The sequence below is a fragment of the Gorilla gorilla genome, chromosome 15 (genome assembly GCF_029281585.2).
Source record: "Gorilla gorilla gorilla isolate KB3781 chromosome 15, NHGRI_mGorGor1-v2.1_pri, whole genome shotgun sequence".
Classification (NCBI taxonomy): Eukaryota; Metazoa; Chordata; class Mammalia; order Primates; family Hominidae; genus Gorilla; species Gorilla gorilla.
Genome location: NC_073239.2, coordinates 16,145,999 through 16,218,087, shown reverse-complemented (window position 1 = coordinate 16,218,087; position 72,089 = coordinate 16,145,999).

Here is a 72,089-nt window from a genome sequence, read left to right as displayed (position 1 = left end):
ATTCTATCTCAACATTACTGTTCCCACCATTCCTTCCTCCTTCCACGGAGTCTTATACTGTTTGTTCTTCTCTCACAGGGCTTATGCCACCTCAGTATCGATGATATGTTAGACTTTTTGTAGTTTTTTATTGGCTATTTATCTTTTTAAGCATTAGCTACCTGGGATGTGAGTCTTTGTGATAAGAAACTACGTATTTGTTTAATATATAAATTGATATATGTATTGAGTGTTTATGTGCCAGACACTATCAGATTCTGAGGATACTGATATGAGTAATGTATATCCCTACTTTCAAGGCATATAAGCAAATAAGTAACAGAAAGGAAAAGAGCCTTAAAATGCTTTAGTGCTGATCTCATGTGTAATAAATTGAAGTGTTGCAGCTCCATCATATACTATCTGTGTGAACTGGAGGCACATGATATTCCTGTTAATGTCTTAGTGACACATTTATAAGATAAGGGTAATAATAATGTCTACCACATAACTTATTTTGATGAGTTATAGTATCTAAAACATATTCTATAAATGTATGTTACTAGTAGTAGTATTACTTTTATATTTCTCTTTACTTCTCCAAATTAAATCTCAACTTAAGGCACCAGTCAAGGTAATGAAAACATAATATTCTCTGTCACACATCCAACTCCAGTTCCTCTTTCTATGCAATGACCACCCCCAATTATTCCTAAAAGACTTACGGAGAGAACACTTGAAACAAAGTTTAATTGTAGTAGAACAGAGACTGAAAAGCAAGAAAAATCTTATATTATCTCCATAAGCAAATTAATTAGTGTCACAGGCCTTATAGTGCATTGGCACTCTACCTCAACCATTAGATTTCATTGTATTCACATACAATAAAATGTAAACAATGCTTGATTTACACAACACGAAGTCATGTGAAATGAACAAACTATTCTAATAACACTGTTGAGAATACCTAAAGTGAACATTATCTAATATTATGAATAGAGACTAAAGAAATAATATGAGAAATATCACTAATACAGATATACCTGAGACTGGATAATTTATAAAGTAAAGAGGTCTAATTGTCTCAGAGTTCTGCAGGCTGTACAGGAAACATTGGGCCAGCATCTGCTTGGCTTCGTCAGGGAGCTTTGAATCATGATGACATGTGAAGTGAGAGCAGCACATCACATGATGAGAGAAGGAGCAAGAGAGAGAGAGCAAGGGGGAAAATTCCAAACTTTTAAACAACTACATCTCAAATGAACTCAGAGTAAGAATTCACTCACTAAGGTGAGGACAGCCACAGTGCATTCATGAGGAATCTGCCCACATGACGAAATCACCGCCCACTAGGCTCACTTCCAACATTGGAGGTTACTTTTCAACATAAAATTTGGATGGGAGAATTCATCTAAAGCATATGACATGGTAATTTATATTTATATATTTTCCAATATTTAGCAATTCTTCTATCAAACTACTTTGGTTATAGTGTAGTACATTATTTAGCAACTGCTGTGTTTGAGTCAACAACAATTTGTTTAAAATGTTTGCATTTAAATGTATGAGCAAAATGAAATGTACTTCTAATTGTTTTTTTCATTATGTTTTTGTCTGTTTTGGTATCAGTGCCTTTTTTGGTAGCTGGAATGATAGAATAATTTGGCAAATATTTGCTGTTTCTATTCCATGGAAGAGTTTGAAAAATATTACAATAAAACATTATTTGAAAAGCATTTTATTTCATAGACAAAAGGAATATTTCTTATTCAAAACTTCCATTTCTTTTTTTTAAAAGGTAGTGCAATATAAGCCATTTAAAAGTGTGGTTTAAAATATTTGTTTGCATGTCAAATAATATAGCATCCCAATGTCATGTAAGATTAAATTTGCTCAGTTTCTGCTGGATAAAACCTATCAAAATAATTGTTTGAATATTTATTCATTATTATAAATTAATTTACAACTACTTTATTTAGATTGTCCTTCAGAGAGAACACTAAATTTGGTTTAAAATGGTAAATACAGAGAAAATACATCACTGAGTCATGATGCTTACAGCTTCCTCTGATGATAACTTGCAATTTCAATACTCCGCAGTACATTCTTGATAATTTTCAAGTGTTCTTCAATCTCAGCTAGTAAAATAAAAAATTGTTCACTAATTATCTCAAATTTACTCAAATATAGGGTAGACAATAAAAAGGGAGAGGGTTCAATTAAAAATATAACATAAATGTGTTTTTCAAAATATAAATATACCACTTTTAAATTAGACTCTCATTAGTGATCTGCTGTTTGTTATAATTTCCATATGTATTAGTAAGTAATCAATAGAGATGGTTGTTTTGTTGACTGATTTCTGGGTCTTAAGAATACATTTTATGTGAATATTTCATTTATAAGGAATAGAGACAGGATTGCAACAAAGTTATTGAAAATATGCTGAGATCACAAACTACAATTAATATAGTTTGTTTTTATTTTTGCATATAAGAAAGTGTTAAAAATTATTTGTTTAAAAATCTTCCTGTGGACAACATCTAAGTTGAAATAAGAAGAGGTAATGTATTTGAAATAACTTATAGGAAATCTTACCATGTAGAGCATTCATTTCTCTCAGCACCTCTCTCAAGCTAAGACACAGCCATTTGAAATTGTTCATTAGGAATAATTTATGGGTACTAGCAATACTTATTGATTGATATTTACAGAAAGGCACATATAATCATTAGTTATCACTCTTTTAATAGTAAGTTTTATCAAACTGTTAGTAGGAAAACCAGTCTGCCTTATTTTCCTCATCTCCTCTCAAAAGCATACTATATATATTGCCTGGAATTATTACATGCCAAACTTAGAGCTTGTTTTTGTTTCTTAAAATGGTAGTTAATAAATAACCTTAATGAGCAAACTAAATAGGAAAAAAGTAAATACTTTCAATACCTTCTCAAAACCAAAGCAAATATTACTTCAATATTGCAAATTACCCCAATAAAGCAAACGTTAAAGATAAATTAAAAAAGAAAATAAAAACAAGAAAACAAATCTTCATTCTATTGGCTATTTTATGTATCAGAAGGAAACAAACACCAACATACCCTAAATTAAGTAAAAGAGATATAAATTAGTATTAATTCAATTATTTATTCATTAATATATCCAACAATTTAACTGTATATATTGAATGACTTTTTGATAATTAGCAGTGAAATTACCCTTGTTGGTACAACAGTAACCAGTGAATATGGTACATGGACTCCGCATTCAAAGGTTAATGGTGCCAATACCTACGGTCTTTTGTCTTCACATAAGGAAAAGATGTGCAATTATGAAAATAGTTAAAAACATAAGTTCTGCCTTCAGCTTTCCTGAATCCGAAGTTACTGCTTATTTTTGTCTAACTAAAACACAAAAGCCTCGATCTAAAACTCAATATATTTGTCAGTAAAATTCACTAATAATAACTGCTGCTTAAAGATATTTTAATAAATGAGCTAACTTAAATAAAGATTGATTTTCATTATTATGAATTAAATATAACTCAACCTATCATCTTTGAACACAATGCTTTAAGGGCTTGATAAAGTCATGTTCTAGCAATCTTATTTTGAAACATTTTTAACTGTTTCACATATAAACTTGCCATATGCAGCCAGAAGTAAGACACTTTCAGCCCTTAAGTAGGTCATAAAATGATCAAAATAAGTGGTGTGAATGTTTAGGTCAGTTATGAATTATAATATAAAGACTAAGATATGGAAAAACATAGGTTTTCATGTGGTCAGGAAGACCAGAAGGATGTTGAAACAAATTGATTTTCATCCAATTATTTTCCTAGTTCTTACGGCAATTTTAGCTGTTGTCATCTAGCCTTTATTTTTACAGCAGCTTTCAAAATAATAGCCAAAAGTTTGTGTGGCAGTTTCTCCTGTTCTCTTATTACAGTGAATATCTTCCCTCTATGGGTTTAATTATGGCTCTATCATTAACTACTTGGGTTATTTTTGATAAACTAACTTTACATTTCAGATTGATCATGATCAACAGGGATAATAAATGTCTAAGAGTTTAGTGAAGCTGGAAAAATGATGCATGTGATGTGCTTTACACATGCTGGACTTTCATTGTAAGATAATAGCTATTATCAGTATCATCAAAACCTAAATATCATTTCATAATCTTTCATTTCTAACTTATAGCTGTTGAAATGACATTGACTAAATGTGAACATTTCCACTCTCTTCTCTCATTTAATGCCTTCTCAAGTCTCAATTACTCCCAAAGATATTTAAAATTTACCTTTGTTATTAAAATTTTGCCAACAGGTAGACAACAACATAGTAAGACAATGCTGATACAGTTTCTGCATGTGTGTGCGCTTTCATGAAGGTATGGTAGATTTCTGGCCGGGCGCAGGGGCTCATGCCTCTAATCCCAGCACTTTGGGAGGCCAAGGTGGGTGGATCACTTGAGGTCAGGAGTTCGAGACCAGCCTGGCCAACATGGTGAAACCCCATTTCTACTAAAAATACAAAAATTAGCCTGACGTGGTGGTGCATACCTGTAATCCCAGCAACTCGGGAGGCTGAGGCAGGAGAATTGCTGGAACCCAGGAGGTGGAGGGTGCAGTGAGCCAAGATCATGCCACTGCATTCCACCCTGAGTGACACAGCAAGGCTCCCTCTCAAGAAAAAAAAAAAAAAAAAAAAAAAAGTATGATTGATTTCAAAATTTGGGTATAGGTACAGACAATAGTAAAATGTCAGATAACCTGAACTCAGATGATGTCTGTGTGGCCACGACCTAATTAGATGGCTTCATCTTCAAAAATGGAAAACAGAAGAGTTATCTCAGATGGTTAAATGAAGAATAAATGAAATTATAAATTAAATTATATTTGTAAATCACTGTGTACTTTCCTTAAGTAAAGGCTTAACAAATGTTTGTCAGTACTATTATCGCTAGTGAGTTTCTATAGCTACATTGGGTCCTAATTAGAATAATTAATTTTTAATGGCTCTCATAAGTTCTGCTAATAGCAATAATAATGATAACAGTTAACCCTTATGTAGCCAGCAACAAGAACTATAAATCTAAAATATAAATTTTAAATAAATACATGATGTAGGTACTCTGAAAACCAGGCTGTTTGAGGTATACAATGTGTAGTGAGTGATAATATATATTTTTTCTGTTGAGATACTAAAAAGTTTAAGTTGTAGACTATTAAAAAATAGTTGCAAGAAGTTAATATAATCATTCTGGGCCTTGAGAGTGTGTTGAAACCAATTATATTTCAAGGCAATTTTCTCAGTGCCTTTGATTCTCCTTTGGTAATTCTAATGGAATCCAAATTGAGGAAATTGCAACTTATACTGCAATTTGTAAATGTCTTTGTAATTTCAAAGGTAGAATATGTTATAGGATGACATTTTATGTAGAAGTTATGCTAAATTACTCAGCTTTCAATATAAATACTAGCTTTGAAATGATGGTTGAGAGCTTCTGCCAGAATTATCAGTGGAACCTGGGAAATAGACATTTCATAAAGCATGAAGTGCTTGCTACATATCTTATGTAAATCAATGACAATATAACTAGATTTCATAAAAGTTAAGGGAATTTTTGTACATATGTTATTTAAAATTAATTAAATCCTGGATCAGATCCTAATATAGCATGTAATATGAAATTGAATAGTCTTAATATGTACTATTTTATATTCAAAGAAACTTGCATAATCTAAGGATAAAGTCACAATTTTTTATTATAATTTATTGACCATAGAAGATGTAAGTCAGCAGTTGTTATTCAAAAAGAATTTTCCACAGTTTTACTTCAAAATTCCCACTGATCATGTAGTTGATGCCATCCAAACTTCAAAGTTGACACATTTAATGTAGCTGAAATCTTTTTATAAAAATATGACATTATCAAATATTGGCTGACATTAATCACATGTACCTAAATACCTCATGAAAAGAAAATGGTTTACAGAGCTAGAATCAAATAACAAATCTTATGAAATTAAAACTAATTATGTAACATTGTAAGTAGGACCCCGAAGTTAGCATTTAAGGAACTTGTGAATTTTAAATGAAGCCAATTTTATTCCATTGGACGCAGTTATTGAATAACTTCATTTAAGAACACTGAATATTCTTTTGCTAAAAGGGATAAACTTTGGGAACATTTAAAAATGTGGCTTCATATCTCAGTATTGTATAACAAAAAGAGTATAAAACTAAAATGAAGAAATTTGGTTCTCTGAAATGTGTGTTCTAATGTTGCATCTATCATATTCCTGCACCAAAATTTTTGTGACATATAATGAACATATTGTGTTTAGTGATACCCTAAGTTCCCTTCCTATTCTAACATTTTGTACTTCTAAACAAGGACATGTAGAAAATATGATCTATCTATTATTACAAAACAAAACTCCAAGGCTAATATTGTAGCTAACAGAGGTAAGCACTATAAAATAACAGAGAAAGTACGCTATAAAATACAACAAACGATTCTTGACCAAACATTGCTCAGGCTCCACCAAGCCATGACCTAGACAAGGCCTTGGCCTTTGGACTTTCTTGTCTGTCTTTGCATTACCCAAGAACTTGGCTAAGTCATTTTAATCAGAACCCTTTCCTTTGGTATCTAATTATCTTTGATATTTGATCAAATACCTAATTCCTTACCATCCCACAGGTGACATCTGATTTCACCCTGGCCTGATTTCAGCAAGAATACTAAATACCCCTTGCCCCTCATGTTTCCTCTTAGAAATTTTCCCCACTTCCTTGACTATAAATCCCTATTTTTCCTTTTTCTCAAAGTTGAGCCTAATCTCTCCTTCCTACTACAAATCCCCACTGCAGTAGTAATTCCTTCTTGAACAAAGTATTTCTTGTCATCATTAACAATTTTCACAATAATTTTTTCCTTAATAAGTATTGGACTCCTGATCAAAACTTATATTTAACTTATATTTAAATGTCAAGCAAATGTTGTTTTATAAATGTTAGTCACTTAAATGACCACAGTTTGTTACCACTTAACATTTTAAATGCAGAGGCTGTGCTTAGATACAATTTATAGAATTGCACCTAATTAATCATGAGGTCACTTTTCATTAGGATTAGAGTGACCTCACATTTCTTAGAGTTTCCAGAAAATCTGATTTTATTCCTCTTGAAGTTCTTACTTAAAAGGTTTTGTTTAAAAAAAAAAAACAAGAAACTGAAAGCTAAAAAACTTCATTTTTAGTTCTTGTTTTTTAAATATCAATTTGTTAATAATCTGGCAGATCATTTTGTTTCTTAAGGTTCATTTCTGTTTCTCTTTTCAATTTTTTAACAAAATTATTTTACACATGTTCTCATAATTGTATCTTCATTATACTGTGCTCCTAAGAGACTGAGCTGGTGAGAAGTAGAGAATCAGCCCACTACAAGGAACATCTCATGTTTAGAAGAAGTGGGTAGTGTATGCACTAAACAGCTTTAAGGAGCAGAATCCTGAAGATTTTCCGTAGCAAGAGACATGGTATTTAATTTGTTAACACTGACCAGCACACAGCTATGGAGAATCTTGGAGAAGAGTGTATGTTCACAAACAGAGTTATTGCTTATAGAAGAAAGAATAGCACCTAAATTAAATAAATGAAGGGAAATTCTTGGGGCTTGCAGAAGTTTTTAATTCTGGAAAAGACTTAGACTATTAGAAATGGAAGCAAAAGATGAAATACAGAAATAGATGTTTATTTAGTAAGGCCATGCATAGCTGAAAGATTATGGATTCTGAGACAGAATAGTGACAAATGAATTGATGTGCCACTTTCTAAGAAAACTACTTAATGCTTTTGAAGCTATTTCATCTATAAAATGATAATAACATCTACATGGAAGTGTTGTAGTGAAGGTTAGGAGAAAAACAGTGTCTGTACAATATTCTGTGCAGTAGCTTATTGATGTCAAATTAAACACAGGCTTTTTACTTTTTGCATTATCAGGGTTAGTTAGACACTTTACTAATAATCTTGGCATTCTAATTTTAATAATTTATAAATCATATTGTGTTGTCCATATACATGCAGCCACTATATTACTTTTGGTACATGTATTTAATTACATTCAGGTTTGTTATTTAGTCAGAACAATTTTCCCTACAGAAAGTGAGATAACTTCATATGTAGTTTAATTTCAAAGAATGTTGTTACATAAAAGCTCAGTGTCAGGTATTTTCCACTTGTGTCCACAGAGGCTCTATGTTGAATTAGAACTTCCTACGTCTGAGCATCTGCTGTATAATTTGATGTATTTCTTCAAGAAAGAAATGATCTCCAGGTTCTAGTATAATCTTCAATTTCTACTCATATATTTGTAGTTTATTTAACGATGCAGGAGAGGAGAAAAAGACAACTTGTGTGTGCATTACTAAGATTACTGCTCTGGGCAAAGGTAGTCGATTCTGCTGGGAACTCCTGAGAAACACCCAAATGCCTGCCATTATTCTCTACCTAAAGGATGGTGTACAGAGCCAGGAACATTTAATACATTTGTTTAGTCCCCTAACCTCCAAAAGCTTGAGCGGTTTCCTCATGGTATTACATCGGCACACTTTTGAATTTCACTTGTGTGCAGCCTGTGTAGCTCTGATATATGTGCTGACAGAGAAGTCCCAGGGGAAAAACAAAGAGCAGTTGAAGTGAGATGTTGTCAACTGAAACTCAGTCTAATTCCACATGGGATTTCCCACCATAGCCAAGGCTAAAATCAGAAGTGAGCTCAAGAGGATGAGTGGTAGCAACAGATGCATCAGATGCAAGTATGAAGTGCACAAACAGAAAGCCTTTCGACTGGACTGACATCACAGCACACCTGGGCAAGGAGGTGAACAGAAAAATTGGAATCTGGATTAAAAACAATGTCAAAGTTCATCAGCCAAAGTTACAAAAATATTTTTACATTTCTTCTAATTTTGTTCATTTTGTGTAAAACTTCAAATTACTTGTGGTAAAGTTGTTCAAAATGTCTTCATACTATATTTTTAATATCTGAAAACTCTATAGTGATGTCACTATTTTAATACCTAATATCATATGTATTAAAATTACTCATTGTATTTGTACTTTTTGTTTTATATTAGTTGCATGAACATTTTGTTTATTAATGTTTTTTCCAAAGAACAAGTGTTGACTTTGCTAATTTACTCATGTACATATTGTTTTTGAATTGCTACTTCTTTACATTTATTGTTCTTTTTCTGTCTTCTGAAGATAATGGTCACTACTTGATCTTTTATGATATATGCATTCATTCTTATACCTTGTCCCTTATAGACAGATACTGGTAGCTACATTATGTTTTGCTGTATAGTCACTGTCTTTATGTACACTGTGATTTCTTCAACTACAATTTATAGAAGTACATTTATTAATTTCAAGGTATGACTTTTTCAGCTATCTTTTTGTTATTCATGTACACATTAATTTCAATCTATTCAGATAACATAATTTCTATGATTTCAATCTTTTGAAATGTGTTGAGGTTTCCTTTTGGTCAAGCATGCATCCTGCAGTTAGGGATACAATATCCATTTGGTCAAACTTTCTGATTTTCTTTCAGTTTGTTATTTATTTACTTAAGCTTTCCAGAATTTTTCATCATTTTCTACAAGTTGTCACAAAATTGTAGTAAATTTTATACTTACCTACTTCTTCCTGTAAATATGTATTTTTGTGGATTATATTTCATTATTTCGCCATGCATATTCACATTAAGAATTTTCATCATCTTTGGTAGTTGAAGTGCCCTTTATCCCTATAAGGTGATTAAGCATACTGCTGGTCATGGTTTCAGTCTTAGAGACAACCTGCCTGATATTAATATAGTAGCATCAGCTTTTATTTAGTTAAGGTTGGCATGACATCTTTGTCCATCTTTTTCTTTCAAACATTTTGCATACTTTTTGCTTCAATGAACAACATAGAGGTTGTTTGTTTTCTCCCCATAAATCTAACCTAACTATATTTTTCTATTAAATTTCAACTTTAGCAAAATTGTATTTGAGGAAATTTTTCTGTTAAATGTCAACTTTAGTAAGTCTATATTTGAGGAAATTTTTCTATTCAGCAAGTTTATATTTGAGGAAATCTGATATATTTATGTTTCAATTCCTCGTCTTATAATTTTCCTACTCTTTGTTCCATTTTCTATTTGTGACTTCTTTAATTAATTGTTTTAATAGTTGATCTTTTTTCTCATGATTTCCGTGGTTGTTAAACATTATTTTACTACATTTTTATTGATTAGCATGCAGACTACAACACGAAACTTTGATTACTACCATACAAAATTGTTTCTTATTGCTGTTTACTTTTTGGACAGTAAAAGGCCCTTAATACATGTTAACTCACTCTAGTGTTTTCAAATCTATATACGTATATATATGTGTATCTATATATATGTCATATATATACCATATGTATATATATGTCATATATATAGTATATATATATACAAGGTATATTATGGTGTGTGTGTATATATATATATATATACATGGGGTGTGTGTGTGTGTATATATATATGATGTGTATATATATATATATGGTATAACAAACCTGTAGTAACAAAATACCAGAAACTGGCTTCATTAAAGAATAAGAGTTTATTGCCCTAAAGTTCTAGAGAGGCAGATATTTGTAGTAAGGAATGAAGAAGATAGAAGCCAGACTCAGAGTGCCATTTGCTAACAATCCTGAGTATTCACTCAGCCAGCAGTCTCATCATCTTTTTTATAAGAAACCAAAGGAAATTGTTAGATACATGAATGTATTAAGTGCTACATATAAACTATTGTTGAAATAAGAGAATATTTATTTTTTCCAGTGGCCACATATCTAAATGTAATGTCAAAGTAATCTTACATGATAAATGCTTTTACTAATCCAGATATAATTATCTATTAAAATGTCAGTATAGTCAAATGACTGTATTTTTAACAATTCATGGTATTTACCTGTGTGTTTGGAAGACAGAATTTTTACTTTCTAAGGTTAAGCTAACATTTTTTATTACAAAGCAGTAGCTTAATTAAGGATACATCTTATTTTTGTTAATTCCCTAATATAAGAGAGAGATTATATGTGTTTGATAATATCCTGTTCTTTACTCAAGTGACTATCCTACTATGCACTTAATTTTAACATATAATCTAAGGAAATGACATTTTTAGATCTATGCTAAATTGTGCAATGATTAAATTATACAGATGCTATTACTCAGAATAAGACAGAATTCTTGTTACGGTAAAAATGCTGACTTACTCAAAAATGTTAATGTCCAATTGTTAAAAACTTCCTCTGAGAATAACTTTCATGTAAAATTAACTGTTCTAACAAGATTTGACATAAATGAAATCTGCAAGCGAATGAATAATTTATAGGTACAGTACTGAATGCCAGAACATTCCTGGATAGATTTGCTTAATCTGAAATACCAAAATATGTTTCCTACAGAAAATTAATCTTTAATCTCTAACAAATAACTTTTACCTCTATTATATGAGTGCATTTGTCATATTCATTTGTTCACCCCTTCTTCACTTTATAGTCACAGCCAAATTTTAAGAAGGATACATTTCGTATTTGAAAGCATTGGATTACTTTGTTGTGTTAATTGGAAATTTGGGTAAAAATAGATGAAGAAGCATGAATGATCAGGTTTACTGAAAGGAAAATGGCTTTAACAATATTTAAAGTGATTAAATTTTATAATGAAATCCTCGGTGATCCACTGTGGGAGAAAATATGTAGCTAGCTTTTATGATCTGAACAGAGAGAATAAACAAAAAATAGAACACTTTATTTAAAAATTTTTCCTGAAGTTAATTTGTTAATTTAAAAAAAATCCTTTTGGAAAATATAGAAAGTAAAAGACAAATTAAAAAATTATAATATTTTAGCCTAATTTAATAAAAATCAAGATAAGAGAAGACATATATGAGGCCTTATTTTATGTAGTCTTTTACTTCAAAGATGAAAAATGTGTATTCTGTGATGCTAAATTATAACAAATCAACTCTCTTTGTGAAGAGAAGTTTTATAAATTAATGAAAAGACATGGCTCTGATAGAGAATTGGGTACAACTTGCCTTATTATATGGGTATTTCTAACTGGAAAGGATTGTAGTCATTTCATAGAAGCAGCAGCTGTGGCAGACACTTCTCACCAAATATGGTGGTAAACAAGACAATGCTATTTTGAGTAACTCATCAAACAAATGGCAATTTCTATGTCTTTTTGATGGACAGATTTTCTTATTTTAGCAATATTTTCAAATTTATCATAAGCCTAAATTATACTCCCCCAAAAATCAAGTGAATACTTAAATATATTTAGTTGAAATTAAAAAAAATTCTTTTACTTTTACTTTTTTCTTTTAACTTTTATTTTAGGTTTAGGGGTACATGTTAAGGTTTCTTATAAAGGTAAACTTTTGTTACAGGAGTTTGTTGTACAGATTATTTCATCTCTCGGGTACTAAGCCTAGTACCCATCAGTTATTTTTCCTGATCCTCTCCCTCCTTGAACCCTTCACCCTCTGATAGGCCCCAGTGTCAGTTGTTCCCCTCTTTGTGTCCATGTGTTCTCATCCTTTAGCTCCCACTTATAAGTGAGAGCATACAGTATTTGGTTTTCTGTTCCTGCACTAGTTTGCTAAGAATAATGGCCCCTGGCTCCATCCATGTTCCTACATGATCTCATTCTTGTTTATGGTTCCATAGCATTCGATAGTGTATATGTACCACGTTTTCGTTATCCAATCTGCCATTGATGGGCATTTAGGTTGATTCCACATCTTTGCTATTGTAAATAGTGCTGTAATGAACATATGCATGCATGCGTCTTTATAATAGAATGACTTATATTCTGTTGGCTATATACTGAGTAATGGGATTACTGGGTTAAATACAGGTTATGTTTTTTGCTCTTTGAGGAATCACCACATTGCTTTCCACAATAGTTTAACTAATTTACACTCCCACCAGCAGTGTATAGGTGCTCCCTTTTCTATCCAATCTCACAAGCATCTGTTTTGTTTTTTTTTTTTGACTTTGTAGTAATAGCCAATCTGACTGGTGTGAGGTGGTATCTCACTGTGGTTTTGATTTGCATTTCTCTAATCATCAGTGATATTGAGCTTTTTTTTTCATATGCCTTTTGGCCACATGTATGTCTTCTTTTCAAATGTGTCTGCTCATTTCCCCCCCTTTTTTAATGGAGCTGCTTTCTTATAAATTAGTTGAAGTTCTTTATAGATTCTGGATATTAGACCTTTGTCAGATGCATAGTTTGCAAATATTTTCTCCCATTCTCTAGGTTGTCTGGTTACTCTGTTGATTGTTTCTTTTGCTGTCAGAAGCTCTTTAATTAGATATCATGTGTCAATTTTTGCTTTTGTTGCAACTGGAATCTTTGTCATGATAACTTCGCCAGTTCCTGTGTCCAGAATGGCATTGCCTAGTTTGTCTTCCAGGTTTTTTTTAATAGTTTGGGGTTTTACATTTAAGTCTTTAATCCATCTTGAGTTGATGTTTATATATTGTGTAAAGAAGGAATCCAGTTGCAGTCTTCTACATATGGCTAGCCAGTTAACATAGCACCGCTTATTGAATAGGGAGTCCTTTCCGCATTGCTTATTTTTGTCAGCTTTGTCAAAGATCAGATAGTTGTAGGTTTGCAGCCTTATTTCTGAGCTCTCTATCCTGTTTCCTTGGACTACGTGTCAGTTTTTGTACCAGTACCATGCTGTTTTGGTTACTATAGCTTTGTACTATAGTTTGAAGTAGGGTAATGTGACGCCTTCAGCTTCATTCTTTTCTCTTAGGATAACTTTGGCTTTTTTTTGCTCTCTTTTGGTTCTGTATGAATTTTAAAATAGTTCTGTACTAGTTCTGTGGAGAATTCATTGGTAGTTTCACAGGAATAGCATTGAATCTGTAAATTGCTTTGGGCAGTATGGCCATTTTAATGATATTGATTCTTTCTATTCATGATCATGGAATGCTTTTCCATTTGTTTGGATAATCTCTGATTTTTTTGAGCAGTGTTTTGTAATTCTCATTGTAGAGATGCTTCTGTCTGGTAGGCTGTACTGATAGATATTTTATTGTTTTAGTGGCAAATGTGAATGAGATTGTGTTCCTGATTTGGCTCTCGGCTTGGATATTGCTCGTATATAGGAATGCAAGTGATTGTTTGTGCATTAGTTTTTTATCCTGAAACTTTACCAAAGTTATTTATCAGCTAACAGAGATTTTGGGCTGAGACTATGGGGTTTTCTAGATATAGAATCATGTCATCTGCAAAGAGGGTTAGTTTCACTTCATCTCTTACTGTTTGGATGCACTTTATTTCTTTCTCTTACCTGATTGCTCTGGCCAGGACTTCCAACACTGTGTTGAACAAGAGTGGTAAGAGAGGGTGTCCTTTTCTTGTGCTGGTTTTCAAGAGAGAATGCTACCAGCTTTTACTCATTCAGTATGGTGATTTTGTCCGTGGGTTTATCATAGATGACCTTTATTATTTTGAGGTATATTTCTTCAATATCTAGTTTATTGAGTTTTTAACATAAAGGGATTTTGAATTTTATAAAAGCCTTTTCTGCGTTTATTGAGATAATCATGTGGTTTTTGTCTTCATTTCTGTTTGTATGATGAATCACATTTATTGATTTGCATATATTGAACCAACCTTGCATTCTAAGGATAAAATCTGCTTGACTGTGGTGGACTAGCTGTTTGATGTGCTGCTAGTGTTTTGTTGGGGGTTTTTGCACAAATGTTTATCAATGATATTGGCCTGATGTTTTCTTCATTTTGTGGTGTCTCTGCCAGGTTTTGGTATCAGGATGATGCTGGCTTTTTAGAATGAGTTAGGGAGGAGTCTTTCTGCTCAGTTTTTTGGAATAGTTTCGGTAGAAATGCTTCCTGTTTTTCTTTGTACATCTGGTAGAATGTGGCTGTGAATCCATTGGGTCCTGGGCTTTTATTCAGTTGGTAAGCTATTTATTACTGATTGAATTTTAGAGTCCATTATTGGTCTGTTCAGGAATTCAATTTCTTCATGATTTAGTCTTGGGAGGGTGTATCTGCCCAGTACTTTATCCATTTCTTCTAAGTCTTCTAGTTGGTGTGCATAGAGGTGTTCTGGTTTGATGGTTATTTGTTCCTGTGGGGTTAGTGATAAACTCCTCTTTGTTGTTTCAAATCGTGTTCATTTGGATAGTCTCTCTTTTCTTCTCTGTCAGTCTAGCTAGTTGTCTATCTACCTTATTATTTTTTTTCACAAAACAAAACTTTGGATTCATTAATTTTTTGAATAATTTTTGTGTCCCAATCTATTTCATTTCAGCTTTGATTTTGGTTATTTCTTTTCTTCTGCTAGCTTTGAGTTTGGTTTCTTGCTTCTCTAGTTTGTTGTTGTTACTGTTGTGATGTTAGGTTGGTCATTTGAGATCTAACTTTTTGATGTGGACATCTAGTGCCATAAATTTCCCTCTTAACACTGTCTTAGATGGTCCAAGAGATGTTGGTATGTTATATCTTTGGTCCTATAAGTTTCAAAAAGTTCTTGATTTCTGCCTTAGTTTCATTACTTACTCAAAAGCCATTCAGAAGCAGGTTGTTTAATTCCATGTAGTTGTATGACTTTGAGTGATTCTTTTAGTCTTCAATTCTATTTTTATTGTGCTGTGGTCCAAAAGAGTGGTTGGTATATTTCTCTTTTTTTATCGTTATAAAGGGATCAGTTTAACATGAAGATATAATAATTGTAAATATACGTGTACACTGGAGCACCCAGATCTATAAAGCAAATGTTAGATCTAAAGGCAAATATAGATCCCAATACAATAACAGCTGAGGACTTCAACACCCACTCTTAGCATTGGACAAATCATTTAGACAGAAAATCATCAAAGAAACTTTGAATTTAGACTGCATCACAGACCAAATGACATAACAGACATTTATAGAACATTTCATCCAACAGCTGCACAGTACACATTCTTTGCATCATCATATGGAATGTTCTCCAGGATGGACTATACATTGGGACACAAAATAAATCTCAAAAAGTTTATTAAAAAAAGTTTTTAAATTATACTTTAAGTACTAGGGTACATGTGCACAACATGTAGGTTTGATACATAGGTATACATGTGCCAAGTTGTTTTGCTGCACCCATCAACTCGTCATTTACATTAGGTATTTCTCCTAATGCTATCCCTCTCCCAGGCCTCCACCCCCCGAGAGGCCCCACTGTGTGATGTTCTCTGCCCTGTGCCCAAGTGTTCTCATTGTTCAATTCCCTCCTATGAGTGAGAACATGTGGTTTTCTGTCCTTGTGATAATTTGCTGAGAATGATGGTTTCCAACTTCATCCATGTCTCTACAAAGGACATGAACTCATCCCTTTTCATGGCTGCATAGTATTCCATGGTATATATGTGCCACATTTTCTTAATCCAGTCTATCATTGATGGACATTTGGGTTGTTCCAAGTCTTTGCTATTGTGAATAGTGCCGCAATAAACATACATGTGCATGTGTGTTTAAAAGTAGCATGATTTATAATCCTTTGGGTATATATCCAGTAATAGGATCACTGGGTCAAATGGTATTTCTAGTTCTAGATACTTGAGGAATTGCCACACTATCTTCCACAATGGTTGAACTAATTTACACTCCCACCAATAGCATAAAAGTGTTCCTATTTCTCCACATCCTCTCCAGCATCTGTTGTTTCCTGACTTTTTAATGATCACCATTCTAACTGGCATGAGATGGTATCTCATTGTGCTTTTGATTTGCATTTCTCTGATGACCAGTGAAGATGAGCATTTTTTCATGTGTCTGTTGGCTGCATAAATGTCTTCTTTGAAAAGTGTTCATATCCTTTTCTCAGTTTTTGATGGAGTAGTTTGATTTTTTCTTGTAAATTTTTTTAAGTTCTTTGTAGATTCTGGATATTAGTCCTTTGTCAGATGGGTAGATTGCAAAAATTTTCTCCCATTCTGTAGGTTGCCTGTTCACTCTGATGTCAGTTTCTTTTGCCATGCAGAAGCTCTTTAGTTGAATTAGATCCCACTTGTCAATTTTGGCTTTTGTTGCCATTGCTTTTGGTGTTTTAGTCATGAAGTCCTTGCCCATGCCTATGTCCTGAATGGTATTGCCTAGGTTTTCTTCTAGAGCTTTTATGGTTTTAGGTCTAACATTTAAGTCTTTAATCCATCTCAAATTAATTTTTGTATAAGTTGTAAGGAAGGGATCCAGTTTCAGCTTTCTACATATGGCTAGCCAGTTTTCCCAGCACCATTTATTAAATAGGGAATCCTTTCCCCATTTCTTGTTTTTGTCAGGTTTGTCAAAGATCAGATGGTTGTAGATGTGTGGTGTTATTTCTGAGGCCTCTGTTCTGTTCCATTGGTCTATACATCTGTTTTGGTACCAGTACAAAGACATGTAGCCTTGACTGGTGTACTTCATTTCTTTTTCATTTGCTGATCTTATGGTGTGGTCAAATATTATATGATGGTGTGGTTAATTTTAGAGTATGTGCTCTGTAGTGATAAGAATGTATATTCTGTTGTTTTTGGGTAAGGAGTTCTGTAAAAGTCTATTAGGTCCATTTGGTCCAGTGTTGACTTCAGGTCCTGAATATCTGTTAATTTTCTGCTTCAGTAATCTGTCTAATACCGTCAGTGGGGTGTTGAATTCTCCCATTATTATTGTGTGAGAGTCTTAAAGTTTATTTAAGGGTCTCTAAGAATTTGCTTTATGAATATGAGTGCTCCTGTGTTGGGTGCATGTATATTTAAGATAGTTAGGTTTTCTTGTTGAATTGAATCATTTGCCATTATATAATCCCCTCCTTTGTCTTTTTTATCTTCATTAGTTTAATGCCTGTTTTGTCGGAAATTAAGATTGCACCACCTACATTTTATCTATTTTCCATTTGCTGGGTAGATTTTTCTCCATCCCTTTATTTTGAGCTTAGCAGTGCCATAGCATGTGATATGAGTCTCTTGAAGACAGTATATAATTGAGTCTTGCTGAAATGAATACTTTGACTCTTTTATACCATCACTTTCAGAGATAAACATTATAAATCCCTTGGAGGTTGCATTTCTATACTTTTATAATTAAAGCCTTTCTTATTTTAGAGATATTTCATCTTCTTACATATAGGTGATAATATTAATTATGTATTTCTAATCCCATGTATCCCAAGTTGTAACTGTAGTATTTATTTAATAAAGTTCATCCATTTTGATCTGTTATTTTTTCTTGTGTACCTAAAATGATTGTTTCTATTTATCCTGTGTGGTTAATTTTTAACAAATTATTATATTTATTAATTTTGCTCATTGATTATTTATGGTTACTATTAATCTATATTTTAAGCTACCAGTAGCATCAATAATGTTGATTGGTTGTTTATGTTTTCTGCAGTGTCTATGTAAGAGGAATAGGTTGCTGAATGGAGCTATGGGTTGCATTTTTTCCTTAGTTAAGTAAGTAGGCATATGTGGATGAGCAAATAAATGTTCTGAGAAGAGCAGGTTGGCAATAAGGAAAGAGGCAAGAACTTTTTTCTTCTTGGTGAGCATCTGTGCAGATCCTTACTAGAACTGATTGGTGGCTGGATTGAATTAGAAAGTGAGCTTCTCGGTGATTGGGGTATTTTAAAGAAAACCCAAGTAGAAGTGCAAGTGATGAATACATGTTGTATTGGAGATACACAAGAGCTGTAGACAATTCAGAGGAGTTGCCACATTAGCTGATTCTAAAAAAATAATTTTAAGATTTCAATCAGTGATGAAAGGATGTGGTATGATTATACTATATGGCAACTGAGCATATAAAAGCAGTTTTGGAAGAAAACTATGTAAGGGGCTTTTTAATGAACTGAGCAGTTTTGAGAGTGTAGATTATAAAGCCAAACAGATTATAAATTGTGTCTCAGAACACAATAAGATGAAAAAGATCTAGAATCAGATAGAGTCAGGTTTAGCAGCATCAGCACTTAATAATATTCAAATATTTTTCAAAAGACAAAAAGTTCTTCAAACTTAACAGGTAAAATGGCTTTTGCCCACTGATATTATTTACTAACTTTTAAAAAATAAATTTGAAATAATAAGCATATTCTATAATCTTCCAGTATGTAATGATGTCATATTTGAAATATCATTTCAATAAAAAAACCTCATAATCCAGAGTGATTTAATATGAATGTATTCTGTAAATGAAATGTATCCATATATTTTTTGCTAAATAAATGATAATTATTAGAGATGTATGGGGATATATCAGGCAATATACAAAATAAATATTGTATATATAAATTATTATATGTAAGTTATATTTGAATAGATAACAATTATTATTTTATAGCTAAGTTGTCTCAAAAATAAACATGAAAAATGTTTAACTGGGGTTTATTTATTTACAGTTTTTATTATTATAAATTTCTGTGATGATTCAAGTTAATGCCCTTAGTTATCCAAAAGTAAATATAGGGTCTTTTCATGCAATAGCCAACACATTCAAGGATGACACAACTTATGTCATCTTAAAGTACTAAAACTGAGAAAAAGCTTTAAAACATAATGGACATAGTAACTCCAATATCACATTATTCCCTGTAATACAGATAAACCTGTAAGTTTATTCTTAAAAGTTTCTAAGTAGTGTGCTATAATTTTCTACTAAATGACATTACAAAATATTAGACAATTTTTCTCAGTATAACCTTTGGCTTAAAGCAGAAAAAAAAGCCTGCATTATTTAATGCAAGTGACTATATACTAGTTTGAAAATACTTTCAAACTGTCAAAAAAAACCTTTATAGTCATACAACCAGATCTTTATTAATAATATCAACACAGTGGACTGAAGAGCAAACTATAACAGCTCAGTAACTTTACCCATCTTATGATGGGTATAAGACATTATCATAAATCTGCAGTTGCCAAATATATCCCATAGACTTTAAATTTATTGTCATATGAATATTCCTCACAATTCACTGCTCAAGTAACCTTTTATTGTGGTGACAATCCTCTCATCAATTATGACACTATCAGGTTTATGGAACAATCATCCTTATCCATGCTTACCATATTTTGTTTAAATATGAGTGATTTTTTTGTTGTATCTTAATTTTACAGTTAGTTTGTAACTCTCTATAGATTTAGTTTTTCCCTGAAGATACAAACCAAACAAACGGCCAACTCTGAAGCATATCTATTATTTGCTTGGCTCTTAAAAAAAAAAAAAAGGTTTAAATTATCCTAATTTGCTGTTTTTCAAGTTGGTGTATGTATCTCTTTTTTACATACCCATGTATTCTTCTTCATACAAAATTAGGATATCTTAAATAATAGAACATGTATCATAACTAAACACAGCAGTTATAGTGCATTTACACAATTAAAATGCAACTCTGTAATAAGATTGATCACTTACAAATAATTTAATATTACAATCTTAAAACAATGATTAGTTTGATAACTATTACCGTTATGAAACAGCAAAACACTAAAACATATGATGGTTTTGCTTATACCTTTTTACAAGAAAATGAAAGCTTCTCAGATAAACCCTGTGGAGTTGGAAGTTATAAGTTACTCAATAAACAATCTACCTCTACAGTACGATTCTTTTCACGGTCTTTCATTTTTAAAAATTAATGATATGTACTGATTTCTCATCTATATTTTTATAGTGAACCTACTTAATAATACTATTCTTCAGAGCTCGTTCCCTAAGTAGAGATAGTAAACAACAATGTGAAAAACAAAAGTTACTATTCAGAACAGTCCTTATTCACTTTAATTGAACCAGCAGCTTTCTTTATTTCTTTTTCCACTTACAGAAAGTATAGGCCTCTCAAACTAACAAATAAACTAGCTTTCTGCCTTTATTTATTTAGATTGAAGTTCTGGTGTGGCAAAAAGATCTGTTGGTTCTCATCCAGCTATGAGCTTAGTCCTGCTCCATACCCAACATTTATATGTAGAAGTCTTAACTCCCAATACTTTATAATGTGACTGTATTTAAGGATAAGTCTTCCAAGAAGTCGTTAAGATTAAATTAGGTAATTAGTGTAAGTCCTAATCCAATATGACTGTAGTGCCCCTAAATTAAGAGATTAGGGGCACAAGCAGACACAAGCAGAGGAAAGACCAGGTAAGACACCAGGAGAAGATAACCATCTACAACCCAAGAAGAGGACCTTAAAAATAACTGACCCTGCTCACATCTTGATCTCAGACTTTTATCTTCCAGAAATGTAAGAAAACAAATTTCTGTTGTTTTTAAACTACTCAGTCTGTTGTCTTTGTTATGTCAGTTCTAGCAAACGAATATCAGCAGAAATATTCTTCCATCACTTTTTAAATTGGTAAAATACTCGAAGTAGATTTTAAATGGAATCTAAATGAATGGATAAATGGAACTTCATTAGTTACAAAAGTACTAACTAATGGAAGTCCATTAGTCCAAAAGTAGTAGGTTTATTTATCCTCATAGTAATCTTCAGACAAATGTTAGCAAATGATGTTTAGATCTTTGCCTGCTTGGAGGATTCTTGTTATTCTCTCTAGTCAAACAAATACAAGTGAAATATTTTTCTTTCATTAATCATCTCTAAAATGGCCTTAACTATTGATGATTATTTTATTTATATCATGACTATTTCATCATCCATTTCTTTTTAAGTCAGATAAATATTACCATCTTCATTACATAGGTGCAAACACCATAAGCATGCAGATGTAGAAGACCTGCAGATGTAGTTACAGTGAAAATGTCTCTTACTTTCATCTCCACACAGTTTTAATACCAGTTTCCTCCACTGGATTTCTGAGGGCAGAGATCAGAGTTGTTTAATCTTTAGATATCCAGTGTATAACATAGCACTCATGAACATGCTAGATGAATTTTCTTGTGTCTGCTCACTTGCTTCTGCCTCCTAATAATCTCTTGAGTATCTTTACTTGTTGAAATAATACACTTTTATTTTTATCTCCAGTTAAAGTCATTTCATCATCACAGTGTTTCCCAACTGTCTCGATTATCACTAATAATTACATTGTTTGAATTTGTATATCATTGATGGACACTTACTTTGCACTTACCATTCACTTTATCTAAGTCTATGCCTCTAATCTTTCTCCACAAATATATTGTTAGCTCTTTGTTAGAATGCCCTATTATTATTGAAGACATTCTTGATATATTCTCCAGTGGAAATTATTATTTCATTATTTTTTATCTTCATACTTCCTGTCTTAGACTGTTTTATGCTGCTATAACAAAATGTCACAGACTTGGAAATTTGTAATGAACAGAAACTAATTTGGCTCATGAGTCTGAAGGAAGTCTGAGATTGAAGGGTCATGTCTAGTGAGGGTTTTCTTGCTGTATTATAGCATGGTGGAAGGGATTTCATGGGTGAGAGAGCGTGAGCTAGAGAAGGAACCAAACTCACTCTTTATAAGGATCCCACTCATAAAAACGATGCCACTCTGCAATAATTGCATTAATCCATTCATGTTGACAAAAGCTCTTATGGCCTAATCACTTTAAAAGCTTTCACATTTCAAGGCTGTTGCATTGGGGATTAAGTTTCCAACACAAAACTTTGGAGGAGGCATTCAAACCACAGCACTGCCCATGCCATTTTATTACATTTAACTTTTTGCTTTAAAACATAACATTTATTGCAGTATAATTTATATAAAATAAACAGCATCCATTCAAAATGTACATTTATAATTTTTATTTTTTCTTGATTTACTCACTTTTAAAATACACTTTTTTTTAGAACAACTTTAGGTTTATGGCAAAATCGGGCAGAAAGTACAGAGTTCCTATATCCCCACACATGCATAGCCTCCCTGACCATCAAAATCCTGCACCAGTGTGGTGCAATTCGTTAAAGTTGATGAACCTACATTGACTCATCATTGGCACCTAAAGCCCATAGTTTACATTAGGAATAACTCCTGGTATTGCACATTCTATGGCTTTGGACAAATGCACAACAGCATGTGTTCACCATTACAGTATCACACAGAATAGCTTCATTTCCCTAAAAATTCTCTGTGTGCCTCCTATTCATCCTTATCTCCTGCTTAACCAAAGGCAACCGCTGATCATTTTACTGTCTCCATATTTTCAACCTTTTCCAGAATTTCATAGAGTTGAAATCATATATTATGTAGTATTTTCACATTGGTTTCTGGGGTTGGTAATTTCTATTTTAGGTTATTAATTATTGATTCAATTTATTTACTAGATATAGACGTTCAAGTTGTATATTCATTTTTATTTTATATATTTATGGTTGCATATTATGTTTTATGTTTTTCAATTTTTTATTTCCAGAATGAAGAACAAATTTTGTCACAGCAAAAGAAACTACCATCAGAGTGAACAGGGAACCTACAGAGTGGGAGAAAATTTTTGCAATCTACTCATCTGACAAAGGACTAATATCTGCGAGAATCTACAAAGAACTTAAAAAAATGTATAAGAAAAAAAAAAACAACCTGATCAAAAAGTGGGCAAAAGATATGAACAGACACTTTTCAAAAGAAGACATTTATGCAGCCAACAGACACAGGAAAAAATGCTCATCATCACTGGTCATCAGAGAAACGCAAATCAAAAGCACAATGAGATACCATCTCATGCCAGTTAGAATGGCGATCATTAAAAAGTCAGGAAACAACAGATGCTGGAGAGGATGTGGAGAAATAGGAACGCTTTTACACCGTTGGTAGGAGTGTAAATTAGTTCAACCATTGTGGAAGGCAGTGTGGTGATTCCTCAGGTATCTAGAACTAAAAATACCATTTGACCCAGTGATCCCATTACTGGATATATACCCAAAGGAGTATAAATCATGCTACTTTTAAACACACATGCACATGTATGTTTATTGCGGCACTATTCACAATAGCAAAGACTTGGAACAACCCAAATGTCCATCAATGATAGACTGGATTAAGAAAATGTGGCACATATACACCATGGAATACTATGCAGCCATAAAAAAGGATGAGTTCATGTCCTTTGTAGAGACATGGATGAAGTTGGAAACCATCATTCTGAGCAAACTATTGCAAGGGACAGAAAACCAAACACCATATGTTCTCACTCATAGGTGGGAACTGAACAATGAAAACACTTGGACACAGGGCAGGGAACATCACACACGGGCCTGTCATGGGGTGGCGGAATGGGGGAGGGATAGCATTAGGAGATATATCTAATGTAAATGAACGAGTTAATAGGTGCAGCAAACCAACAAGGCACATGTACACCTATGTAACAAACCTGCACGTTGTGCACATGTACCCTAGAACTTAAAGTATAATAAAAAAAAGTAAAATAAATAAATGGGTGAATGAACCAATATGCTGGACTTCATATGTGAATACAAAAAATAATAATATAATTACAATTAACAAATTATAATTATAAATAAGCTAAAAAGAGTGATTATTAGCAAATAAAATATCTGCCTAGTTTGATTTTTGCACTGCAATTATATGCATTAAACAAATGAAACATATTAATCTGTTCTTTTCTTCTTAAGCAAAATTTGTTTACTCAACACTTCAACAAACACTTATTGAGTCTGTATTACAGGATGAACTCAATACAGCATCTTAAATTACACAGAAAGGATTCTAAGTCTTTTCTAAATCTTCCTTGAACAAGGTTATTGATGGCAATAATAAAGGCAACAACAAATATAGCCCAATATTATATGCTGATACAATGTCTCACTCAGCATAACACATGCAGACCAATGAAACTTGGATAAAACATTTCAAGGTGAGGAATACAAGGATAATATGAGTATCCAGATTTCTCAGGCTACAACACAATAGAAAAAAAGATGAAGAAAATGTAACGAAACTGAATGTAGAACACCCTGAAGAAGGAGGTTCCTGTGTTGGAAACAAATTTCATTGCCCTTTTAAACTCTCTCTCTCTACCTAGTATCCCCAATACCCCATTCATCATAACTCTATATTGGCTAAAATCTGAATCAGATGCCTTGGTAACAGTGCTTTTTTCTCAGGTGGGCATCTTTATTCAGGTTGATAACAAAAATGGATGTCTTTAAATATGTGTGTGTAGGGCACATGTGTGATTTATATCTTAACCAGACTACTGTAGTTTTATTTTGACAGTTCTGATTCCATTTCTTTCTCCTTCTTAACATTTTCTAGGCTACATTCTTAATTTTCTTTGTAAAATATTGATCGAATTATGTTGTTCTCTATTGTACTATTATTCAGTGGCCTTAATAGCTCTGGATTTGATAGCTAGGGGCTCATACACTGGACAGGAAAGCTCTAGACTTTTGGAATCATTGAAAGTCAATGAAGAATAATAGCTTAAATAGAGGATACTTTTCAAACATCACTTTAATTTGAGTATCTCAGGGTAACAATTATCAGGATGGTACAAGTCAGATGAAAATCTCAAGGAAATTACTTGTAGTATGTCAATGACTCTGTTGAGATATGTGATATCAGTTTGAAGAATCAATTGTAAAAGTAGACCTGAATATGACAGAGAAAAAGGAAATAGCAGAGTCTCAGAGAAAAGGGACTGAAGGCTAGTCAATAGACAATATTACATAGGGGTGGAAGTTAAACATCAAAATATGCTCTCAGGACATAATGACTTCTGTAGAAATCAATAGAGAAAGCTTAGTGTAAGAAATCAGGGTCAGGACTGCCCTAAACAATAATGCAGTGAGACATGTTCTAAACTTCAAGGTCATTATGACCTTTTTTGGAAAACCAAACAGTGCTGGAGGGCTGAGAGCATATTGCGAGAAAGTAAATAGGCAGTGTAGTATTGAAGATGACATGGATTTTTTAAATTTAGATAATCTGTCATTGATTATCATCAGCTTTCACATCTGAAAGGGAATAGGGGAATTACTGCTACCCAAAAAATTCCTTCTTGGGATTACGAAAAATGACTTTAACTGATTATAAATTTATCATAGTCCCTAGAACATAGCAGGTGCTACACAATTACATGATTTATTCTCTTTCTTTCTCTCTCTTTCTCTCTCCTTTTCTAGCAGTAAATGAGCTATTCACAAAAGGCAAATGTCCAAATTGGTATTGTTATAGATTACAAAACGGAGCTCATTTGATGAGCAAATAATTTTAACATCATAAATTTGTCATCTAAAATGCATGTTTGGCAGGTTGTTTCATTTTAGAGAATATACTTAGGAGTCAAATGATTGCTAGGATGTGAGTTACAGGCCCTGTTGTCAACTCTAAGCAACCCACCCCACAACATTCTTTCGTAGGATTTGATGCCAAATGTTGATAATTGAGAGACACATTTTCACTGACCACTTAGACACATATATCATCGTCATTGGTACTACAACTCCAAGTTTTCATTTCAAGATATCCTCTGTCACGATGAGAGCAAAGTTGTCCATTACGGAAAAGATCTGTGGATTATTGGAAGCTGTTTGCCTTTGGCCTGGACTCTAGAAAGGTGCAGCCATCTGAAAAATAAGTACTTACTGGCCAACAGAAAAGTTCAGATATAAAGTATATTCATTGATTATATTCTATGTGAAATATCCTTGTTATGGAAAATAAAAGATGTGATAAATGGGACAGAGCACCTCAGCTCTTTCCTGTACTCTGAAATGTCCCACATTTCCCTAGCTCTCAGCCCATTTACAGATGATAAAAATAAAACCTACTAATTTTGTTCTCCTTGCAGATACCACGTATCCGCAAATCCTGACATCATTTTGTTGACATTTCCTTAGTGAAAATGGCAATTTATTAAATGGTGGCCTAGTTTAATTCACCTCTCATAGAAGTGAGTCAGTTGTTCCTTCTTTCCCAGAAGGATCCGATTGATTTTAAAAAATTGTACTAAAGTTAACTTTCATTCTTTTTCAGTTGAGTTGTTTGCTGTATGAAGACTTTGAGTTATTTGTTCAAAATAAAAATCCAATTGTCACAACATGTTGGGAACATTGAGTCTGGGGGAAAGATAAAACATGATGTTTTTATCATTTCTCACTGATTTCTTCCCCATGGTTAGATGATCACTTCAATGTAAGTTTCCACATTATTTTTTAAAGCTTTTTTGAAATAACATATGGGGATTCTATACAAAAATAACAAAAGTCTAAGTCGTGATTATGTTTAATCTTGCTGTTTCATAAGATGTATGAATTAATAGCATGAAAAATTCAGAATTAAGAGTAGTACAATCGTAGGATATACTATACTTTCAGGAAGCAAGGGCTGGATATCTGTCCAACATGCTGTGAGGAAAACAATATTGTTTTGGAGAAGAGCCATCTTGTATGAAGGAAAGTAAAGATGAGAGAAATCTCAGAAATTAACTTCCAGAGTGACATTTGACAAAGTCAGTTCAATAAAATATGCCTTAGTTATTAAAAAAACTCTGCTTTTTATATTCTAAAATTTTTATGTCTTATTTTTATGTTACTTATATAGGTAATCATCTCCAATAGCTTTTCTATTAACATAAAGAGAGCAATTCTGTATTTGATCATAATACAATGAGTTTATCTGAGAAACATAAAACACCTTACAGGTACTGAAAATTTCAATTGTTTTCTTTTCTCAAGCTATGTAGAGATTGTACTAATTAGGCATTATTATACCTTACAACTAATTTCAAATAATTGGGCATCCCCACCTTTACATTTTATTGTAATTTTTCCTCCTTTCTATCTTCCCAAATTTTCAGGATATGTTTAAAGATATATAGAGTATAGGGTAATTCCCTATACTCTTTCATTTTTTATGAAAAATATCTTCAAAGCTTCTTATTATTCAGTTTCTCTTTTAATATGATTCAGAATCAACCACTAGATCAGTTATCTCCTTTTACTTAACAAAGCCCTCAGAAGTTAGTAGCTTAAACCATTTTACTAATCATGATTCTGTGTGTGAGGAACAGAGCAGGTCTCGTCAGAGTTGGTTTGGTTCTTCTTGTGGTGTTAGTTAGCCAGGGCAGCTTAATGGGGATATAAGATGGCTTTACCCATGTGTGTGGTTATTGTTATGGGGTGACTAAAAGTTACAGACTTGCTGGCCCTCTAGCTCTTTGCAATCTTATATCCTTCAAGACATGTCCATGTGTCTTCTCTCTGTAGCAAGGAGAGTCAGACTTTTTTACATGGTGACTCACAATTTTAAGGGAATTCCTCCATTCCATTACTTAAGACATAAAGCTAACAAAGCAAGCTTGGAGAGGGGTAAGAGACTCCATCTCTTGACGGGAGGATAGCAAGTGGATTCAGAGATGAAGGAATTACTGGTTACTCTCTTTGTAGCCAATCTACCACAACCACCATCTCCTATATTTTACTTCACAGAAGCTGTTCATTATTCCTTTTTCATTCACTCATGCCTCCACAGTAACTCTATGTGCTAAGTATCATATTTTCTCTCAAGGACCATTTCAGTAACTATCTCACACATGGAATTTTACATGATGACCCCATACATACCTTGCACCCTCACATTTTAAAAAGTAGATTTAAATGTTTTTCTAATTTTTTTTTACATTTTATGTAATTATTTCAGCAACTCTGATAGCAAAACTAAAACACTAAACCAATGGTTACTAAGCTGTAATCTCGTTCCAGTAGTACCATCATTTGACATGGTGTATTACCCTGTTTTTTGAAACCTTTTATTCACTTGCCTTCAGATTCAACACATTACCCTGACTTTCTTGATACCTCACTGGTTTCCTGCTTTTCATTGTCTTTGGGTTGATTTATTTTATTTTCTTCATCTTGAATTATTGAAGTATCTGAGGGTTCAATGTTATGGCCTTCTCTGTTTGTCTATACTTTCCTTTCTCTAATCTATACAAAGGGCTTCAATACTACCTGTGATGGTTAATATTAAGTGTCAACTTGATTGGATTGAAGGATGCAAAGTATTGTTTCTGGGTGTGTCTGTGAGGGTGTTGCCAGAAGAGACTAACATTTGAGTCAGTGGGCTGTGAGAGGCAGACCCACCCTCAACGTGGGTGGGAACCATTCCATCATCTGCCAGCGTGGATAGAAAAAGCAGATGGAAGAAAGTGGAAAAATCTGGCTTGCTGAGTCTTTGGCTTTCATCTTTCTCCTGTGCTGGATGCTTCCTGCCCTCAAACATCTCCAAGTCTCTCTTTTGGACTCTTGGACTTACACCAGTGGTTTGCCAGGGGCTTTCAGGCCTTCAGCCACAGACTGAGGCTGCACTGCCGGCTTCCCTATCTTTAACGTTTTGGGACTCAGACTGAGTCACTACTGGCTTCCTTGCTCCTCAGCTTGCAGATGGCCTATTGTGGGACTTGTGTGATCATGTGAGTCAATTCTCCCTAATCAATTCCCTTTAATTTATACATATATCCTATTAGTTCTGTCCCTCTGGAAAACCCTGACCAATACACCATCTATATTCAGGAATCCAAATTTATATCTCTTTAACTCAAAAAGTATGTATATCCAACTGATTGGCTACAAAGCATCTTTATTTGTATGTCTAATAAACATTCAATATTTTCAAATTTATTTAGTTAGCTAGTTATTTAAAATTCACAGATAAAATTGTATGTACTTATCATGTACAAAATGACATTTAAAAGTATGCAAACATTATGGGATGGTTAAATCTAGCTAATTACAACATGCATTACCTAACATAGTTTTCATAAAATTACTATGTCAGAGATATCTGCATGCCCATGTTTATTTCAGCAGTGCACAATAGCCAAGATATGGAATAAATCTAAGCATTCATCAAAGGATGAATAAATTTTTAAAATGTGATATATGTTCACAAAACAAACTAGCCATAAAAAGAAGGAAATCCTCATTGACCATTTCTGGTTTGGGTTTTAAAAGTTAATAAATAAATAAAGAATAAAGAATAAACTACTGTCAGCTGAGACAACATGGATGAACCTGGAGGACATTATGTTAAGTTAAATAAGCCAGGCACAAAAGACAAATAATCAGCATCTTTCATTTTAAGCCCCACATCAAACAGTGGCTCTGCTAGCTTTACCAAGTCAATAAAAGATGCCAATTGCTCAACCTAAACATTTTGTAATCATTCTTAAATTCATTCTTCCTACCACGTTCTACACCTCAAATATCATTCAGAAGTTTCCTTTAGCATTACTCATGAAAAGTATTCTGAATCTGATGATGTACCACCATATCATCACTAGGCCACCATCATCTCCGCACTGGATCACTGCCAGAGCCTCCAAACTCCCCTTCAAGTTTCCACTTTCATTCTACTAGAACCTATTTTTCACAATCATTGGAGTAATCCTTTAAAAATTGTGCTGCTATTATTTTCTTTTCAGCTCAAAAGTCTTACAAAGACTTTTATCACAGTGAGAATATTAGCGAAATTTCTTACCTTGATATATATTGTTCCCATGGGCCTCCAATTCTCACTCTTACTACTTTACTCCTTGTTTACTATGCCTAGCCACATGGCTGTCTTACTTTTTCTTGCTATATCCAGCATGTTCCTAGAATTATTTTTAAAATATTTGTTACAAGTTGCTCAATCACTGCCCTCAGGTCTTGACACAATTCACATTAGAAAGGTTTTTGCTGAACACCCTCCCTAAAATAGCAAACTATTCTTGTCATTCTTTCTTACATTAAGTAGTTTTATTTTCTCGGTAGCATTTATAACAATTTTTCCCATAGTTTATATGTGCAAAATTTTCAGGAAAATACACAGTCTTGAAAATTGTGGGAGATTTGTGTGAAAGATGAATTTTACAGCAATGATAAACTTAGCTTCTAATTTTTCAACTTTAAACATTCATTTTAAAAATAAACCATTTTATTGAATGTATATGTAACAAAAATGTCTTATTAGCCCCAATCCTCTTCCCTACGCTATTTCATATTTATAAAATATAAAAATATATATTTTAGTTTTAGTTCATATAGTTCATATATATTAACCAAAACTAATATATGTATACACATGTATGCATATGAGCTTAAACTGAAATAGGTGTCTGAACTAATACAACATCATTCATTTTATTGAGAAATGCCTCTAAACTCTAAATATAAGTTCATTGAAATTTGAAATGCAGATTAAAAAAATCAACTGTTCTGCATTATTTATTTTGGTTTTTAAAAACAAGGTTGTTGTGAAGACTATGATAATGTTTTGGATGCAATATGAATGATGCTATTACTACTTATTGAGTACAAGTCTATTTTATTTATTGTGTTGAGTGTTTTCTCCACAGTTCTGAGACCCCATTCCATGTGTGTCACGATAATAGATGTTTATGAGGATACTTGGATTAAAAAGGGTTACTCATTTCTTTCTTACTTTAGTGCACTTTTAAAAAATATTATTCTCTGTCTTCCTTTTTGGGGATAATAATTTCAGTTTCCAAAAAAGCAAATTAAAATCTCCTGTTAAAAGAATAACATAACTGTAATTTTCACACACCAATGTACATTAAATCAATTAGTATCTTGTATTATAATTTTACCACATAAAATCTTTTAAAACAGATTAATAGATTTATTGAATATCAAAAAACAAATTGGTAGAATAATGAGTTTAAATCCCCTACTCTTGTTTTTTCATATATTTCCTTTAGAGATACTGTTTCCTGTTAGGTTAAAATACTATCACAGCATACCCTAATCCTCACTTAGCATCTGACTCATTCATGTGAGTTGTTACATAAAGTTGAAATACATTTTAATTGACATAGCAAGAATAAACTATAAATGGAATGAAACCATTCTGAATGATGCAAAACTCTTCTGAGATTTGAATCTTTCAACTTGTTATAAAAAGGAAATAAATTGGTTAGCATTAAGCATCATTTTAAAAATATGTATTCCAAAGCCTTCTTTGGAGATTGAGTAATTATATGTCATTCAGTATAATGTGTATTTTTTAGAATTTACAAAACATTTAAGTGTCTTATTAGGAAGATATAAAATACACTGCATGTTGATGTGTAATATCTCAGATTGATGGAATTTAGTAAATTTATTTTTATAAAGAAGTTCAATTTAAATTTCATTTTTTCATTGTTATATTTTATGATCACTGCAACGAGTTACAATATATTTTTACAATAAAAAAATTTCAAACATTTTAAACCAAATAGTAAGATTTTTTTCATAAAATCATCTGTCACAACAAAAAGTAGAACGTTACCCATGCCAACTTCATATTTTTCAGATAAACTTCAAATAATGAATTCCAAAGACTGAAAAGTTTTTCGTGTAATCAATTTGCTTTTAAAGGAACTCATCTCTAAAGCTTTTCAATTTAATAAGAGTAAGTCTAGTTGTCTCTTGTCACATTTCATCAGTAATAACAGCATTCAGGTGTTTTGGGCAATGCAGCCAAAACTTCACTTTTACTTCTGACATTCCACCATACCAATTGAGTTAACCTCATATTTGAATCAAAGAAGTATTTGATATGCATGTGTAGTTAATTTACTTCAGTTCATTTAGTTTTGGGTTTGCCAATGACATTTGCTGATGATAAGTGTTTTAATTGTTCAAAGACAAAGACAAAAATAATGCGGCCAGAGAAAACTGAGAATTTAAATGTAATTAAATAGTCATGATGACACTTAAATCTAGCTTGACATCTTTCCACTAAAAAAATTGGGAGTGAGTGATTGATGATATGTTTAAAATAAACTATCACAAATACAATTATTGTATATTTGGCACTTTTCAATTAACACAGAACTAATTTGACTAATTATCTTCTAGCTGTGTCCTCACATGGTATTAATAGAAAGGGTGAGGAGTCTCCCTAGAGCCTCTTTTATAAGGGCACTAATCCCATCCCTGAGGGTTCTGCTCTTGTGACCTAATCAACTCCCAAAGGCCCCACCTTCTAATATCATCACTTTGAGCGTTAAGATTTCAACATATGAATTTTGGGGCAACACAAATGTTCAGATCATAGCAATTATCAACCTTATGTTATGAACTCAGAAAATTTAGCGGGAAATAAAAGCCGATTAAAACACTTCAAAACCTAAAGAAACTTTTATATGTAAGATATTACTATATTGTACACATATATGACATTGGTTTTCTCAGGGTAAGAATGTATGGTGAATATTGTTTATAATCTCTTATAACAGTAATTGTAGCGTGTCAAATTGATAGTATAAGGTAGAACATTAAGATTTTCTAAAAAATTATACATGTACTTGGTATAACTTTAACTTAAAAACTAACATACATTTGCAAAGGATAAAGGTGATTTATGGCCAGACTCAAAAAAGCTCAGTCTCTGTCACTGAGGAAGCTAGGATGTCCAGCTTTGACTTTTGGTAAAGATTAGGTCAGTGGGACTCATGATGCGCTGTTTGAAATTTGAAATTCCTCTGGCAACCCTTAGGATCATGTTGTTTATTAATGGTTTTCATCTGGCATGACTGGTTAGATAGGCTGATGTGACTATATGATTAGAAGGACATAAAACCCCTTTGAGAAATCCCTGCTTTAGTTCTCCTGAAGCCAAGATCCCCAGCACAGACTTTGGCTGTTCAATCCAGAAACAAGGTGACGTCTTTATGCAACAAAGAGCCCTGGGGAACTTGCCCCTAGATAGAACAGATTTTGCATATCAGATGATACTGTTCACCAAACTTGCACAAGGAAAATCACTAGAGAAGTTGGATTTATATATTTAGCTGCAAATAAATCTATACAATGGGTTCCATAAAAAACTAAAAGTAAATGGCACTTTGAGATTGATTAAAACCTGGTGGAAGAGATATCAAGGGATCCCTGATCTTGAGAATGCCCTTTTCTTCCCTAAGTAACAATATGTGCTTACTGGTTCTGGTTTGATCGAAACAGGAAAGCCTTTTTTCTTATCAGGAAGCACACAGCTTTTCATAAAAATTCTTCCCAATCAGCAGGTTAAACCTTGAATGTAAAAGAGTTGTGAGCCTGCAACCACCAAACTTCTCCTGAACTTGCATAACCCTACCCTAGAACGACAGGTCAGTTTGCATCCGGGTGACCATTATGGATTCCAGAGTCAGAGAAAGCTTTACAAAGATAGACTCCATCTGCTCCACTCTTCTGTAAGTGTCTGTATTCTTGAACTAATCAAAACATACACTTTGCGTGGGTGGGGTCTCTCTTCTCATCCATTTGTAGCACACATGAAAAGCTGCAGTAACATTTGTAATGTTACGCCATATAGCATATTTCTTAAAATTGGCTTATGATATAATAAAGAAACTGTGGAAGGAAATGAGCAGCGTGGAAGAAAGGGATGGGTGAAATTATTTTTCTCGTTACGTTTTATTTTGCTTCCTATAGTTTACATGGGTGCAACACTTTTCCTAGAAGAGAAGTGGGGATGAAATTAGGTCCCATAAAAACAAGCCAAAATTTTCCCAAAGGTAATTGACATTTAACTATCAGCTTTCTAGGAGATACTGGAGAGTCTTTTTTGTCTTTGTTTTGTTTGTTTTTAGACGGAGGCTCGCTCTGTCGCCAGGCTGGAGTGCAGTGGCATCATCTCGGCTCACTGCAACCTCTGCCTCCCGGGTTCAAGTGATTCCCCTGTCTCAGCCTCCTGAGTAGCTGGGATTACAGGCCCCCGCCACCACGCCCGGCTAATGTTTGAATTTTTAGTAGAGACGGGGTTCCACCAAGTTGGCCAGGATGGCCTCAGTCTCTTGTCCTCGTGATCGGCCCGCCTTGGCCTCCCAAATTGCTGGGATTACAGGCGTGAGCCACCGCGCCCGGCCTGGGGACCATCTCAAGGCTCATTCTTTATTTTTGATCTTTTGGAGACAAGGTCTCAGCTGTCACCCAGGCTGGAATGCAGTGGTGCAATTGTGGTTCACTGCAACCTAGACCTCCCCGGCTCAAGTGGTCCTCCCACCGCAGCCTCCCCAGTAGCTGGGACTAGAGGCCTGCACCATCACGGATTTTTTTTTTTTTTTTTTTTTGTAGAGATGGGGTTTGTCACGTTGCCCAGGCAAAGGCTCATTCTTTATCCATCTCGGTATTCACCAGAGACCATATTTGTTCCATGGGCCGTATCTGTTGTACTTGCCCCCATCCTACACTCATCAAAATAGGTAGTTGTCTATCTCCCACTCTAAACTTCTATTCACTGCTGAAACACAATTTAAAAACTGTAAGTTTTATAGTCTCTTCAGCTGTTTCAAATATGTGTAGGAAAAATTATTGCCATCAGGTTTCATGTATTATAATTTTAATATAAACAGTCTTAAGATGCAACTGTAGAGAAAGAATAGTGGAAATTATCCAATAAAGCAAGATTGCTATAAAATATACCAAGTACTTTTCAATTAATGTAGCCAAAGATACACTACTGAGAAAAACTCTAGGAGAAAAAGTAGTTTAATATGATAGTTCCTAGTACCAAAAGCAAAATATTTTAAAAATAAGGAATAAGATTAGAAGCTTTTATTTAATATATCCATATTAACGCATAAAATGGAAAAATGCTCTCTGTATCATATACAAAATTTAGTAACCAGATTATTAAATCTAATTGAAAACATACTTTTGCTCCATCACGTCTGCCAGAAGCAATATTTCCATGCCGAATATTTTTGTGTTTAAAGAGTCTTTTGGCCTTAGGGAGCTCATTTGTTCTGATTTGTACTGTACTTGTTTGTACTTCTTTATCAAGTGCATTATACAGTTTCTTACACGTTTATAAAGAACAACCAAGCAAGTAGTGCATTTAAATAAAAATGATTAGTATAAGTTATTTCTCATGTTCAAAATGTGTCAAGTACATTAATATATAAAATTAAAGACAAATAATTTCTTAAATTTGCATTTCAGTCCATATTTATTGTTGTTTCCTTTGGAAAAAATCTGCTTCGAATGTAGGGTAAAAATTTAGGCTAGCTTTATTCACTTGATGCTAGTTGCTGCTTACATTGGAAATAAAATCCTCCTTCACCGATGTGCTATCCAGAGAGTGGGATATAGGAAAGGCTACTTCTGGGACACTACTCTCAATTTAGTCAGTGGGACATTTAGGGTTTTATTCTATCTTAGTTCCACACACACATACAGATAATTAAAAGCCAGATTATTAATTGTTTTCCCTAGTCTTTTTTTTTCTTTTCAACATTCTGAGTACATCTCTATTCAGTGTATTTGTCATTAAGATTATTTAACCATGCCTTTAAGTATAATCATGTGGCAGTCACAACGTCCAGTTCTCTGTTATATGCAAGTTCCACTGACATGTAGAGTTGTGGGAATGACTGGGCACTCAGGATTCATAAAAGTTCATTTTTAATTCAGCATTATAATTTTCTGTATTTAAGTTTCTACCTAATCTCTACAATTTAATTTTACTAGTCTCTTATATTCTAATGAATACTCTATTCCTAGGATTGTTTTCTCTTTTCTGGCAGGTTTTTTTTCTGTTTCTATTTTGTTTTTGTTTGTTTGTTCTTTCTTTTAGCCATTGAATCCGTACTCTTTTTTTCTTACCTATAAGATATTTTGCCCCAGTCCTACTCAATCTCATTTAAAAATATCTTTCTGAAATGAGCCATCTTATCTAAGGCATTTGTTGTTTTGTTAGTTGGATGATACATGCAGACATACAGCTCCAATCTGTTTCTAATTTTAAATGCCACAAGAAAAAGGTTGTTAATACTAAATAATTGTCTTCTAATGGCAATGCCTGTTTTCTGGAATCATATTGACCTACTTACTTGCTTTAAATTGGGTTTATATACAGCTTCCTCAGATACAGCTTCTGCTTCAAGTATCTTTGACTTCATCTGTGAAGTAAATAAATAAAATAATGACCATTTTCTCCAGGACATATTTTGGTTTGTCAGTAAATAGTAGATTATCATAAGATCACTCTTTCCTGCAGCCATCCATCACACGGCGCTGAACAGCTTGTTACGATAGATAAATGTGGTTTTCCCAGATTAGGCATGTCTCAAAATAGGGCTTTGGAGCCTACTCCACATGCTGTAAACAAAGTATTAGATAGTAAATTTAAGTACAAGCAATCATTTCAAAAGCATTGTCTATAGTGTTTTAAATAATTTCAGATTTTTAGAAGAGTTGCATAGATAATACTGAGAATTATGCCCTTCAATTAGTTTCCCTTCATCTTGAAAATCTTACATAACCATGATATATTTATCAGAACAAAAAACTTAACTTTGATGCCATAACTATACTATAGATTTGATTTGATTGCACCAAATGTTCCAAATAATCCTGTTTCTGTTTTATAATACAATCCATGCTATCATGTTGCATTTAATCATACCATATAGATCTTCTGTAATCTACATTTCTTAGTCTTTCATTGCTCACAGTGACTTTGTCGTTTTTGAAGAGTACTGGTTAGGTCTTTTGTAGAATGTTCCTTATTTTGTTTGTCTGATGTTTCTTCATAATACGTAAATGTATTTTTAAAATATAAATTTGTAAATATATTTTGCTTCCTTACTAATGTATCCATTTGGTTTATACTTTCATATAAATATTCTATATTTGGAGCCATCACAGATGTGTATAGCTTGTTCACTGAACAATATTGTTCACTGAACAATACCTTACATGCTGTATTTACTTGTATGGTCCACAGAATAAAAAAAAATAGTTGTTATTGTGGAAATATGATTTAATTTTGTTACTTATAAACAGAAAAAAACTCACTTGCAAATGCAAATGTTTTAACAAATTACTTTTCTATAGCAATAACATTTGTAATAATAACTTTTTGTCAGAACACCTTAGAATATTACTACACCGTGTAGCGACCCTTTGTCCACATGTATCACAGATACCCAAATAAAAACGATAGAGAATTCCATCCCAAAATTCAACATTAATTTTTGCCAAGTTCCTTTACATTTCCAGGGCTTCACTGCAAAAATTTTAAGTACAGTTAGATTACCATTTTGAATCTTTTTCTCTAGCTAGTTCCAATCTCTTTCTTTACAAAACAGATAATGAGGAAATATTTTCCTCATTGTCTCGCTAACTGAAATTGAAAAATCTCATATCTGTGATAAGGATATATAGAAAGAAATTCTCACATATAATAATTTCATGAAATAATTGCATAAAATAATTTCAGATTTGGGGAAGAATTAAAATAATCCATAGGTTCTCCAGAAACGTGTCAGATACAGAATTTTATGGTAAAATACATGAAAGGAAAAATGCTATTTATGCTACTTTTCATCTTTTGGACATATGCACTAAAGTATTAAATAGACTGTGAAATAAGTATCAATAACATCTCTCCTATACTTTCTCTTTAATCAATAGAAATTTGCGTAAATTTTAGATGTGTTAGTATTAAAATCATGTGAGCATATAGCATAATAAAAGGTGTCTAACATCCTCAGTTTTAATATTTTAGCATTAGTGAAATTTAGTAAATCATAATTGACAAATTTACCTAAAAAATGATAAAATTAAAGGCTACTTATGTTCAATGTTACATTTATGGGTGAATGAAACATTATACACATATTTAAAAAGTTAAAAAATTTTAAATGCTTATGTATATTGGCTTTTCAAAGCAAAAAGATACAAATTCTTTCCATTTCCTTTCCTAAGAAATGGAGAATTAAATAAAAAAAATTATTTTTCCTAGCATTCTATAATACACATGAAACAGTGCTACAAAAGAAATTATCTAACATTGTCATCAGTAAAAGAAAACAATATGTTATCCTTTACTCATTACAAGATATTATGAATAATTCACTCAAGATATTATTGATACAATAATACCATTTAGTCTGTTTTCATTTAGTCTGTGATTTATATATGCTCTTTTCATTGTAAAATTTAAATCCTTAATTATTATATAATCACAAACATAACCTTGGAATTTATGATATGCTTTTTTAAAAATAGAATGGTCAAATCATTTTGACAATTTAAAAGTATTCTAAATCCAGAGACCTGATCAAAATCGAAAAGTTCCAAAAATAGACATATTGTGGTAAGTGATTTTTACAAAAAGAAAAGATAGCTAGATGTTGCAAGAAGTTAGTGTACTCCTGTGCTCAGGCAAGACTGTGAATTAGAACAATTCATTTTTAACTTCATCTTTTCTTTCTATTTGTGTATTTATTGCCACTCTGTCCTGAGTCTAGTGTCCATATGTTTCTATTTCAGAAACTATATCTGTTCGATTTCAATAATTATCTAAAGGTACTTTTTCTTTTCACACATTAAACCCTAAACACTCTGACCTACCCTGGTAGTTTTTCCCAGCTGCTCAAATATTCACTCAGACTGTATTCAGTGTATTTAACAATTACAAAAATCAGATTTTGATGCAAAAAAGAATTCACAAATCCTCCTAATAAGGAAGGTATTTGTGTTCAAATATGTTAATATTTCTGAAAGATTCTTAAATTAAATGTCATATTGAAATGCCTGTAATCAGGGATATGGTCGTGGGATAATAAAATCCTGTGAAGTCTACCTTAACAGAAGAACCTTAAAAATATGTATCACGTAATCCCAGCACTTTGGGAGGCTGAGGTGGATGGATCAACTGAGGTCAGGAGTTCAAATGCAGCCTAGCCAACATGGTGAAACCCTGTCTCTACTAAAAACACAAAAAGTTAGCTGGACATGGTGCCTATAAAATTCCAGCTATTCAGGAGGCTGAGGCAGGAGAATTGCTTGAACCCAGGAAGCAGAGGTTGCAGTGAGCCAAGATCGTGCCACTGCACTCCAACCAGGTAACAAGAGTGAAATGCCGTCTCAAAAAGAAAAAAAAAATGTATCACATATATTTTTTGTTCAATTTACACATTAAATAAATTATTAAAAATGAACTTTATTCTCTACGCTAGTTTAGTGTCCAGGATTTTCCCACATTGACATTAACTCTATTGGATTTCCCTATTTATGTCATTTACTCACATAATTTCACTCACCTCAGTCAATATAGTAGTTTCTGTTCTATTCATCTTTAAAAATACCAGTGATATGGCTTGGCTCTGTGTCCCCAGCCAAATCTCATCTTGAATTGTAGTCCCATAATTCCCACGTGTAGTGGGAGGGACCTGGTGGGAGATAACGTGAATCATGGGGCTGGTTTCCCCCATATTTTTCTCATGGTAGTGAATAAGTCTCGCGAGATCTGATAGTTTTATCAGTGGTTTCTGCTTTTGCATCTTCCTCATTTTCTCTTGCTGCCACCATGTAAGAGGTGCCCTTGACTCCCGCCATGATTCTAAGGGCTCCCCAGCCATGTGGAACTGTAAGTCCAATTAAACCTCTTTTTCTTCCTAGTCTTGAGTATGTCTTTATCAGCAGCATAAAACTGGAATAATATGGTAAATTGATAGCAGGAGTGGGGCATTGCTGAAAAGATACAAAAAATGTGGAAGTGACTTTGGAACTGGGTAACAGGCAGAGGTTGGAACAGTTTGGAGGACTCAAAAGAAGACAAGAAAATGTAGGAAAGTTTGGAACCTCTCAAAGTCTTGTTGAATGGCTTTGACAAAATGCTGACAGTGATATGAATAATAAGGTCTAGGCTGAGGTGGTCTCAGATGGAGATGAGGAACTTGTTGGGAACTGGAGCAAAAGTGACTCTTGTTATGTTTTAGCAAACAGACTGACAGCATTTTGCCCCTGCCCTAGAGATTTGTGGAACTTTGAACTTGAGAGAGATGATTTAGGGTATTTGGCAGAAGAAATTTCTAAGCAGCAAAGCATTCAGAATGTGACTTGGGTGCTGTTAAAAGCATTCAGTTTCAAAAGGGAAACAGCATAAAAGTTCAGAAAATTTGCAGCCCAACAATGCAGTAGAAAAGAAAAATCCATTTTCTGAGGAGAAATTCAAGCCAGCTACAGAAATTTGTATAGGTGGCAAGGAGTCTAATGTTAATCCCCAAGACCATGGGAAAAATGTCTACGGGGCATGTCAGAGACCTTCATGGCAGCCCCTCCCATCACAGGCCCAGGAGGAAAAAGTAGTTTCATGGGTCAGGCCAAGGATCCCCGTGCTGTATGCAGCCTAGGGACTTGGTGCCTTGTATCCCAGCTGCTCCAGCCACAGCTGAAAGGGGCCAATGTAGAACTCAAGCTGTGGCTTCAGAATGTGGAAGTCCCAAGCCATGGCAGCTTCACCATTGTGTTCAGCCTACAGTTGCACAGAAGTCAAGAATTGAAGTTTGGGAACCTCCACCTAGATTTCAGGAGATGTATGGAAATGCCTGGATGCCCAGGCAAAAATTTGCTGCAGGGGTGAGCGCCCTCATGGAGAACCTCTCCTAGGGCAGTGCAGAAGGGAAATGTGGGGTCAGAGCCCCCACACAGAGTCCCTACTGGGGCACTGCCTAGTGGAGCTGTGAGGAGAGGCCACCATCCTCCAGACCCCGGAATGGTAGATCCACCTACAGCTTGCACCGTGCACCTGGAAAAGCCACAGACACTCAATGCCAGACGGTGAAAGCAACTGGGAGGAAGGCTGTACCCTGCAAAGCCACAGAGGCAGAGCTGCCCAAAACCAGGGGAACCCACATCTTGCATCAGCATGACCTGAGTGTGAGACATGGAGTCTAAGATGATCATTTTGGAGCTTAAAATTTGACCGCCCCACTGGATTTAAGACACACATGGGGCCTGTTTTGGCCAATGTCTCCCATTTGGAACAGCTGTATTTACCCAATACCTGTACCCCCATTGTATCTAGGAAGTAACTACCTTGCTTTTGATTTTACAGGCTCACAGGTGGAAGGGACTTGCCTTGTCTCTGATGAAACTTTGGCCTGTGGACTTTTGGGTTAATGCTGAAATGAGTTAAGACTTTGGGGGACTGTTGGGAAGGCATAATTGGTTTTGAACTGTGAGGACATGAAATTTGGAGGGGCCAGGGGTGGAATGATATGGTTTGGCTCTGTGTCTCCACCCAAATTTCATCTTGAATTGTACTCCCATAATTCCCATGTGTTGTGGGATGGACCCAGTGGGAGATAATTTGAATCATGTGGGCAGCTTTCCCCATACTGTTCTTATGGTAGTGAATAAGTCTCTCGAGATCTGATGGTTTTATTAGGGGTTTCCGCTTTTGCATCTTTCTCATTTTCTCTTCCTGCCACTGTGTAAGAAGTGCCGTTCACCTCACGCCATGATTATGAGGCCGCCTCAGCCATGTGGAAATGTAAGTCCAATTAAACCTCTTTTTCTTCCCAGTCTCTAGCATGTCTTTATCAGCAGCATGAAAATGAACTAATACAATCAGTTAAAGAGCCAAATCCTGATATTTCGATACTTTATTTCAGAGTGTCTTCTGTTCATACTATGGCTTCAGCTGCTAATATATGAGTTCTTACAGTGTAATTTTTAAATTGAGGATGAAATTTATTTTACTAGGTTTTTCTCTTATAAGAAGAGAAAAGATGTACAAATATCTTTTTACATTTTAATTATTTAGCTAGAAGGAAAAGGAATTAGCTAGAAGGAAAAGTAAAATAATGAAAATAAACCTCTACTTTTTCACTTTTTCTAAAAGTGAAAAAATCTTAATTTAATCAATTAAAATAATATTTTTACAAATAAAATTATAAATAGGTCACTTAGGTGTGAAAATTAATAATAGCATAAAACTCCATGAAAGAGTCCAAAAGAAGAAAAATGTTGAAGTTGTGTTAGATTTTACTTAAACGATGACATTTGGAAAATAATAGTGATTGTAGATATTATTTTACAAATTGCAAATCATAACAAAAATTTATGTGTGCCTATGTATATCGTAATTTAGTTTTATTAAAGTTAAATAGAAATTGAATTAATTTGTATATTTCCAAGTGCATGAACCAGTTGATAGGTACATAATTATAGCTATGGACAATTACTAATTTTACAAAGGATATTGGTAATTTTGAAATTGAAAAATCTTTAAACACCTAGAGATAAAATAATCTGTATTGAAGCAGAGTGACTCTTCCCGAATGTTAAATTTAGTACTCTAACATTATTCTTGCACACACTTCAAAACCCTAAGAATATTTAAACAGGTCATACTTTCCATTTGACAAGTATCATATTATTCAAGTAAGCTAAATATTAACACTACAATTAAAATATACTAAAAAGGATACTATATCCAAGAAAAACATAGAAGAGTTTTTTTCCCCCTTTTCATATTTTTTCTTATTTAAAAAATATTGACTCCAATGGACTCCTTTGGTTAGGACAAAAATAGCCCTTAACTTATATAAAGATGTTTTTTCCTGAGACAGGGTCTGGCTCTGTCACCCAGGCTGAAGTGCATTGGTGTAATCATGGCTCACTACAGTCTTGAGCTCTTACACTCAAGGGATCCTCCTGCCTCAGACTCCTGAATATCAGGGACTACAGACAGGCACCACCATGCTCACCTAATTTTTCTTTTTAATTTTTTCTAAAGACGAGGTATCACTATGTTGCTGAGGCTGGTCTTGAACTCCTGGACTCATGAAATTCTCATGCCCTGGCCTCCCAAACTACTTGGATTATAGGTGTGAGCCAATGTGCCCTGCCAGATTTCCTGATAGTATTAAATTATGCACATCATGATGACATTTTAATAATAATCTACTAGAAGGTATTTATTCTGATGATTGCCCTTCTTCTCTTTCTTTTTTTTTTTTTTTTTTTTTTGGGGAGAGTCTCACTCTGTTGCCCAGGCTGAAGTGCAGTGGTGTGAACTAATTGACTGCAGCCTCAAACTCCTGGGCTCAAGCAATTCTGTTACCCTATCGCCCCAATTATCTGGGAGTAAATACATGCTCCACCATGCCTGGAAAATTTTTTAGAATTTTTGTAAAGATGAGGTCTCATTATGTTGCACAGGCTAGTCTTGAACTGCACCTCAAGTGATGTTCCCACCATGGCCTCTTAAAATACTGAGATTACAGGTGTGAGCCACCACACCTGGCAGATTGTCCTTCTTTATAGCCACAAATATGATTAGCAGAAAAATTCCATTACTTATGTCTTCATTTATAAAATGTGTTTTTTTAGAACTGTAATAAGTGTTCAAATTCAAAATGCAACTACTTTGAAGATGGCAGTAATGGAAAGAGGTTTTTTATATCATTGACTTTCTGTCTTCCTATGATCTTCTCTTTCCTTCCCTTTAGAATATTTTTCTTGAAACAGTTGTTTACACTTGCAGTTTCCAATTTTATACTCCTACTTGCTCTTGAACCCACTTTAGTCATTTAACATCCACTAAAACTATTTTTGTCCTTCACTCTGTCTAAAATATTTATTTACATACACATACCTTAAAACTGTTGGTAACAGATAATGTCAAGCACTCAATGATCTCCTTTGAATTCTCTGTCATGTACTGAACACAACTCCTGGACATCAATGGGGTCTTAGATCTTTTCTATCCCGTGACTGTACTCCACTTACCACACACTCCCATTTTCCTTCAATCCACCTTAAATAACACGATTATTTCAGTTATTCCCTTCAATATATGTCTAACTTTCTATCTTTTCTCTAGCTTGCCCTTAGCTGTTTGAAAAAGAAACAAATCCTGTAATGTGGTTTGGCTGTGTCCCCACCCAAATATCATCTTTAATTGTAGCGCTCCTTATCCCCACATGTCATGGAAGGGACCTGGTGGGAGGTAATTCAATCACGGGGTGGGTTTTTTCCATACTGTTCTTGTGATAGTGAGTTCTCACAAGATCTGATGGTTTTATAAGGGGACTTTCCCCCACTTTGTCCTGCATTTCTCCTTGCTGCCACCATGTGAAGAAGGATATGTTTGCTTCCCCTTCTGCCATGATTGTAAGTTTCTTGAGGCCTACCCAGCCCTGATGAACTGTGAGTCAATTAAACATATTTTCTTTATAAATTACACAGACTCAGGTATGTCTTTATTAGCAGCACGAGAACAGACTAATGAAGTAAATTGCAACCTGTAGAGTGGGGTACTGCTCTCACGATACCCAAAAAATCTGGAAGCACCTTTGGAACTGGGTAACAGGCAGAGGTTGGAACAGTTTGGAGGGCTTAGAAAAAGACAGGGAAATGTGGGAAAGTTTGGAGCTTCCTAGAGACTTGGAGGACACAGAAAACAGGAAGATGTGGGAAAGTTTGGAACTTCTTAGAGACTTGCTGAATGGCTTTGACCAAAATGCTCATAGTGATATGAACAATGAAGTCCAGGCTAAGGTGCTCTCTGATGGAGATAAGGAACTTGTTGGGAACTGGAGCAAAGGTGACTCTTGTTATGCTTTAGCAGAGAGACTGGTGGCATTTTGCTCCTGTCCTAGAGATCTTTGGAACTTTGAACTTGAGAGAGATGATTTAGGGTATCTGGCAGAAGAAATTTCTGAGCAGCAAGGCATTCAAGAGAAAGCAGAGCATAAAAATTTGGAACATTCATAGCCTGACGATGCAATAGAAAAGAAAAACTCATTCTTTGGAAAGAAATTCAAGCCTCCTCCAGAAATTTGCATAAGTAACAAGGAGTCAAATGTTAATCACCAAGACAATGGAAAAAATGTCTCCAAGGCACGTCAAAAACCTTCACAGCAGCACCTTCCATCACAGGCCCAGAGGCCTAGAAGGGGAAAATTGTTTGCTGGACCAGGTCTATATCCCCCCTGCTTTGTGCAGCCAAGGGACATGGTGACCTGCGTCACAGCTACTCCAGCCATGGCTTAAAGGGGTCAAAGTGCAGCTCAGGCTGTGGTTCAGAGGGTGCATATACTTACAAGGGAAAAAAATAAGAACAGAATAACACAAGTAGGTAGAATCTAAAGAGGAAATTGAGCCAAATATTTGTGCCAGAAACCATTCTTGTCAAGCTCATCAATTCTCTGTCCTTGTCTGACTTAACCTACTATAATAAAGTTAATCATTACTTCTATGACCCAATTTCTCTTCCTAGATAGAAAATTCTTTGCTTCTAACACTCCTTCTTGGCTTCTAACACTGCTCCTTCTTCTCAGTCAACTACTTTGCTAATTCATAAGTATCTCTCTGACCTTTGAACTTTGGAGTGCCCCTAAGATGAGACCTTGTACTACATTTCCACCCTATTTCCAGTCATTACCAAGGTTCTCATGCAATTCCACGGCTTTGAATGTCATCTCTTCACTAATATATTTCAGTTGTATATATCTAACCCACCTTAGCTCTAACCTCCAGATTTATATATCCTATCTCTTAACTGAGTTGGGAGGCAAATGGAGCTTTTTTATTTACCTTTCCTTAAACATTTTTCTATCAGAGCATACCCTCTATCAGTTGATCCCAAACTCTTCTTCTAAGTTTTCAGACCCAAACTTTTTTCTTTCTAATAGCATATCCATTTCATCAACAAATCCTGATATTTCTAATTTCAAAATAATCAAGTCTCTTAACCCAGTCTCTTTCCACCATCTCTAACTGCGAACTTCTTGTGATGAGCCGCTACCATCTTTCACAAGATTAAAGCAAGAGCCTATTTCTGGGTTCCATGCATCCTCCTTTACTCACTTTCTTTCAGTTCTCAACACAAGGCTCACAGTGTTTCAGGTAGAGCTAAATCAGATTATATCATGCTCTGCTTGCTCAATACCTACAAATGGCTTCCCTTATAACTATTATTGATAACCAATGTGGTCTGATGTTATATATAGTTTGACTTCATTTTTGATATTTGGCTGCTGACAAACTTCAATCCCCACTCCTCCTTCTTACCCACTTGTTCCACTTTTAGGCAAGTGGATAAGAAACATGTTCTCTCTCTGGCACCGGCAAAATGTTAAAACCATGCAAACACCACTTTCAAGTGCACAGGAACACTTGCCCCAACCTCACCCCTTAATCACTATAAAACCCGAGCCAGTTGCATTTTCCTCCTACAAGCCATTTTCAGACCCCATTGGGAATATTCCCTGCTCTCCCCAAAAAACTATGCTATGTGAACAATGAGTTCATACCTGTTTTGTGTGTGTGTGTGTGTGTGTGTGTGTGTGTGTGTATGTGTAATCACTAGTTTAATATCTGAACCAAAATTTGAGTATGACACCTATCCCTCCTAGATGGGGTAACTATAATGCTTATTCACACATTATTTCTCTGATCTCATTTCTTTTTGCTGTAGACTTCATTCATGCAACTCCAATTCATTGAAATTCTCACTCCCCATATGTTACACTAACTAAGGTTATTTGCACATGCTTTCAAGTCTGTCCAGAAATTTATTTCCCTGGATATCTGCATGGCTCATTCTCTTATATTTAAAATCACCTTCTGAGGTAAGGTTTCCTTAACAAAGCTTTATGTTCCACAGAACTTAATAACATCTAACATAACTAACACTCTGCTAGTTCAGTTTATGTATTGTTTATATGTTCTACGTGGGTAGACATTTATATCTATTTTGTGCACTGCTTTATTTACAATTCATAAAATAGTGCATTCTACATAAAATAGATGCTAATCAATACTGGCTGGATGAATAAAATTATACTTGTAGAAAGATATATTCATTCAAAATGAATACATATTATATAGATAATTTTCACAAAAATACAAAAATACCACAACTTTATGGGAATATTTTAAACTTTCCTAATAATGGAATATACATGAAAAACAGGTTTTAAAAAACTTTTGTTCATCAAAGGAGAAAAATTAATAACAAATAAAAACCTAAATTCCATTATAATTCAATGAAATAAATGTTCTTGTATATTATTGGTGGAACTGTATGGTAACATGATTCTTTTGAAAAAACAATTCAGATATATACAAATAAATTATAAAATTCTTCATGAACTTTGAAAAGCAATTTTAATTTAAAATGTCTATTGTTGGAAATAAAACAAAATTATTGAAATAAAAACACGGAAAAATTCTATCATATCGTTATTTAAATGGCAAATATGTTAAAGACACAGCTCAAGAAACAGAAGATCACAATTTCCATAAGGTCACATAACTGGTCAATTTTGATGAAAAGATTCAAAGTTTTGTCTTAGTAGAAAAAAAAACAGAAATGAATTATCTATAACCATGGATAGTGTTTAGCATAAAAATACTTTTTAAAATATAAAGTATTAAATAATATATGTTTTATTTTAATTAAGTAAATGTTAAAAGCCATCTTACATTATATCCTTCTTGTTTTTTTTTTTGCCAAGGTAATTATGTTGAACAACAACAAAAAAGAGATATTAAAGTTTTTAAAAGTAATATATTGTCCTAAAAACAATAACATAACATATTGAGTGCTTACTCTGTTAGGCACAATGCTAAATATTTTTAATGAATTATTTAATTGTATTCTCAAATGTCTGCTAAATTATAAAAGCTCCAACTTAGTCACTTTTATTATCCTACTCTTTATTGTTATCAATATTGTTATTGTAACCATTCATATCCATTACACTAACTTTATGCATATATTTAAGGAGCTCAGAAAAGACATTGCTAGTAAATAAAGGATTTAAAAATTAAGTGTCAGATAAATTCAAAATGTTTGGAATTGAAAATAATTTTTTGTAATAATGTTTATCAAAGTCATAATGTTATTGTAAGTGAATTGGTGTTTTTTAATCAATTTATTTCAGAACAACAATAAAATATTCTAAAACCCAGAAAATAGAATATTATGTAAAATTAATTTTTAGAAAAATCACAGAACAAAACTATAATCCTTTCATGGGGGCTGACATATTAGAAAAATAAAACTTTGAAAATCTGCAACTTTTCAGTATTAAAAAATAAGCTCATCTGTAATATATATTTATAATGAATGTAAGGCATGGCTTTTTCTGGCACAAATATTTGGCTCATTTTCCTCTTTACAGTCTACCTACTTGTGTTATTCCTTTCTGATTATTTTCCCTTGTAAGTATATACATGCTTCTGAACCAGTGATAAGATGTTTTTCTACATTGAAACACATTATTTCCTGTTATTGTTATTTCTGTTGATATTCTCTCCTCTTGAAATCAATAGTATACTTCTGATTTTGCCACAAAAATATGCGTATCTACATTTAGTCTTTCAGAAACACATTAGCAGAGAGATAGAAAATATTTATCTTTCAGTAAGTGTTGTTAAAATACTGTGTCATGTCAACTGCTCCTCTATGTAGCTCTTACATTACACTAAGATTTATTGGATAATATAGAAAGTTTCTGACAAATCTCCAAAATATCAAGACTTGCTGGAAGTCCTTTGGATTACTGCCAAATTTCAAGTTGTATAGGGCATCTTTAACAATAATGGTACTCTGGTAGCCAATAGTTCATTTCATTACTTGGAGTTGCCATCTGTTCTAATTTCTCTAGGGCAGACATTTGACAGTGAGAGTCTTTAAAGGTATTTAAATATTAAGAGAAAATCTACTAAAAGACATACAATTATTTTCAAAATAGACTACTCAAGTATAATCTAAATATTGTGTAAATATGAATTTTTTGTCTGCAAAAGCCAATAAAGTATTTGTAAGCATGGTAGTAATCTCGGTTGTATTTTATAAATGATATCAAAACAATACAATATTGCATTATCATTTGCTGAAGGGCTAAATTACAGGTACTTGTATGCAATTCCTTTTAAATAATCAAATAAAGTATACAGGGAAATCATCATCATGCCATTTAAGTGTTAAAAATTACAAAAAAAAATACTTTCAATATTTGAATTCAATAGCTATGTGCCCAAATGTTAAATCCTGAGGATATAAAGATTAAATTATATATCTCCTCCTAAAGGGATATATAACTTTACACACACACACACACAGACACACACACACACACTGATAGTTTCAAATGGCAAGGAGAAAAAGTATGAGGCAGCTGAATTGAATAAAATCTATCCAAGAATTTCAAAAATTAAAAAAAAATAATCTATGGATCCAAGAAGCTTTCTGAACTACAAAAATGGTCAAAAACAAAAGGAAACAAGCACCTAAAATTATAATAAAATTGCTGAAAATGAAAGACAGACTATGTTTAAGAAAGCCAGAGGGAAATATGCCCTCACTTTAATGAAGTAAAACAAGACTTAAAGCTGACTTTCAAGCATATGTAACTGAGGAAACCACGAGGAAAGATATTTAAAATGCAGAAGAAAAATAAGTATCATAGGAAATTGTATATACAAAGGAAATATCTTTCACAGAAAAGTGGGAAAGAAGACAGTATTAAAAAAATACTAAAAAAAATCAATTGTAGAGAGTCACATCAAAAAATATACCAAAAGGATTGTTTTTCAGAGTCAATGAAAATGATACCAAATGGATGGATAATAATTCTGTAGTTAATGCAGAGCACAGAAAGCTGTGTGTATGTGAAATTAGATCTAAAACAATATTGATTATTGAAAATAATTATTGTGATACTTGAAATATATGAAAACATTTTCAAGGCATGAAAAAATGGCATGCAAGATTTAAAATACATAAAACTAAATTTTATGATAACTACAAAGGCAGAAGATAATAAAAATATGTACAAGTTTCTTGTACAGTTTAGAGACAAAAGTTATAGGCAGATGTTAATTCAAGTATTGATACTTTAATACATAATATTAAAGATCAGCATCATATTTAATGTGGCAAATAATAAACACATGTATTAAAATAAATTTTAAAGGGAAAATACTAAATATTACCAAATATCATTTAATTATAAAAATATAATGACAAAATAAGAAACTAGGAACAGATAATATAAAGGAAAAACAAATCTGAAAGGTTCAATTTGAAGAAAAATATACCCATAATTATATTAAAAATAAAGTGGATTAAATATTCTAGCAATAAACGTATATTGATACAAAAATTTAACAGAACAACACTGAACTACTTGTAAGATACATCAAATTTAAGAATACATAAGTGTTGATTACTAAAAGATTAAAAATTATATCAGATGAATTAGAATTTCAAGATAGAAATGTACTAAAACAAAGAAGGATATGTCATTTCATAATGTTAATATGTCAATCCAACAGTAAAATATAATGTAGTTTCATAATACATAAAGTAAAATATGACATGACTAAAAATGAAATAAACAAATATATATAATAATGAAAGATTTTGATACAACTCTTACAGTAACCGAAGAATGCACCTTAAAATTTAGTAAATTATAGATTTGAATATGTATATAAATAAATACACACATATACACATTACCTCATCAACCATAAAAATATACATTCTTTTTAGGTACACATGTGACACTTATCAGAGGATGTCATATGATGGGCTATGAAGCAAGTCTCAAAAATGTTCAGAGACTAGATATAGTATTGATTATGCTTTCCATACACAGTGGAAATCAATAACAGAAAGATAATTTGAAATCATGGATGTTTTGAAATGAAGCAATATACTTTAAAATTTTAAATAATTTAGGAGTTATTTTAAGAGAAATAAAAACAAATTATTAATCAGACTGTACATTAGAAAATATTTCAAATTGACTAATAACAAAAATGTCATATCAAAATGCTTATGCTATTAACCTAGGAAGTCCACTCCTATGAGACAGTCAGATAAATGGCATATAAAAGTAGCACGTAACATTATTCATAATCCTGATCTGGAAGTAACTAAAGTGGCGATCAACAGTAATAGAATTGTAGGATAGATAAGTTGTAGGATTATTGGTAAAAAGGAACACTACAAAAGAGTAAAAATTAATGAATTGTCTACTACATACAATACATGAATGAATCTCATCAGAAAAAGAAAATGCTTAATGAAAGAATGAATAAAGTATGATTTCATTTCTATAAATATCGAGAGCAAGGAAATCTAATCTAAGATCAAAGTGCTCAAAGTCATAAAAACAGTTACCTACAAGGAAGGTAATAAACAGGAGAGGGTATGAAGAAGGATTCTGAGGTACTGAATATATTATAGACCTTCATCTGGATTTTGCTTACATAGATGTTGATATGGTTTGGCTGGGCCCCACTCAAATCTCATCTTGAATCATAGCTCCTATAATTCCCATGTGTTGTGGGAGGGACCTGGTAGGAAGTAATTAAATTATGGGGCAGGACCAGTTACCTCCATGCTGTTCTTGTGATAGTGAGTGAGTCTCATGAGATCTGATAGTTTTATAAAGGGCTTTTTCCCCACTTAGCTCTGCACTTCCTTTTGCTGCTGCCATGTGAAGAAGGACATGCTTGCTTCCCCTTCCGCCATGATTGCAGGTTTCCTGAGGCCTCCCCAAGCCATGCTAAACTGTCAGTTAATTAAATCTTTCCTTTATAAATTATGCAGTCTCAGGTATGTCTTTATTAGCAGCATGAGAAGAGACTAATACAGATGTGTTTGTAAAATGTCATCAGGCTTTATACTACAATTGGTGCACTTTACACTTCAAAAAATTATATTTCAATTAAAATGTATTTAATAAAAATGAGTAAATAGCTATAGTGATTTACATTTCCACCTGAAAAAGCTGAGATTTCTTGTTCCTAACCTTTATTCTTGATGAACTCTTCTTTAGGTAGTGACCTCTAGATTGGCAGTTATTTTCTCTAAGCACTTTAATAAAATAATTCTATTGTCTTCTGTCTTTCATCACTTCTGTTGACACATCAGCTGTCAGCCCAACTGCTACTCCTCTGATTTTTCATCAAGCTCATTTAAAATTTATCTGAATACCACTGAAAAAGTAGTAGGACAACTAAAACTCTTGTCTGAAAGATCATTACATTTTGTCATCCTGAGAGATGTGTTAAATTCAGACAATTTATTATATCCTAGGGGAATTATGTCATAAGCTGTGGTCAAATGTTACCAACCCCAATGTTTAATAAGTACAATAATACTTAACTCTTACACAAAATACATAACATTCAAAACATCAGGCAAACATTAAATAATTACACTTTACAGGTTTTTATTGCCATAGGTAAGTAAACATTCATGATGAAATTTGTTTAATAACAAACACATCATTAATACAGATAAGTGGATTCAGAAAGACAAAAGCTATTCATTCACAAAAACCACTTGGAGTATGTAGGTAAATAAGTATGTCTTTGCTTGGAAATCATCCTTTTTAAAATACAAATGTAAGAAAGAAATGTAAAAGCTCTGACTACTTTTATTTGCACACATTTAGAGCAGGTTTCCTCAAATTGATATCTGAGTGGGCTATCTATATTAGAATTACTAAACTTGCTTGAAAAAGGTATACATTTCTTGGCAAAATTAACACTATGCTTACAAAATCAGAATCTCTAGAAGTAGTATAAAGGAATTTGAATTTATAATTTTCCTTCAATTTTTATGCAAAGTAAAATTTTAAATTACTGTTTTTGCATTTATATTTAAATTATATTTATTAAAATTTATTTTAAAATATTCAAGAGGAACAACATTAAATGTATATATACTACGGCATAACACATACATTGAACTATATAATCAAAAATGAATACTTTCCCATAAGCAGTTGAGAAATATATTGAATAGGATAGCATCTGTTTCCACCAAATATATGTGATGCTGTTCAAACTCTCCTTCCTTGTCTATCTTTATAGATAATAAGAGAATATTTTTGAAAGACTTCTTGTTTTGATCTCCTACTTTTCTTTTACCTAAGAATCTTGACATTTATAAATAAGTTGTTTGAAAACCTCAACCAATTTTTTTTGGCTGAACTTATCTATAAAGACTTTATAAAGCTTCCAAACACTTTAAATAAGTGGATTTATTTTGAAATAGTCTTCTGTGAGCACCTGCAAAATCATAGCCTTAATTGGGATACAGCTGTTGCTGATTGCTGTGAAGTGTCTGTGTTGACTGATTGGACATTTTTATTTGATAGTATATTGAGCTTTCTTTCTTTTTTTAAGTTGTAGCTTTCTTACGAAATGGTATAAATGATTAAAGACCTAAAGTGGAGTGTCACTTTGCCAACTATCAACAGTAGAAAATGAACTGCTTTCAGCGAATAAACATTACCAGACACCTGTGTATGTAAGCCATGACTTCTTCCTCTTTAGAACAAGAATATTGATCTCACGAACCAATTTGCTCAATGGTTCACCAGTCACAGAAGTAAATGTTTTAAACTGATGAGGCATACAAAGTAGTAAAAACGTCAAGGCAGCAGGAACAATTAGGTTTGCACTAAACAGTACCAGAAGAAATAAAAATGGTTCTAATGAGTGTTAAATAAATGTGTATTCTGATTCTTTTCCTAGTAAGGTCAGTGAGGTATTTGTAGTTCTCAGTGATTTCAGTTTATTTATTGACATTTACGACTAACAAATTTTTAAGGTCTTATGTGGTATCCATATTTCTACCCATGTGGAAACATTAATAATGTAGTTATGATTCACATTTTACCATTGTTTCTTAAACAAATTTTTATGGCTCTAATGATCTACTGCTCAATCAAGAGACAATAATTCAAGTTATTTTTTCTTAGCACATTTAAATATGTAAAAAAGTCTATGCTGCAGACACCCTGAGCCCTACAGAAAAAGATAAAAAGAAACAAAAACAAAACAAAAACCCAGAGCAAAAATATCTGCATTTTATCATATATTTTTAAATCTTTTCATCATAAAATTCATCAAATGCTCCTAGATATTCAATAGTTTGTAATTTCCTCTTATAGCATATGAAATAGAAGTTGATATTATCCTCCAACAATATTTATATTAAACTGAATAGGGTAGGGATAATAACATAATATTGTTTTGGAGTCTATACTTCAAATGATACAGTCTAAAAAATTAAGCTCATTTTTTAGAAGCTTGGAGTGAATTAAAAACTTGCTGCACTTAAACTAAATTATTACAACCTCTACTTTGTAATAAAAAGCACATATTTAATTGTAATTCAGTCTATTTATATCAACTTCTATGACCTGAAATATTTCACTCTATTTAGATCTTATTATTTATCATATTGATTTTTCTTTAAAAATTAACTGAGACAAATTTCTGTAGAGCAGACGTAAATCAAATTTCCCAGTGGTAAGACTAAGGAGATGTATGAAGAGTTGTGTAAACATGTTTTCATGGATTATATGATGAAGCTTATCCAGCTCTCATTATGACTAACAAAAAAAGCAATGTAATCTTCAAGGAGGGCATAAATGACATAGCCAGACATACACACACACACACAAGCATAGTTTACTAATTCCTTTGTGAAATGCAAATGCATCCCTGTCTTAGAGATTTTTAAGCCTCTATCCTTAATATAACTATACATGTTATTGTGATTCTAACTTAAATTATGTTCTGTCTCTTGCCATATAATCTAATGATTAAATTCTAAATGATAAATTTAACCTTAACCAAAAGTATGCTTAGGAGTAGCTCTAATACCAGAATAGTATGGGAAACTCTATTTTGCTTCCTGCCTCCTATTCTACTTTCATTCTTATGATCCTATGCTTTGGTGCTTCATATTTAGGTTACTAATCCTGATATTACAGTTTAGTTTTATAATGCATTAGCAGAAGGCATCAGTGAATGTGGGAGACTAGAAACTGAAGCAATACGTTTCAGAGATAACAGTGGATTGAATCAGAATGGTGGTAGTGGAGAGAAAGAGAAGTGAATTAACTTGAAAAAAATATGTATAGGTTAAACTCACAAGCATTCATGATAAATAGACATTTGGATATATGATTCTGTGCTTAAAGTGCAGAATCAGAAGAGGTCCCAAAACAGAGCACTCCAAGATTTAGACATTGCAGAGAGAGAACTAGGCTAATATGGAAGATCAAGAGGGAGAAAAAAAAAAACACAAAAAACCCACAGGACATTGTTGCATCATAAAAATCAACAGAAGAGATTTTTTAAAGAACCAGGAGTTGTTGAAGACTAAACACAATTTTAGGAGAGTAAGTAAAATTTGTTAACAGGACAATAAAAATATTTCTTATGCAATGTGATGACAATATTATAAACACAATACTATTATAAATTGGGAACTACCTATATTTGTAGTCATGAAAATTACAAAAATATTTATTTATCCAGTTCACTCACCACTTCTAGTCAACTAACTGGAATTGCTAGCCAGAGCAACCAGGCAAGAGAAAGAAAGAAAAGGCACTCAAATAGGAAAAGAAGACAAACTATCTCTCTTGCCTAATGGCCTAATTCTATACGTAGAATCCCCTGAGGACTCCACCTAAAAGATCCTGGAACTGATAAATGACTTCAGTAAAATTTTAGAATGCAAAATCAATGAACAAAATCAGTAATTTTTCTATACACCAATAACACTTTAGCTTAGAGCCAAATCAAGAATATACAATCCCATTTTCAATAGACACAATAAAAATGAAATACCTAGGAATATATCTAACCAAGTAGGTTAAAGATTTCTGCAAGGAGAACTACAAAGCATTGCTGAAGGAAATCAGATATGACACAAATATATGAGAAAATATTCCATGCCCATTGATGCCATAGAATGATAGAGGCAGGAGGGAGAGAAATTCTAGGCAGACAGGGGAGAGTCCCTGGCAAAACTCCATCTTCAAGCCAAAAAGCCTGAAACCCATGGCCCAAAATGAGAACTTCCATCCCTATGTGCCTGCTCTCTCCCAATTGTTTTTTTCTGAATAATGTTATTTTACCAATCAAATGTTACCTTTTCCAAAACTACCTATGGCTCGCCCCACCCCCGTCTTGTGCCTATGAGGACCCTGGAATCAGCCGGCAAAGAGAAGAAGTGGCTGTACATTGGAGAGAGGCAACTTGACATTGGAAGAGGGAGGCAAAGAGGTGACTTAACTTCATGGGAGAGTGACCTGCCCTTCCTGCTCCTTTTCCAGCTCCCCTCTCTACTGAGAGCTGCTTTCAACATTCAATAAAATTCTTCACATTCACCATCCTTTAGTTTGTCCATGTGACCTCATTCCTCTTGGGCACTGGACAAGAATTCAGGATGCACCAAGTGCAGGTACCCAAAAAGGATGTCACACTGACCCTTTGCCCTCACTGGCAGAGGCAGTCATGCTACGCAATGAAGCAAAGGGCCACTGAGCTGATAATGCACTACTGTCTGTAGGTAGCAGAGCTAAGAGAGCATTGCAACATGCCCTCTGGGGCCTTAGGGTCATAGAAACCCCCACCTGGACACTGCAGTGGGAACAGCATGGAGTTTGCTCCTAATGGTGCTAAGGGTGACGTCAGTTCCTGCACTCGCTCACCTGCATACTCCTGTCCATGAGAGATGGACAGCATGGGACCCGAGGGAGCAGAGTTTGCTCCTGCTGATGCCAAAGGGGCTGGCCAGTTCCCATGCTCTTTCGCTCCAGTCCTCATGCTTGTTCACTTGCATGCTCCCTCCCTGAGGGGTTAAGTGGGTGGGATGGGTAAACTGGGCATCCCTGTCATGAGTCCCATGAGGGGGTCAAGGAAGTATCCTGCATCAATTGGAAGAATCAATATTGCTAAAATGGCCATACTGCACAAAGCAATTTATAGAATCAATGCTACCTTTATCAAAATGCCAATGTCATTTTTTACTGAATTAGAAAAATCGCTCTTAAAATTCATTTGGAAACAAAGGAGAGCTTGAATAGCCAAAGCAATTTTATGCAAAAAGAACAAAGCCAGAGGCATCATACTACCTATACTTCAAACTACACTATAAGTCCTCAGTAACTGAAACAGGATGATACTAGTATAAAAAACAGACACATAGACCAATAGAACAGAATAGAGCACCCAGAAAAAAATACACACCTACAACCATCTGATCTTTGACATATACTGACAAAAATAAGCAAAGGTAAAGGACTCTCTATTCAGTAAATGGTGCTGGTATCACTGGCTAGCCACATGCAGAAGAATGAAACTGGACCCCTGCCTCTTACAATATACAGAAATTTACTCAAGGTGAATTAAAGTTTTAAATGTAAAACCTCAAACTATAAATATCCAAGAAGCACCTAGGAAATACCTGTCTCAACCTTGGCTTTGGCAAAAAATTTTTGGTAAGTCCCCTAAAGCATTTGCAATGAAAAATGAAAAATAGCTTGTTCACCTATTTCTCCCATTCTGTAGGCCGTGTGTTTACTCTGTTGGTAATTTCTTTTGGTGTGAAGAAGCTAATTAAACTAAAGAGCTTCTTCACACCAAAATAAATTACCAACAGAGTAAACAGACAGCCTACAGAATAGGAGAAAATATTTACAAGCTATGCATCTGACAAAGGTCTAATGTCCAAAATCTGTAAGGAACACAAACAAATGAACAAGCAAAAATCAATCCAATTTGAAAAATGGGCAAAGGACATGAACAGACACATCTCAAAAGAAGGCGTACAAGTGGCCAACAAACATAAGAAAATGCTCATCATCATTAATCATCAGAGAATTGCAAATCAAAAGCACAGTGATATATGATCTCATACCAGTCAGAATGGCTATTAATAAAAAGCCAAACAAATAATAAATTCTGGTGAATCTGTGGAGAAAAGGCAATACTTCTACACTGCTGCATTTTCACCAATTCCCACCTACCCATTGCATACTACGCCACCTGGGTGATGGGACCATCTGTATCCCAAACCTCAGTATCATGCAGTATACCCATGTAACAACCTGCACATATACTCATTGAATCTAAAATTTTAAAAATTCAAAAAAGAAATACTAGCAATTTTACACAAATTATCTCAGAAAATAGGGGCAGATAGAATACTTATAATTCATTTTATGAGGGTAATATTACATTGATATCAAATCTAAACAAAGATAAAAATATCTACCTCATGAGCATGGATGTGAATTATTCACAAAATACTGGTGTCTAGAGTCCAGTATTATAAAAAAACGGTAATATGTTTTATACAAGTAAGACATCATAGGAATACAATAATAGCTTATCATTTGAAAATCACTAACATTTTGAATATTATCTAAATGGTCATTAAAAAATAGTGTCATTTTGAGGTACAGAAAGGAAGTTGACAAAATTTAGACACTATTCACTTAAAAAAATTTTTATCAAACTAGAAATAAAGTGGAGCTTTCCCAAGTTGATAAAGGGCATACATGGAAAACCCACAGCTAACATACTCTAAGGAAAAGACTCAGTACTGTTTAAGATAGAGTACAAGGTGGAAACATTTGAATTGTAGATGGTGAATGTATTCAGTTTATCTTAGGTGAATTTGGACTTAATAAAGTTGTTATTGAAATAATGAATTATTTTCCTACTAATAAAACCTTAAACACATGCTCCCTAAAGTTTATTTTATTGTATATGTCATGTTAAACTAAACTTTATATTTTTATATTTTTACTTTTAATACTAAAGTTGACACCCATTTCTCCCTGATTTTCACATTTTAAAGAAGTTTATAAAGAAAAAAAATTTAAAAGTAAAAGGTTCTCTCTTTTCCTCATAGATATAGGTAGTAAATATTAATAGAGATATCATTTCCTTTACCATAAAAACATGCAGATCCATCACATATGCATACACCATGTGTTCGCTTTAATTACTAGCCTCAACACTCTTACATTCACTTCCATCACGCTTATAGTCACACTTTAAGATAATGTTTTAAAGTACTATATGATTGTTAATAGGTTACTCTTTAATTTATTGTATGCTAGATTATTCCATTGTTAACTTGGTTATTCTTGGAATTGTTTCTAGTTAGAGCTGACCAAAGAAGGAACCTACATAAGATTTGGAAATAAAACAGTGGTCATTACTTTCAGAATCCCTGAGGTTAGACAAGGGGTCAAGTAGATGCAGAGTTATTGGGTAAATTGAAGACTGACTTTAGTCTCCACTTTGTTTCTAATTTTCTCAACTGTTGCACTACTGACAGTGACTCAAAATCTTATAGCAGATTCTTGGCTCTGGATCCCAAAAATGTTCTACCGGATCTCAGTCACTTAACAATTCAAGCATCAGTCAAGGTTCAATCTTGAGGCAGACATGAAAAATGGGAATCTAAAATTGGTTCTCAGATCTGATTAGATTTTATCAAAATAATCAGATTGCCATCAGAATATGAAATTATTGATCTTGTAAAACCACGTACATGCTTATTTAGACATTTACTCCTCTTCACCAGGAGTTCCCAAGCCTTGCTTAGAATTTGTCTATGAATATCAATAACATATATTATTGTTTAAAGTACCCTATAAATGACAGGTTACCTGGGGTAAGGAGAACACTGATAATATATAGCATAAAATGACAAAAGAGTAACTTAAATTAATAATGATAATAAAAAGCCTAGGCCAGGCGTGGTGGCTCATGCCTGTAATCCCAGCACTTTGGGAGGCCAAGGCGGGTGAATCATGAGGTCAGGAGTTCGAGACCAACCTAACCAAAATGGTGAAACCCCGTCTCTACTAAAAATACAAAAATAACAGGGCATGGTGGCGCGCGCCTGTAGTCCCCAGCTACTCAAGAGGCTGAGACAGGAGAATCACTTGAAGCAAGGGAGGCAAAAGTTGCATTGAACTGAGATCTCACCACAGCACTCCAGCCTGGGCGACAGAACGAGAATCCGTCTCAAAAAAAAAAAAAAAAAAAAAAACAAACCCTAGAGAAACCAAGGATATACACAATAAAGTAGCTGCTTTTATAGAAGAGTTTCACTGTAATAAGGAATATAATAGAGTGGATTGGTTGTTTCAACTTTCACTGCAGAACTTGGAAGTCAGGTTAAATTCTCAGCATTTGAGTTGAATTTAATCACTTGCCACCCTTTAATCCTGATCTGATGCAAGTGAAATCAAAGGATTTATATGGTTTGTCTGTGTCCTCACCCAGATCTCATCTTGAACTGTAGTTCCCATAATTCCCATGTGTTGTAAGAGGGACCAAGTGGAGATAATTGAATCATGGGGGCAGTTTCTGCCATGCTGTTCTCATGATAGTGAGTTTTATGAGAGCTGATGGTTTTATTAGTTGTTTCCCCCTTTGCTCAGTACTCACTTCTCTTCCTGCTGCCATGTGAAAAAGAATGTTTTCTTCGCCTTCCACCATGATTGTAAATTTCCTGAGGCCTATGCAGCCATGCTGAACTGTGAGTCAATTAAACCTCTTTCCTTTAAAAATTACTCAGTCTCGGGTATGTCTTTATTAGCAGTGTGAGAACAGACTAACACAGTGATGAAATTAACTGTTTTGATATTGTGTCAATGGTCATAAGTTTATTTGATTTAAAAAAGTGAAATAATTTTTGCAATTAAAATTTCCAACTTTTCAAAATTAGATTAAAAAATAGATTGTAGTTTTGTTAAGTCTCTGGGTGTAATAAAATAGGTTTTTCATGGTACTACTTTAGTTTAAAGGATTTGCGTATCCATTTGATGTATTAGTTTTTCTAAAAGTTATTTCCCAATAGCTTAAAAAATTGCTAAGGACAACTAATATATTAGGATTTAATTCAGGAGGATAAAATGCTTCCCATTTTAATTCTAAAGTTTCTAATATGGTACCTTAGGAAAATGTATCAGTAAATGGAAAAAGATAATATTAGTGACAGACTGATGGAATCTCATTGTATTCAGTGATGTATAAATCATCATTTCTTAGCTCTTCACCTAATATTTTTATTTTAGCATTGTGATAAAATCTGTATTACATCGAGAAAAATAATTGTTTTAAAACAGTTTTTTTTGCATATGTGTTATGAGTCTAAATTTTTTTCATCTTGTAAAGTTTTCTTCTTTACCCTTAAAAAACTTCTGGATATTTGATATGCTTAAGGTCATCCTAAGAGAAAACAAGCTAATGGTTATTTAAAACTTGCTCTATGCTAGTTTACTAATTCACAGTCTGGAAAACCATGGGTAAATTAGTATCATTTTATATTTTGAGTCAGCATAAATCTTTACTGTATCAAACTAGATTCAGGATACTCAACACATATATATGTCTATTCAAATTTTTAAAACTTCACAGGAATCTAATGAGGCAGATGCTGCCACTATCCCCCTATGTGATTTTATGTGTACTAATATACAGGCATATCATTCTATATTATTTACAGGTAATATTTACCATATCACAAAATCTTGTCAGGCTTGTTTTAGATTCTTCAAATGTAAGCTAATTGGGACTCATAGATTTTAATTAATATTATACATCCAGTTACAGGCAGATTTAGATTTTAAAGATGGGTTTACACTAAGTTGTATTCATTTTCTACTATGCCACAATGTTCTCCTTGCTCTTTAATTACTGAATAAGATTCTAATCTAACATTTGCTTCTGAGCATGAGAATACAAATTCATCCAAAGTGATTATTTTTAGCATAAGGAAAAAATAAAGGAAAACTTTCATTTGAGACTCATCTGCTTTCACCAGGAAAAACATTTGTTCCCTTAATAATAGTCCTCTTAAGTAATTACTTCCATTACCTGAAGGAAGTTACCCTATAAATTGCGAGGTTATAGTAAAGAATAATACAAATTTGATTCTCTTCGGAGAAATGTGCAGAATCCTATAGAAAAGTTAAACACATGACACTGGCTAGATAAAAGGATAAATTAAATATCTAATGAATCAGAAGCGAGTACAAATGGAAAGATACTGTGGAAAGTGTCAGACAAGTCCTATGTTTTTCTAAAGGTGATAAGGTGTTTTTCCTTGTAAGTCAATATTAACATCAATTTCTGTAATACTGTACAATCCCCAAATCACATTGACACCAATTAGTTTCTTTCATGTATGTTTTATTTTCATTTTTTATTTTTTGTAGAGAAGGGGTCTTCCTATGTTGCTAAAACTGGTCTCAAATTTCTGAGCGTAAGTGACCCTCCCACCATGGCCTTCTAAAGCACTGGGATTACGGGCATAATTACAGGCATAAGCACAGCCTGTAATTATTAGACCCTGAGGAAAATAAAAATCTGTTCTTCTTCTGTTGTGGACTGCATTGTGTCCTCCCAAAATTCATATATTAACTTCCTATCTCCCAACATGATTGTGCTTGGAGATAGGGCCTTGAGGGAAGTAACTGAAATTAAACAGGGCCATAAATGAGGTCCTAGTCCTATAAGACTGATGTCCTTTGAAGAATATGAAGAGAGACCAGAGCTCTCCTTCTTACTATGCATTCACAAAATAAAGGTCAAATGAAGCCACAGTGAGAAGGTAGCTTTCTGCAAGCAAGGAAGAGAGCCAGTACTAGAAACTGAATGTATGGGCACATTAATCAAGGATCTGGCCTTCAAAACTATTAGAAAATAAATAACCTTTGTTTAAGCCACCTGGTCTAGTATTTTGTTATGGCAGTCTGATCAGATTAATAGACCTTCTTAGAGAAGAGAAGATAAAGTTTCAGCAGTATTAAATAATGTGTTCAATTTTATAGTGTACATATTACTGCCTAGCCCACAGTATTTTCCACTAAGTTGAATGACAAACAATTACATGTAAGAGTAGTTTTACTTCTAGCTAGAAAGCAAAATATAAAACATTATGCAATTCATAATAACAATACAATAATTAGATAAAATTAAAAATGTAGTCCTACTTCAAGGTACTGAAGAGTGTTGAATGCAAAGAAACCTTATTTGAACTATATATATATATACTATAGCCCTCCTATAAAGGAGAGTAAAGAGCAACAGTTTCTTTTTTATCAGGTGACAAGTGCCTGGTCTGGATACAAGTGGGCAAGTGGGCAAAGAAGCAGTGTCTATCAAAGATGGAGAGACTTTGCAAGGATGAGAAGAAAGTAGGTGAGCCACTAATGATACTGTAAGCCCACATGGTGGATTGAAATCTGAAAGACCAATAAAGGCAAAAGAATGTGAAACGTTTCCACCCCACTAACTCTGGGAAATTTCAAGAAAAAATGCCTGAAGAGGTACAACTGGCAAACAGAGAGAGTTCCCACAATTTCATGTGATTTACCGGTACTTTTATTAGGCAACCCTTCTATAGTTGAAAAGAAACACAAAACATAAGTAATATAAATTGTGAACCAAAACAATACCAGCTTAAGTCAAGAGAATATTAATAAGCTTTGTTATTAAGAGGTTTAATGAAAAGTTGGACGTTTTCTCAGGTGGCACATATTTTAAATTTAACTATATTAACTTTAACAAACAGATTAACTTTAAATACATTTAAAGCCAAGGAGAAGTCAATCTAATTAAAACAGGGTTAGCACAAGTTGAGTTCCACTAGTAGGAAAATACAACTCTAAAATGTTGCTGCCTAACAGAAGCAAGCTTTTTAGCTTTTCACTCTATAGAGAAAAATGAAATAAAACAAAAAAACTTACTTCATGCATTATTGTTATTTTATAGACAACACCTCATATATTACAAAAAGATTATGAAAGATGAGAAGTACTACAAAAAAGTGAATGAGAATAAGAGAAGAAGTAGTCAATAAAAGCAGACATGCAGGTGACATAGATATTGAGTATAGCATTCAATGCCATTTAAAAAGTTAGTTATTTGTTTTTGTTTTATTTTTTAATTCCATAGGTTTTTGTGGAACAGGTGGTGTTTGGTTACATGAGTAAGTTCTTTAGTGGTGATTTGTGAGATTATGGTGCATTTATCACCCAAGCAATATATGCTGTATCCAATTTGTGGTCTTTTATCCCTCACCCCACTTCCACCCTTTCCCCCAAGTCCCCAAGGTCCATTGTACCATTCTTATGCCTTTATATCCTCATAGCTTAGCTCCCACTCATGAGTGAAAACATATAATGTTTGGTTTTTCATTCTGGACTTAACCCCATTTACAATAGCTGAAAAAAAAATACTTAGGAATATACCTAACCAAGGAGGTGAAATACCTCTACAAGGAAAACTACAAAACTGCTGAAAGAAATTAGAGATGCCAAAAAAATGGAAACACATCCCATACTCGTCAATGGGTAGAATCAATATTGTGAAAATCTACCAATTCAATGCAAACTACCACCATCATTCTTCACAGAACTAGAAAAGACAATCCTAAAATTAATACGGATTTTCTTTATCTTTTCATATTATCCATAAAAGAGCCCACATAGCCAAAGCAAGATTAAGCAAAAAGAACAAATCTGGAGGCATCAGATTACATGACCTCAAACTATAATATAAGGCCATAGTCACCAAAACAGCATGATCCTGGTATAAAAATAGGCACATAGACCATAGAACAGAATAGAGAACCCAGAAATAAAGCCAAATACTTACAGCCAACTGATCTTTGACAAAGAGAAAAAAAACATAAAGTGGAGAAAGGACACCCTATTTAACATATAGTACTGGGGTAATTAACAAGCCACATGTAAAAGAATGAAACTGGACCCTCATCTCTCACTTAATAAAATATCAACTCAAGAAGGATCAAGGATTTAATCTAAAACTTGAAACTATAAAAATTCTAGATAATGGCATTGAAAAACTCTTCTAGACATTGGCTTAGGCAAATACTTCATGACCAAGAACCCAAAAGCAAATGCAACAAAAACAATAATAAGTTGGTGGAGTTTAATTAAACTAAAAAGTTTCTGCACAGCAAAACAAAACAAAACAAAAATCAGCAGAGTAAACAGACAACCCACAGAGTGGGAGAAAATCTTCACAATCTATACATCCGGCAAAGGACTAGTGTCCAGAATCTACTGGGAACTCAAACAAATTAACAAGAAAAAAAAAGATCCCATCAAAAAATGGGCTAAGGACATGAATAGACAATTCTCAAAAGAAGATAGACAAATGGTCAACAAACATGAAAAAAAAGCTCGAGTCTACCAATGATTGGAGAAATGCAAATCAAAACCACTATGCAATACCACCTTACTCCTGCAAGAATGACCATTAATCAAAAAATAATAGATGTGGCAGGGATGTGCTGAAAAGAGAACACTTTTACACTGCTGGTGGGAATGTAATAAACTATTACAACAGCTATGGAAAACAGTGTGAAGTTTCCTTAAATAACTAAAAGTAGAACTACCATTTGATCCAGCAATCTCACAAGTGGGTATCCACCCAGAGGAAGATAAGTCATTATACAAAAAAGATGCTTGCACAGGCGTTTTTATAGCATCACAATTTGCAATTGCAAAAATATCAGCTTAAATGCTCATAAATCAATGAGTGGAAAAAGAAATTGTGGTGTGCATATATATACATATATATATATATGCAATCTATGCATGTAACAAAATTGCACTCGTACCCTATATATACAAGTGATATATATATTTATATATAAATATTTATATATTTATAATATATAATTATATAACATTCTATTATATATAATTATATAATGCATTATATATTATATAATAATATAGGCTATATAATGTTATATATTAATATAATATATATATATTTACGTTGTCAATCCATTAACTTTAGTGGACACATTGAAACCACAGCAATCCCCCAACTTCACAAGGTGAAAGGAATGAAGGGAATGAGATCTGAAAAGTAGAATAGGAAAATCGGAAAAAATGCCATTGACACTGGGGATATTGAAGCCAGTTCTGCTGAGTCTTCTTGGCCAGCAGAAGCAGACTGTTCACCAATGTTTGGAGACGTTTATTCTGTTTTTACTATAGAACCTATAATGGCCTTCCCTGTGGTAATTGCTTTGCAAGATATTGCTGACTGTCCATAGGATTTACTCTCACCACCTCTCTGTTTCTAGATCTATAACTATATTCAAGTCTCAGAATGCCTCAAATGGTGAGATACAAAGGATAACCCATGACGAGTTATACTACATATCAAAAGAACTGCATTATTTTTTACCAAGTTAAACAGAAAGAACTCTGAGGAATGTGTACAGGAATGAATATTAAAGCTTTGAAATATTGATAGAAAAATAAATCAAGATGGCTCAGGTTGAATTTATTGATATAGGTCGACTAATCAGAAATTCTAGATTCATTGTTTTAGCTAAAGGGATTTGAAAGAGCTTTAACGATTTGGTAATTTGATTGACTGAAACATGAATCTAAAGGTGACCTATATTCAATGAATTAAAAACCCAACATAGCCTTAGTATACTGTTTCAGGGAAGTATTCAAAAGATTAGGGAGGCTGGCATGTTAGAGTGGACTTATCATGTTAGACCTGCTCACCCATCCAGGAAAGTCCAGAGGAAATACTTCCTTTCACCATGACTTCAGGAAACAAATTTGTGATAGAGCCTCAGTGTTATGGGCTGGATTATGCTCCCCCTCCAAAATTTATATGTTGAAATCTTAACGCCCAATATGATGGTATTTGGAAATGGGGCCTTTGGAAGATAATGATGTTTAGATGAGGTCATGATCGTGGGGCTGTCATAGTGGAATGAGTGCCCTTATAAGAAGAGGCACCAATGAGCTGGCTCACTCTCTCTCTCTTTCTCCAAGCAGGCACAAAGAGGTTATTTGAACACACAATGAGATTGTGGCCAGCCCATTTACTAACCAGGAGGAGAATGCTCACTATAACATGACCATGCTGCCATACTGGCATCGTAATCATAGACTTCTAGCCTGCAGAACTGTGAGAGAATACATTTCTGTTGTTTTAGCCACCTGGGCTATGGTATATTATAATGACCACCTGAGCTGACAAGCATCCTTAAAGAGCTTTGTGGTTACTCTGTTTTTTAGGTGCCAAATTACAATGGGAACTCTAGCCACCACACTGGACTCTATAAATGCAATGGAGATCATTGAACCTGGAATGGCAGGAAGAAAATATTGTCATTTGATCACCAAAGACAAAGTGGCATCAATGTGGACAGTAGAGTCAAAGCAGTAATGGACAGCAGAGTCAAAGCAGTGATTAAAATAGTCTGACTCAGAGAAAACCATGGAATTGACAAGTTAAGTATGGTGTCCCTTGAAAGGAAATAGATAACAAGTCTACTAAACTATTTTTTGATCTTTTTATGCAGAAAATTTCCAGGTTGAATGAACAGAAGTCTAACTTGAATCACCAAAACAATGTCATGAACTCCAAATAAGTTTTCAGACATGAGGCACTTTACAGACTCAGAATTTCTTGAATTAAAGGAAATCCAGATAATTTTGAGGAAATCATGCTATGCATTCCAAAATTTGTACTGCTCATTTTTCTCCCATCCTTCTCCAAACATATCTATTGCCATTTACCAGAGTGACTTCATTTGAGAAAGCAAACTAACATGACTTTTCAGAGATTATTCAAATTTCAGGGGAAAAAAAATTAGGTCCAAGAGGCTACCGTGTTATATTATGTAGATCAAGTTATCAATGGAGTTTTAGCTCAGGTACATCTCACAGTGGGTCTCTAAACCCACCCTGTAGTTATTTCCTGAGTTCTGGAATGTTTAGCTGGAGTAGAAATACTCAGCAACTAAAAGAATAGGTACATTGTTCCCCTGACCTGTGGAGTTAGGGCTGTTTTGTTGTACTATATATATGTGGTTAACTAAAAGAAGTAATAATGGATTCCAGAGGGATTGCAAGGATTTGAAAGATTCCGATGTTGTGATTCCCACCAAATCTGTATTCAGCTCTCCTATTTGACAAATGCAACAAACAAATGGATCATGGAGAATTTCAGTGGATAATCATAAATTTTATCAGGTGGGTGATTTCATTTGCAGATGCTGTGCTCGATGTTACTTCATTGCTCATGCAAATTAATACATCCCTTCATATGTGGCATGCATCTATTAATCTGGTAAATGATCTTTTTTCTTGATACCTGTTAGTAGAAATCACCAGAAGCAGTAATCTTTAAGCTGAATAGGTCATCAGTACACATTGCCCATGGTCCCTACTCCTACTACCCTACTTCTTTCTCCAAGCAACAACTATAATCTCATGGATGGTTCCCTATAACCAGTAAACTGTGGAAGAAAAATCTTAGACCTGGTTTCTAAATGGCTCTGCATGATCTACTGGCGTCAGCCAAAAGCAGACAGTGGTAACACTATGAAACCTCTCTAGGATATTTGTGATGGGAAGTCCTCCAAGTTGTCAGAACTTTGAGTTTTGTACCTGATTGTTCATTTTGCTTGGAAGGAGGAATAACCAGAGGTATGAGCATATTTCAATTTATGAGCTGCAGCCAATTATTTGAACGGATTCTCAAGAAATTGGAAGAAACATAATTGGTAAACCAATGACAAAGAATTCTGAGGAAGAGGTACACAGTTAAACCTCTTTGAATTGGAAATGGACATGAAAATATTTATGTCTTGTACAAATCCTCACCAAAGGAGTGTTTTAATAATGAAGTAGGTAGGAGGACACATTCTGTGGATACCAGTCAGTCTCTTTCATGTATCATGTACAATGGGCTTGTGAAGATAGAGTAGTGAGGATAGAGATGAAGCATGGGCTCAGCAATATGGACTTTTACTCACCAAAATGAACATGGTTATAGCCACTGCTGAGTGCTCAAAAATGGAAACCAACACTGGATTCTCAATACGGCACCATTCCCAGAGTAATCAACCTGATGGCAGGTTGATTACATTGGACCACTTCCATTGTAGAAGGGGTTGTGCTTTGCTCTTACTAGAATTATTGCTCTAGATATGAATTTGCTTTCCCTGAACACAATGCTTTGGCAAACTACAATCTGTGGACTTACAGAAAGCCTTATCCACAGTCATTGTGTTCTACAACCTACTGTTTCTGATCAAGGAACTCATTACATAGAAAGGAAATATGGCAATGGACTGATGCTCATGAAATTCACTGATCTCATCAGATTCTCCATTATATTTAAGCAGGTGGCTTGACAGGATGATAAAATGTTATTTTATTTTATTTTTGAGACAGAGTCTTGCTCTGTTGCCCAGGCTGAAGTGTAGTGGCGCCATCTTGGCTCACTGCAACCTTCATCTCCTGGGTTCAAGTGATTCTCCTGCCTCAGCCTCCTGAGTAACTGGGATTACAGGCACCCACCACCATGCCTGGCTAATTTTTGTATTTTTAGTAGAAACGTGGTTTCACGATGTTGGCCAGGCTGATCTTGAACTCCTGACCTCAGATAATCAGCCTGCCTCGGCCTCCCAAAGTGCTGTGAGTACAGGCATGAGCCACCTTGCCTGGCTTTAAAATGGCCTTTTGAAGACTCATTTATAAACCCAGTTATATCTCAGCACATAGCAGGGCTAGCACAGTAGCCTCTAGGAGGCTATATGTGCTCTAAATCAATGTCTAATATGTGGTGCCGTTCCTCTCATAGTTAAGATTCACTAGTCAAGGTATCAAGAGGCAAAATAGTACCACTAACTATTACCTCTAGTAATCTATGAGCACAGTCTTGGTTTCCTTTCCCCGACAACCTTAGGTTGTGCTGGTGTAAATGTCTTAATTCCAAAAGGAGAAAAGTTTCCATCTGGAGACACAACATTGTTTCTATTAAGCTGGAAGTCATGACTGCCCCCCGTCACTTGGGACTTCTCATGCCTCTAAATAAAAAGGCAAAAGGGGGAGTTAATTTACTGAATGTGGTGTTTAATTCCTTTTACCAAGAAGAAATTAGACTGCTACTACACACTGAAAATACATAAGTATATGTCTGAAACACAGAAGATCCCTAAGGTGTTTCTTAGTACTACTATATCCTGTGATTAATGTCAATGGAAAATTATAACTCAGTTCAGGCAAGACTGCTAATGTGCTAATGATGGAGACCTTTTAGAAATGAAGGTTTATGTCACCCTACCGGCAAAAAACCACACCAGCTAAAGCACTTCCCAAGGGTAAAGGGAATACGGAATACATAATGGAAAAAAATAGTTATGCATATCAAATATAGAAACCTGACAAGTTGCAGAAATAAGGACTGTAACTGTGTGTGTGTGTGTGTGTGTGTGTGTAATATTTTTGTTTCTTTCTTTTCTTATCTGTTTATTAACACAGATATATTAATAATAGTATATATTATGTTATTTAAGTTGCAGAATATTAAAGTGAATATCACGTAAGGAATTTGAATACTTAGGGAAAAGTTTAGCATGGTTTGGTTATGTGTGGGACAGTGGGGTCATGTTCAGTGGAAGTATGACTTTGCTATCATCTTTCTTTGGAGGTTAGGTACGCATGGGTGCCAATTTGGCAAGGAAAAACTATGGTGATCTGTTTTATGTGTCAGCTCAGCTAGATTACAGTATCCAGTTATTCCATCAAGAATGATTCTAGATGTTTCTGTGAAAGCATTTTATTCATATGAGTAACATCCGCTATCAGTTGACTTTAGGTAATGAAGATTAATCTGGTTGGATTAGATGCAATCAGTTGAAAAGCCTTATGAGCAAAACTGAAGTTTCCCAGAAAAAAAGAAATTTCATGTGTTTATTACAGTGTCAACTCCTACCTGAGAGGTTTCAGCCTAAGAATTTCAGATTTGCCTATTCATGCCCTCTAAACAAAGAGGTAAATCTCTTGCAAAAATCTCTCTCTCACTCTCTCTCTCCATATAAATACAATTTCACTAAAATATGTTCACCCCAATTAAGCAGATATTTTCATTTAGTCCTCATTGCCCTGTATCCTTGTATTTCTGAGTAAATACAGCATAAATTATACTGAGTAAATATTAAAGAATTCCTTTAAATCTGTAATATCCCAGGTTTCCATGTACCAGGATTATTATTATGCAGCTAATCATCTGTCTTTACTTACATATTACAATGCTAGCAAAAGTAGAGGTAAGCTGAAACTTTCTCTGTTTCCAATGTTTAAGATTTACTTAGTTTTGGCATTTAACATATTCATGGATGCTTGACATGGGTATACTTTGATATAAGCAATATAAGTGAGAAAAAAGTTGGGAATAACTACATATTGTATTTTTATTTAGTCTGTGAGGAACATGTCTTATGCTGAGTTTATCTGTATTAATTTGAGATAATGCATTACAGTTTTCTGTATATAATGTATTGAATACAATTTAATATAAACTACCAAATATACACAAGGAAGAATTAGGATTGTAGGATAAATGTCAGGAAAAACTGTCTCTAAA